The sequence below is a fragment of the Taurulus bubalis genome (genome assembly GCF_910589615.1).
Source record: "Taurulus bubalis genome assembly, chromosome: 4".
Classification (NCBI taxonomy): Eukaryota; Metazoa; Chordata; class Actinopteri; order Perciformes; family Cottidae; genus Taurulus; species Taurulus bubalis.
Genome location: NC_136592.1, coordinates 17,831,468 through 17,892,415, shown reverse-complemented (window position 1 = coordinate 17,892,415; position 60,948 = coordinate 17,831,468). Strand labels below are relative to the sequence as shown.

Sequence of the window (60,948 nt, the reverse complement as noted above, 5' to 3'; positions counted from 1 at the left end):
CAAACAACATTTTATTTTTATTTGATTAGAAATGTAACACCTTATATTTAAGTTATTATATTGAGTGTAATTGCAGTAATTCATTTTGGACAGTACACGTCTTACGTAAGCCTAATTACGGCTCGTGCGTGTTGTGCCGATCTATCGCTTCTATATCTACGTCTGGCTCGTGAACACCCTTCCTCGTGTGTCGCAGCCTTGCGCGTTCCTTTCCATCCGCGTGCCCGTGGGTTGTCCATCGTGTCTACACTGAGGGGAACCAACAAGGAAGAGAAATGCCGACAAAAATCATCTTTGAAACGGAAGATCAAGCCATGGATGACGGCGTGGACACGATCGCGGAGGCTGCACCCCGAAAGGTGAGCAGCGTCGCCCTGGACAGACTGAAATAAGCGTTTAGCTCGCGCTCCGTCTCGTGCCCGGCTCTCCATGTTTAACAACATGTGGCAGCGTGCTAGCCCTCGGCTAACCGTGAGGAAACCACCGTGAGACAGGTTTACGGAGCGGTACTATTCGTGAAATGTTACAAGCATACTGTAGTGTTATAGTGTATGAATTAGGGAACATGTACGCGACCCACTGCTACGTTAACGTTCAGCATACATTGTACAGTAACTTATCCTAGCTAAAAGATCACCCATGAGTGAGCTACGTCACACGTACGTACGCGTGGGAACACGTGGGCCCCTTTAACACGCCGCCCACATCTGTGTATAACTGTGGGCGCGACCTGATGACGTTGCATACAGCTGGGCTTGTCAGCTGTTAGTCCGCATACGAAGCAACCTACTTAAAACATGAAATATTTCAGTCCTGTTTCTTCGAGGTTGCTCCTTTTTATTATAGCTGCTACTAATGCTAACTCAAGTTTACGTACAGTAAGAGGAATTAGAATTGTTTTGTCAGACTACTACAATAATTAACGTTGATGCTTAATTATGCAAGCTACCTGAAAAATAGTTACCACAAGTTTCGAATAATGTAATGGAACAACAGTCCAAATAGACTAAAGGGATTTGATTATGTGATTATCAAAGCGGGTACATTTTATATGGAAACAAATAATACAAAAATCAAATGCTGTGTACTTTAATTTCTGACCGAAAGATTACTATTATAATCTCTGCTAAAAGATGGTTTGATATAAAATGTTTGAAACAGGTCTTTAAAATAGAAAATACGCCCCTCTCCAGGTAGTTTGATACCTGTTTTAATTACAATTAAAATTTGAAAAAATACATTTCAATAACTTGTATGAGTTCCAAATACTGTGTATGTAATAACCACAGTTAATTTCAAAAGATACCCACCCAGTTTCTGTAACACGCAACAATTATTTACTCTTCCGGTATCATACATTTTGATAATGATCATAATATGAGAAATTAAAATAGTCATCATGTGGTGTAGACCTTCTGAAGATAATTGTTACAAATAGAATGTAGTGTTTGTTAATCACTTCATAAATTTTACCCAATGATGGGTGGGCAACGCTTTGGGGGTTTCTTTCTATTAATGCTGTAACAGTTTTGAAGCTTCATGGTAGAAAGCACAGTGGCTTACAAAACACATTACAGCCCTTCAAGACTGGGGCTCATATAAGTGCAATACAATTTGAACAAGCCTGCAAATTATTAATAAATGGCAATATTTCTCAATTAATCTGCTCTTATTCCATTAATGTGCTTATTACATAGTTTAACTGAAAAACTGTGAAACTGAATGAAGCCCCTGAATGAAACAACAGTGACGTTTCAAACTTCGGACGTCACATTGATCCTTTATCCGCGACTACCTTCAATGCAATTAACTGAAACCGTGCGTTTTACAGGAGTGAAACAAGCTTTGATATTAACTACCCTTCTCTAATTAGACCTTACATACCCACATTCAAACGTTGCAATTGAAATTGCAATATGATGAAATGCCTCCAAACTAGAATTTACTCAAGCAGCCAACATTTTTTCTTTCTTAAAACGTTGAGTAGCTACACCGTATTTTCACAATTTTAACTGAATCCTTTTTGGCTTTATTGTTTCTGTATGTTTTTATTTTTTTACAGGGGAAGAAGCTAAAAAACAAGAAGAAGTTGGAGGACCAGGAAGAGCAGGACGACCCCGACTGTGAACCTCCAGCACCAAAGAAGAAAAAGAAAAAATACATGCTGGCAGTGGACCAAGTGAATGACCACATAGACTTGAACAGCGTCAGTAATGGTGTTGACACACCAGAGATGACTGAAGGAGACGCAGAGGTCAGTGAGGTGTTGTTAATAGTTTATATGTGGTGACCAGGCGGGTAATTTCCCAACAAAAAAAGGCTTAGTCTTGGTGCTAAATGTACAACAAGCTATATGTATTATCCATCAAGTTGTTTCATGGGGCATTAGATGCTCTTTGCTGGTAAATGGTGAAAAAAAACAACAACTAGAAAGGTCGTACTCTGCCCCTCTGGTATAACATCGTCTCAACCTTTCTCAGAAAAAGAATAAGCAAAAGAAAGCAATGGCAGAGGCTAAAACCAACAGACATTCTACCCCAAAGACCCCCGTCCAGACACCGGACCTGTCAAGTGAAGACTCTGCCAGTGAAAAAGAAACGGTATGACTGATGTTTTAGTTTTTTCTCTCAGGAGGGGTTGAAAGTTTGTGTTGTTACTGAATGTATGATGACTCAGCAATGTAGTAATTAGAATAAGTGGTGAAGTTTGCGGGACCACCATGTAAGCTGTTACTAAATCTTTCATTCTAGGTATTATAATTTATTTTTTATTAAATCGCGAAATGGCCATTTTGTAGTCTTTTATGTGCTCCTTTGACTCAAAGCTTAACTGCCCGTATGACATGTCGGATACAAGTGGAGGCAATGCAGTTGGTATTTGTTCCCAGCAGTGGCCTGCAATATGGGAAGCTCCTCGAAGATGTTGGAAGTATTTTAGAATTGAAATTGCCTGTTGTGTTCAGATTGCAAGATTACTGTCATATAGTCTGACTTTGTCTATTTGTTTAGCAGCAAACACCAGAACAGAAGGAAGGGGCCTTCTCCAACTTCAGGATCTCCCAATTCACGATTGATAAACTGAAAGGTAAACATCCAATATTTACATTTTCATACGTCAGTCACCACCACTGTGGCTCGAGACCAGAGGTGAACAGATACATGTTCAAAAATGGACATGTTTGCTACTCTGCCCCAAAAAAAGAAGCTTTGCAGACTTTGTGCTTTAACATATTACTGAATGATATACTGAACAACTGCTTTTTATAGACTACACACACTTTTTTTCATATTGATGGACATGTTTCAGTTTTTGAGAGGTGATAATATGTTTATGAAAATTGTTAACATGTCCTATCATCCCACTTTCTTCTCCCCCTCACTCTCTGTCACCACTCCATCATTTTCTCAGCTCGGGGAGCCACTTACCTGTTTGACATTCAGGTGAAGACCTTCAATCCTGTATATGATGGCGAGGACGTCATTGCGCAAGCCCGAACAGGAACCGGAAAGACGTTCTCATTCGCTATCCCTTTGGTGGAGAAGCTCCAGACGGAGGCAGTGGCGTTTGTCAGAGGCCGGGCTCCCAAGGTGCACACGCGTTCACCTTCTCACCGATCACTAAAAACCAGCATCAGTCAGTCCCACTATTTAGTTGTTCTCTGAGTATGTTTGTGTATGACTGAGCGTCTTTTCTGTCTGTAGGTCTTGGTGTTAACTCCAACCAGAGAGTTAGCTATCCAGGTCGCAAAGGACTTCAAAGACATCACCAAGAAGCTGGCTCTCACCTGTTTCTATGGAGGCAGCTCATACCACCCACAGCGTAAGTATTTTAAGAGTCCATTTATTTACATTAATCTGTTTATATTTGAAGTTATTAAACTGTACTAAATATGATATCATAATAATGAATATATAGAAAATGCATAACATGACCTTGTAAATACAGCTCCTTATTTGTTTTTTGATGTGGTTTCCCCTTCTGTCTAGTTGATGCTATCCGTAGTGGTATAGATATTTTGATCGGCACCCCTGGTCGCATCAAAGACCACCTCCAGAACAATAAACTCGACCTCTCTCAACTGAAACATGTTGTTCTGGATGAAGTAGACCAAATGTTGGACATGGGATTTTCAGAACAAGTTGAAGAGATTTTGTCTGCATCATATGAGAAAGGTAAAGTGTGCGTGTGCGTGCGCCAGAGCAGCGCTGTCCCGAATACAATTTTTGGGCTCAGTCGTAATCAACAGAAAATATTTCAAACTTCAGCCAGGTGGGGGGGCTCTATCTGCATCAACCTCTATTTACTGTTGTGACCGTCGTTAGCAGAGGTATCACACAACCGCTCTATCTGTACTTGGGATCTCATTATCTTTGGTGTATGCGACTGTAGATGTACTGGCTCGTTTGTGGGCCATCTCCCCCTAAATAGCGGCCTTTTTGAGACTGATGTCTCCGCCATTTCTCACCACTTTTTTGGCTGCAAGCCTGTAATTCATACATAATTCATACGGCCATAAGGTTGCAGTCTGGATCGCTGTGTTAAAGTAGATTTAAAGATTGGTATAGAGTGGTCATGTATGTAAACATTTGTAAAATGTGTTTGTGTGTGTGCTCCTCCTCAGACTCCGCCTCCAACCCACAGACTCTTCTGTTTTCGGCCACCTGCCCTCCCTGGGTTTACCAAGTTGCTAAGAAATACATGAGGCAAGAGTGCAAACATGTAGATCTGATCGGCCAGAAAACACAGAAAGCTTCAACAACTGTACAAGTGAGTGAGTGAGTGAGTGAGTGTGTGTTGGCAGAGGTGAAAAATGTTACAGCATTCTTAACTTGCCTGTAAGCAGTGACAGTTATAGTTGTTGAGACTGTAAAATACGCTTGCATATATCTCCATCAGGAAAGCCCAGAAAGTTAATTTGCAGTAAAACCAAAATTGCTGTATTCATCATAATCATCAACACCAATGGAATTCTAATTAAGTTAATGTCTGCCAGCTGGATTAATGAAAATATCTCTTCTCTCACTCCCTGGCTTCTCTCACCTTGTGGTTCTCTCTCTGTAGCATCTGGCCATAACATGCCACTGGTCACAGCGGGCAGCTGTAATTGGGGATGTGATCCAGGTTTACAGTGGCAGCCACGGCAAGACCATTGTGTTCTGTGAGACAAAGAAAGAAGCCAACGAACTTTCCATGAATGCATCCATCAAACAGGTAGAAACTTACACATGCAACAATTTATGAATATCCGATTCATACAGCAGCAGGACATTACAACTTTATCAGGAGAGAAAGAAACGGCAATGAAGAAGCAGGAAACGTGTATTGTTCATTTCTTAATCTATTTTGTATGTATCTTATCAGAGTTCCCAGTCCCTCCATGGTGATATTCCTCAGAAACAGAGAGAGTTGACACTGAAGGGCTTCAGGAGCGGTGCGTTTGAGGTTCTGGTTGCCACCAACGTTGCATCCCGTGGATTAGACATCCCGGAAGTCGACCTGGTCATCCAGTGTTCTCCACCCAAGGTGTGTTGTGTAGCAAGTAGTAAAAGAATTCACAACATGAGTTTATCTTTGCATTTATTAAACATGCTATTTCTTTTCTATGTAAATGTTATATTTTATATTTACAAATGTATGTTCTGATCTTAAGGTACTGATTCCTTCACGTAAAACAAGACATTTAAAAATGTTGACTTCACATGTTCTTATTAACAGTGTTGCACAAGATATTAACTCATAAAGACATGTCGCCTGTACTTTCTCTGAACATTTTTCTGTATGTGTTTGAGCTCAGGATGTGGAGTCATACATCCATCGTTCAGGACGTACGGGCCGAGCCGGCAGGGCTGGAATGTGCATCTGTTTCTACCAGAGAAAAGAGGAGGACATGCTGCGCCATGTAGAATACAAAGCAGTACGTGTCCTTTTTTCAGTCCAAGTAGAAGAGGACAGAAAGGCAGAAAACAGTTGAATTGTTTGAGGAGCTATGAGAAATACACAAAACATAGCTTCTAGAGACATCTGTGCTACAAATGGTTTGGAAGTGGACAAGAAGGAAGGCGAGAATCAAAAATAGCACATAAAAGAACAGGAGAGGGTGTTTCCTTAGAGCCAAGAGTTGAGGATGATTCAGCTGTGGCCAGACTGAAATCCACCTTATCCTTGTAGTCTGAAATGGTGTAAAAAGACTCAGGCATTCAGTGCAACCTGTTTGACTCTACTTTAGATGTTTCTATATTGAGTATTAACCAAAATTATATTTGGTTTTCCAGGGTATCACATTCAGACGAGTTGGCGTTCCCACTGCCCACGATATCATCAAGTCCTCAAGCAAGGATGCTGTCAGGTAGGTCAATCTGGATAATAAGAGCCGACTGTAACCATATCTTTTTTGTTTTGGATGAATGAAACTACAGTTATTGATTACTGTTTAAAACTTTGGACTGTCAGCCACATCATTTGGTTAGTGAGCTTAATTAATGCTTGATGTGAAACAAATCTATGACGGTAAGCAATTAAGTTTCAGATTGTTATGATTTTGTTTCTGTATTGTGTCCAGGTTTCTGGACTCTGTTCCAGTTACAGCCATCGGGCACTTCAGAGCATCCGCTGAAAAACTGATTGAGGAGCGAGGAGCAGTCGATGCTCTTGCTGCGGCCCTGGCACACATTTCTGGAGCTACAAATCTTGAACAGAGATCACTGCTCAACTCTGATACTGTAAGTTTGGTTTAAAACTCGTCATAAACAACCTATACATAACGCACAAATATATTCACAAACAAAAAAATGACACAAAAAGTGATATACACAAACTAATTTGTTATAGTAACATATCTGGGCACACTACTATTTAACACACTGAAAACCTTGCAAGGGTTTCACAACTGCAGGATAATTCAAACTGCAACAGTCCTTGGACACACACACACACACACACACACACACTTTATTATTTTAGATGCTGTATTACCCTAATTCCATCCAACTCATTGTTTCCGTTTGTTTTTGAAGGGTTTCACCACTGTGCAGATGGTGTGTTCTCAGGAGATGCATAATCTGGGTTACGCCTGGAAATCTATCAAAGAGCAGCTTGGAGAAGAGTTTGAGAACCACATTCAGAGAATGACCTTCATCAAAGGCAAAATGGTATGTAAACACAAATATGTACACATGGGAGGTGCTGCTGGGGTTTATATACACTTCAAAGAAATTATATTTGTTACATCTCCTGATATTTTATTATGAAGCGATTGTGGAACATGAGCTTGTTAGATTCTACTTTTATTAGCTTACAGGTAACATTAGAGTGACCTCTGTACTGAAAGTGTATATTTGATTTGGTGTATACAGTTGAGCATGGATGTAGGCTACAAATATTAAGTGGTACTCTTGTTACAACACACTTGTAATGTCTTACCAAAAAAAGCCCCAAAAGGGCCTCGTAAATGAAAGTAATAGACTTGGCAAAAAATAAATAGGAAACTAGGTGGTAAATCAAAATGCAAATTGAAGAAAAGAACCTGTATGTTTTTTTGAAAGATCAACACTGTTGTTTAGTTTATATGTAAATTCAGCTGATACAGCCACACTAGACATGTTACACAACTAATTATTCACAGCAAGTAAACAGAAAAAAGTTGCATTCACACCGAAAGCGCTGTGAGTTTTCTCGCTGCCTTACCCGCGTGAGTTTACTTGCCGGACTATTTGTGGTCATTTGCGTCTTTCGCGCTAGATGCGCTAGGCGCGCTAGGCGCGCTAGGCGCGCTAGGCGCGCCAGGGAGAGGAGGAGTGGCTTATCTCCAAGGCATAAATTATAATTTCTGGCTTCAGGCTGACCAGTAGCCAGTTTGATTCAACAACGGCAGGTCGTCAGTGATGACGTCCTGCCGTTGTTGAATCAAACTGGCTACTGGTCAGCCCGGTGGAATGTTCGCATTATTTACATCCATTTTGTATGTAATCTACTCGAGCGAAAAATTTGCACCGCTTTTGGTGTGAACGCACCAGTACTCTGATAGCACAGCAGCTACATAGACTGACCCCAGAAACACTCACCATCTCACCTGTGTTGTTTCTAACAGGGAGTTTGTTTTGATGTCCCAGTTGACAAAGTCAAGGAGGTTCAGGTAAGAAAAACTGCGAAAACTCCCCTCTGTTCAAGTTGTTGGACGGACTGTTTATAGTGTCTTGGAGATTAAATTGGTCAAAATAAATAATTTGACGTAAAATCTGCTCACATGCTGCTCACTCGATACTTCAACAGGATGCCTGGAAGGATGGTCGTCGGTGGCAACTGACTGTAGCCACGGAGCTCCCAGAGCTGGAGGAGAAGCAGTTCAGTGACCGAGGAGGCGGGAACCGCGGAGGAGGGTTCAGAGGTGGAAGAGGGCGCGGTTTTGGGGGAGGTGGTGGCCGTAGTAACGGGTTTCGGAGCGGTGGCTATAGCAGCAACGGAGGAGGAGGAGGACACAAACGCTTTGAATCTTTTGATTATTGAAGCGCCAACCTGCGGACCGATAAGACCGTCACTCATCTGGGCTGGCCGGGGTTATTGGCTGGGAGTGGAATCAATAGATTTCATTTTCATTATCAGCTTTCAGATATTCTGAAGCTTCACATAAAGTACATTAAATGACCAATATCCCCTCTTTCAAAATATGGTGAAAATTCCATGATATCTGATGAATTTAATTAAATTTCAATTTGCATTTCCTGCTGGTTTAAGATCAGACTTTTTGTGTGCAGTTCAACACAGGACCACTGTCAGCCATTTTGTAAGGGCTGGTGTGTGTGCTTTTTTGGTGACGCACGAGTTAAAGCTCAAGAAATTACATCATTTGTACTACATATACGAGTGCATAATTCAGTTGCTGTTGTTTGAATGGCATAGTATCAAAATCATTGGGTAAAAGTTTAGCATTATATGATGGCTTGTGAATGTGTCATTCATTGAGTTGTATGTAAAGTGTTACTCTTTTGTTTGTCCTGGGTGTTTGGGGAACGGTGGCAGTAATCAGACTTGACCCTTTGCCCAAAATCGAAGATACCTCATCCTGACCTAACAACTTGAAACATGCTACTTGTTGCATTACTACACCAGGTAACTGTAGCACCACAGCGAGGAAGTGGGCGTTTACCTTTAAGCTTGTGCTCAGTGTCGGGTTGCTGCCTTACCGTTGGCTGAAACTCTTCCCCAAAATATATTGGATGATTGCTTTGCAATTGCCTCTTATTTCATAACTGTATCTACTGCTTCCATTCATTTGAATGAAATTACTTATTCATTAAAAAAGGTCAACTCCAGTTGTGTTTGTTCATTATTTATTTTTTTAAAGGGGTGTGAAATAAGAATGTGTACAAGTATAAATTTGACTGTGAACTGCTTTTGAGAGCCTGATACTTTTAACTTCAACTGGCCATTAGGTGCAAACTGGATCACGAACAATGTAGTGCTATTAGGTTGAGACGGCCATGAGAGTGCACCACACAGGAGAAACTATAAACTGCTTCACATGACAACTTCCAATCAACACATTTCTGGAACAATTGGAAGAAGGAACATTTTTTGTTTTGTATCCAGTCAGGACATTCAATATTTTCCTCATATCAAGCATGTTTATGAGATGGGAAGAGTGTCTTTATTTTACAATACAAAGATTGTTGAATTATTTGATTTAATCAATTCAGTAGTTTCCTAGGGAGTTTATCTTTGCAAGAACATGTTATCCCTTTGTAAAGTGCATTGTTACATGTTGTATACATGATTACATTGATACCATGTTGATGACATTTTAAAAAGGAAACCGAGTAAATTACACCAGACTTTAAAATACACAAAGTTTAACAATACAATGTTAGAAGTATTTCTTAGAATATTTCATGTGCAAATGTTGCATTTACAAATCTTTGAAGGACGGTCACTGTTTCTTGGGAGCAACATATTCAAGTATTTGATTATTTTAACCAGACTGGACGAGGAGCTCATAAATACATTTACTTGGACAAATAGACAACTACAGATTTAGTTGCAGGCACATAGGAAGAAGAAAAAACAACAAATTAGACTGATGTTTTTGTTAAATGTCTGATAATTATATTAAGTGTGTCCTCGACAAGGATTTTTCCCCACTCTGTTTTGTTTTCAATCTGCCTAAATGATTGAAGCCTTCAATGAGATGTGCAGTCTGTACCACGTATCGCCCTCTATCTTTAGACCCTTGATTTGGAAAAGGACATTCATTAGTTTGAGGATCTGATGCGTTCAACCACACTTCAAATACAATAAATACAAGTCTTAAGAGCAGATACATTCAAATAAAACACCTGATCATTAAAAAACACTATCTGAGATTCCATTATGTAGAACATGAGCTCACATCTTAACAATTCCTCATTTTATGTTGTTAAACAAAGCTTATTGAAACTATTATAATTGATTTCCCCTTTGCCACTCAAGCCTTACTTGCTTGGAGGAAAAACAGCGGCTGCAGAAGAGCTGCAGTTGATTTCCAGATTAAGACATGGCCTGTCTACAAAGACTATACTGTTCAATCCATTACATTCTCTGTATTTAGTGATAGGTGAAACAAATATTGTTTGATTGGCAGCCCTTAGGTGGTGAGAGACCTGCTGGTTGATTGCTACTCGGTTTCACTGGTTCCAGTTGATTGTTATGGACTACAGGTCATCATCTTCAAACCCAAATCCTTTGGCTCTGGGGTTCTCCAGAGTCAAGCCATCATCATCCTCCTCCTCCTAGGTGACAGGAAAACACATACACACAAAAAAGAAAGATTGACATGTAAATGAAGAGACTTATCCTAACTTTTGTTAAATTATTTTGTCTTTCGCTTTAAATGTAAAAAAAAAGAATGTTGGCCATGTTTGTTGCATCTAGCGTTTGTAAAAAAGATTGTTTGGGGCATTTCTACTTTGTCAGGTAGGGACAGCTTGGAGAGAGAGGGGATGACATACAGCTGAACTACTTAAACTGACCACTATGGGTACATTGTGTAGAGTTGGCCACATGATTGGTACTTGAGGGATTTATTACACGTATACTTCTGTATCTATTGTATTTTAGTCTTGTGTCTACCTGCCCAGGAAGTGCAGGTGGAAAATGGCTGACATTACATCAGTGGAATACACCAAAGTAGATTTCGAGTTTAATATGGTACTTTCAAGTCAACCAGGCTTAAGTTATAATAATATAACTTATATATGATCCTTCAGGGAGGACCTGATTCCCCAGGTTGGCGACAACGAAAAACAATTATTATATGGTATATTCAATTGTTAAAACTCTCGTTGGGATTAAGTGTGATTCAATCTTTCCACAGAGTTTCTTAAAATTAGCGAAACAATTCCTTTCATTTTAGGCTGTGGTAATGAGCTTTAATAACCCATTGCTAAGGAATACTGCATTCATATGGAGGCAGCTGTTATGTGTTGGTGGAGGTCCTGTGTGGAATATCGTGCTGCTCAATTCATTTGGTAGTTGGCACAATACCATAATTAACCAATCTATGAGATTGAAATGCTGTAAAAGTCTGTCATTCCCTTGTTAGTCAAGACTGACTTGCCCTTTATTTACAACTAGATTAAAAGCTTTGCAGTTCACCCAATACAAGTGTTTTCTATAGATATAACATACATTAATAATGTATATCATACACGCATTGTTTTATTTTAATTGAAACATAATTGTGTTGTCATAACATCATCCTCCCTTTGTAACAACTGGGTAATATGGTTTAGTGTGGTGTGTAATAGTGCTTGAGGTGTGTTTCCTGCAGGATTTTGTGAGACTGTGTTGGGTGGATGCATATTAAGTACTTTTTCTTTTGGTACTTTAAATATATTTGAATAATAATATTTTTTTTTACTTTGACCTACTTCAAATTTGAATGCAGGACCTTTACGCCCCATCACTCACTAGTCTCACGGAACAAATCAGTTCCATGTTATGTATCAATCCACGGTTATTATTATTAATATTATTACTATGATGTAGACTACTTCAAACTGGACATGCAATTCTAGGGGTACCCAATATATAACTTGTACATACCACATATGTTTGGTTCTCCAAAAGACAAACAATCGATATGTAACAATATCCATAAGAATACTCATTCAGTGTTAACCTGCATTCTGCCCATGAATAACCTTTTTCTTAATTCATTCCTAATTCATTTTCCATCTCAGTGGATACATGTGGTGGGGAAAATGTACTGCTAGGGGTCTCCTCCCATTGAAGCGTAATCTGCAAAGACAGCTGTTTGAATCACACTTTAATATACAGCTGGACCAACCTCCCAGTCCGTCTGTAAGCTCGCTTGTTTCACAACAGGCAGAGGGTTTGTTTGGTTGACATCGCTACAGACAGTACACTGAGGATAGTTGGTCCAGGTTGACGGTAGCGTTGGGAGCAATTGGGCGCGTTGCTCCCCGCAGTGAGACACAGTACAGTAAGCACTAAGTAAAGGGAGCTGTAAAGCTCACGGCTGAAGCCACAAGCCACTTACACTCTGGGCCTTTCCAGCCAGCCCACCCGTTGAGAAATGTTTAAATATTTTCGATTAATTTTGAAATTAGACTGTGGCGGACCGTCACATTCTAATATGTCTGAGCGTTGTTACTTACATCGTCTTTCGGTTGGTAGTCTTTCTCTGTGCTGCGATAGGAGACGACATGGATCAGAGTGTAGACTCTGCAAACAGAGAGGCACAAAGATCAAACACAAGTATTAAGTATTGGAAAATTAATATTAGGAAATAGATGTACAATAGTTCCAAGAAAAACAAGAGTAATTCTAATTTTCCATAAAGGCAGGTATGTACGAATACAAATGTTCCTGCTCATCGTGCAGGAACATATCTAATACCAGTAATAGCTTTGGTATTTGCCACAGAATCAAACCTCCAGTATCTGAAAGTTAGAACGTTTTCCTGCTTAGTTGTCAAGGTCAGTCTGTGAGGCTGTCAAATACAAGTCTGATATTACTGCTGCAAAAAAAGTAAAAACTGTATATGAATAGAAATTCTGTGGTTGTGCGGCATATACAGAGGTTTGTTTGTGTGTGTGTGTTTGTGTACCTGTGATATAACATGGCAATGAACTGGATAAGGAGAAGAATAGCAAACGAAAACAGAAACATCAAACTGAGGGGCTCCACCTATCAACACAAAATGACATTAATGGGGATTACTTTCAGCAGGAGTTACAGCAGTACTGACAAACATTCCAAAAGATGCCACAGTCCTCCTTTAACTATCGTTATCTCTGTCAGTCTGTCCCAACCTGGAGGGTTTCTCCAGATTCAGTTCCGTTCGGAAAGTATTTAGGGATTTTGATGCTGATGACATCACTTCCAATGGCTTGCAGGAAGAAGGTAGCAACCACCCACAGCACGTTGACGATGAAATACAGGAACACCGACTTTGGGGAGGAAAGAGAATGTCATGTTACTATTAAGTCTGTATACCAATGACTAATATCATGTCTGTTTTAGTAAGTATATGCTTACAAACATTTGTACCCTTAGATGCCATTGGATCTATTTGTATCCTAAAACATTTCAATTCAGACCCGTTTCATTGTGATAAACAGAAACGCGTATCAATTTGAATCATCTTAATATCGCTTAGATAATTTTAAACATAGTCATTTATAACAAATTGCATTTTGACTCAACTTGACAGCATACTTTCCAAGCAATTGATCTTAAAGATTACAGCAAAGCTGAATTTCAGTAAGTGTTTGAACTATAAATAATGAACTCATTGCTCCTCATTCAAATCATTCGCAGAAAGCTTGGGACAAATCATAACAATTCTGCTTTTGTTTTTTGCAAAGGATTACAGCTGCAAGTTGTTGCTCCACATGAGTTTCTATTTTGTTATATCTGCTTCCTCATGAAATCACATGAGGTGGTGTATTGCTTCCTATAGCATGGTAATCGTAACAATATCCTGTAGTGTGTGACGGGTCATGATTTTTACAACACATTGCATGTTTGAGATTAGAGAGAAGAACATCTGTGAAGTTTCTCCTTATCTCTGTGGATCAACATGATATCAAAATTGGTTATGATTTTAAAAATAGCATACTGAGCCCAGCATAATAAAGTTAGCAAATTCTAATTGGAGCATGAGATAAATGAGTGGTGGCGCTCAAAGTATCATCGTTACATATACTGTAGTTTGTCCCCAAGGCCAGAATTCATGGCTCAAACAAAGAAAGTGACATATTTTAATGAACAATTAAAGATGGCTGACCTTGTTGCGTAGTGACTTTAGTTCTCTGGTGACTTCCTCCAGATGTGCTTTAGTGTCAGCAATAGGCTTCAAGTAGCGTTCAAGTAACTTGTTCCAGAAGTCTTGCTCACCCTAAAGACACACAAATGCACACGTACAAATATTTCTTGAGGATTTATTTGAATTAAGACAAAAAGGGGCCGAATGGATAACTTGTCCAGCTTAATGGCTCCATGGGTGACATTGAGCCAGAACATTTGCATCTGGCTGACTTCGTCACCTTACCCTCTCACACCTATCGGGTGTAAACTATTGTTATAGCAATACGTTTTCTTGATTACCCATGAGTTACTATTTGTTTAAAAAATGCAGATTTAAATCTCTCTAGCCGACACTGACGTGCTGACGTACGAGGAGCTGAATCAGCATCTTACCTCATCAAGTTTTTTCACTTGTGGGGCGGTGAGTGTTTTCTTGATCGCTGCGGTTACTCTCTTCTCCAATTTCTCCATTTGACTGCTTCTAAGGATACGCCGAGACTGTGAGACACAGCAAGTAAATTAGTGATTCAGTGATAATCAATCATTCATCTTCTCCTCCTTTTGTTTTTTTAAAGTTGACATTTTTGTGTTATTATTATTACATGCTCTTCCAGGGCATATTCTAACTCCTCCAGCTGGCTTTCTGACAGAACATCTTCAGGCCCCACTCCACTTAGCTCTCCATTAAGAGTGTCTGTTAACATTAAGACCAACTCCTCACACACGTCATCCTCATTTTTGTTACGGAGTGTGTATCTGTGGACAAAAAATGCACAAAACAAAACTGTAATTATACAGTTGCAATTGCACAGTTTTAGCTGACACAACAGTATACACACGTACACACGCACGCACGCACGCACACAATGTTTATACAATTTACACTTGTACACTTATCTGCAAGTACACAGCATACACACATGAATATTCAATGAATATTATAGTTTATCAATATCATTGGAAACTTTGCATACAAGTTTTATAGGTGTCCATGAGCTTATTTAATGACCATGTGATAACACAAGTAATAACAAATACAGACACATGTATATAAATGGACACAAAGAAGTGTATATATTTGTTTTTAAGTTAAATTCAATGTTCACTACGTGCAAACATTGCTATAGTTTCTTTGGACATTGGGACAAAAGCCTTGTGATAAAGAACATACAACAACTTTACATTTCTCTCCTTAATATTATTTATTTACCGTATTTGTTCCTGTAGATTTCTCTTCATGTTGGCATAAGTCAGCTTCTTCAGAAATTCTTCCTTCACCGGCGTTACCCAGTCTACACAAACGTGCACACACACACCAATGATGTCATTATAGTATGCTATACATATTTTGTTTTGCATAATAAATTGTATGATTTACAATACATAACATTCAGCACAAATACACTGTTAAAGTGCTTCTCACCGCTGACAGGAAGCTGTGTTTCCTCTAGGTCAGCAATCATTAAGTCATCATCTTCCTCATCGTCGTCGTATTCACTTTGTGACATGCTTTTTTTGTTGACACTGTCATCACTGCACACAGGCACACACACATTTTTGTGAATGTTGAGTATGGATTTCACATAACAAGTGTGTAATTGCCTTTGTCCTTTTATAAGTCAGCAGTATAGAGGTGAGTTTGTATGCATGTCAGGTTTATAACCTCACGAGACTCAGTTTGGCTAAATGACAGCTGATGAACTTTACGGCAGTACATGTTGGTGATGGCTGACTGAAATATTTAGCGACAGAATAAATTATTGATAAACAGTAGAGAAGGAAGAAAAGAAAAATAAATACCTGCTACTGGAAGCAGTATCCATGCCTTTTACTGTCATCCCATTCTGTTTATGAGTTAGAGGTTTCTTAGCTTCATCCTCAGCGTTTTCTGTGTCAACTTTGGCTTCAGGCTCCATCTTTGCTGCTGCTTGTTGAATTGAGTTCTGGCTGGTAATGGGAAGGGGAAGGGCTTGCTGTGCAGTCTGGCCTGTGATCTGTCGAACCATCAGATTCTCTGTTTCCTGTGTTATCTGTAAAGCAACAGGATCACATTAATGAATCTGTCCATATATTTATCCCCTGGAAGTCTTGCTGTTTGGTAACAGTACCTGTAACTTCATGTCCCAACAGCAAAGTCTACAGTTTCTGTCACACAGAATATTATGGTTTTTCTTCACTTCTCCTTCTCCCCTGACAGACAAACAGAATGATGGACAGTGAGAAAATACATTCTCTCATTAGTCAGAGACTAAGACACTGAGTGATTATTAAGAATGCTGATTGGCAGAAATAACTCTACGTATCTGTATATGGATATGTGAATCATTGGCCAACAATAGATAAGCAACTGGATAAGCAACGAAAAATTTGTGGATGACTGGATGGATTTCATCATATTAAATTCTACATAATTGTACATCAGATCTCATTATGTACCCTCAACCCACATTTTAGTTTGTTTTTGTTGGTTTGCTAAATATTTCAGTTCCTGGACTTTAGATATTTCATGTCTTGCTTTTTAAATTTGATATAAGTCAAGGTTAAATATATTTTACTTAAACCCATATTTCCTTTTGTCCTATTTCAGTTTTACACTTCTGTATTAGCTTATCAATGCCATACAAATAGAGGTTGATTGATACAATTATTTCTGTATCACATACATTTTTTGTATGTTGATTCTTCCCCCTTTTGAAATACTACTTTGTCTCCAACTGTTTTGACTGCTTTTGCTCCTCCTTATGTGAGTTGTTCATTCCCCTTGACACCGTTGGTGCTAAAATCAGAAGTCAGGTAATCAACTCCTATATTGGCTTTAGATCATTGGATGATTATATTTGTCAATTAGGGGGATTGCTGGCTGCTTCTCTTTGCTTAATATCATTGTACATTAAGAATTCAGTTATTGGAAGATAACTATTAGAAGATTGGTACATTACTTGTTGGATTCCCTTGTGCCCCATGTAACGATGTGCATGTTAACAAGTGAGTAGATGGTCAGTAGGAGGTATCCACTTGGGATACAGATGAAATACATCAGACCATAAATAATCAATGCTGGAAGATAAAATTACATAACACAAAACTGTTAACAGGATATAACATAACACTGTTGAAATCATAGTGAATGATGATTCAAAGTACATAATATAACCATACCCCATTCCTCTGGGTGTAGTATTGCTGTCACTGAATACATGATTGTCATTGAAACCAAAAACAAGCCAGTGGGAGTCAGGAAGGTGCCCTGAATCACCATGTCACCTAAAAACAGAATGAGGTGGGCATGTGTGAATTTAAGAGTATTTACTAAATCATAATTTGAAAAAAAGTCACTAATGGAAATATGAGGTCACAAAGAGCTTTTACCCACCAATGATGGAAAATAAGGATGCAGTCATGAGGAACGCATACAGAATACTCATAATGGCAGCAATGGTTATCTGGTTATTAGACTTGGCTACAAAACAGACGATGATGTAGAACACAGGAGGAATGCATGCGATGATGATGGAAGTTGTACCAGCGATTTTGAAGACAAATTGGAAAGCACCTGGTAGAAACAAACAGGCAGAGAGAGGGAGTGGGGGGGAGGGAGAGAGAGAGTAAACGACAAAGATGGGTAGATGAACTTTGATGAAGATATCAACACAAAGAAATTACTAATACAGATCTGCAGGGAAAAGTGTGTATTCTACTAGTCACCATGGTAGATTTTCTATGATTTAGGCCAAGTACATAAGTACATGGGGGTTTTATAAAAAGTCTTCCAAGATGCTGGCCCATTCGTTCCATTGAAAATGACTGCCAAACTGTAACCAGAAATAACTGGCAGAGTAAAACAAATTGGATCATACATTCAAGAGCCAAATCCTACAATGTTACTGCTTCCATGATTCATATTACAAACCGACTAATCGAAATGACAAGAAAGGACACGCAATACACGAGTAAATTAGCTTAACTTGTAACTTATTGTAGGCCTGGGCAATATTTTGAAATTATAGCGATATCGTCTTTGATTTTTTTTCACCAATAACACATTATTTTTCAGTCTTTAAGTTCATATGAATGCAGAAAGACTCTGATCGAATTGATGCATTCAGAACTAACTGACTGAAAAGTATGATACGGGTAAATACATGGAGATGAGTTGGAAGTGGTAGGAAAGAAGAAGAAAAAGTGTGTTCCACTGCAGTCATTTGACAACTCTCAAAAAGGAATTGCTTGTAGCGTATTAAACTAGACCTGAACCTACCTGCTATCATGAGAGTCACAGAGGCTGGACCAAGGATAGAGGAACCAACAGTGAACATCTGGTAGAAGATGTAAAGGCTGGAGATGGACGAGTTTCGCTTCACTGTCTCTGCACCACTGTAATTTAAGTCACAACAACAGAACATGTAATATTGATACAATGCACATGTCATAGTAAACAGCTAATTGAAGATCTATAACCTGTAGATATCACTCGGAAATATTGGAACTAAATATAATAAAATCTTATCATTTTAATTCAGATGCTATGGATGTAAACTCCACTTTTTATATTGATTATAATCATAATAGAAATAATACTAATGAACCCTAACCTGTGCAGAAGGTCCAGTGTGTTAGCCAGTGTAGATGGTCCCCATCGTCTCCTCTGGTTATAAAACTCTTTAAACTCTTGTGGTGAGTTGGTGTATGCATCTGATGCAGCATTGTATTCGACACGCCACCCTTGTTGCAGTAACAAAGTACACAACCAACGATCCTCCCCTAGAAACATACATGCACACCCAAGACACAAAAGAGAGATGGACGTGAACAGTCAAAAAAGAATTCCAAAGAGACAAAACTAGGCAAGGTAAAAATGGTTCGTGCACTTTCAAACTGACCTTGGTCATATTGCACATATTCCGAAGCTCTGGTTGCAGTAGTTGTGTATTTCTTCATTACATTATCATCCATTAAGGCTGATCCTCTGAACAGACTGAAACATCCTGGACTGCACAGCACGGAGCCAAGCACATGCTCTGCTGTCTTCTGAAGCCAATGGCCGACTGCATACTCAAACTTCTGGTACCACACCATGGGACCTGTGATGACAGGAAAGCAAAGGGATGAGCAGAGAGATTCAGAGACAAATTTATAATTGAAAAAAAGAAGAGAAAAAAAGGAATTTGAACGAGAGAAATGAGAGACAATCCTTCACAAATGCTAATTTCTTAAATGAGCCTACCTTTAGACAAATTAGCTTCATAAAACCTATCTTACTTTATGTGGAGGAAATTACACCCAGAAAGCACCAATGCTGGAATATGAACCAGGACCCTTTTTTTCCCGGGTATTACCTTTTCCAAGCAAAACACTGTGTCCCTTTAATAACTATTCTATGGAAAAAAGTTATCATTTGAACAACCAAATTGTGAAGTCATTAATAATATTTGCGAGATACAAATGCAAAATGTGGTGTTGAAATAATTCATCCCATGACTTTGTTATATTTACTATTTAAAGGCATGGATTTGGGTGGCTTTCCCCCGACAATTGTTTCAAATCCTGGCTAGCAGACACATTGCTTTGCCCCATTGTGTTGCATGGACTCCTAAAATAACCCCAGCTCGTGCCATCGTGATCGCTCAGCACTGACTCCACGTTCCAGATGCACAGGGCAAGCAGCTTAAAGTAGAGTCAAGGTCTCGGTCTTGAAGACAAATCGAACCTTGTTTGATCAAACTACTATACCTTCTGCTAAAACGGCCAAACCAACGTCTACTTACCCATACCAGTAGGATGGATTCTACCACATGCTGCACCTACGTTGTTATACATCCTCAACCTGTCGATGAAAATAGTATTTTTATTTACTATGTTTAAACATGGTTTATATACAATAATAACTGAAAAACAATTGTTGACCTGTCTACAAGCAGAATCACAGCTTTAGGTTGGAAGTCTGTGTCTCCGTCCAGAGCCAGGATGTAAGTGTTGTCATCTGAGATGAATTTTCTCTTGTAGTCATTGTCATGCTGAGGCAACAGAAAAATCTCTCCATACATGGAGATCATGCTCTCTCTGCATGGATTATTCTGGCGCTGGACAAACCAGATAGAGATTTTAGACATTTTAGACATTTCAATATTTTAAACGCATACTGTTAACATTGTAAGATGTACAATTTTTAAACAAAATAGAAAAGTCTTACTGTGATCTTCTGAGGGTTCTTGACAATGTAGCCCTTCCAGCCGAGTAGATAATACATATACATAATCTGAAAGTCAAATACAGTAATGTGGTGTGGGAAAATCTGAGACGGGCTCTTAAATACATCAATTATTCATTTGGTTCATCTGAGAGACATGATAACAATTGTGTTGAAAGGAGCCATAATATGAATGGGAAAGCCAGTATAGCTAATTATATTTGCATTGTTATAAAGCATTTTCTCAAATTATAACACCTATTACAATATACTAGGTAATGTACCTATTACCTCGTACAATGGATAGGCCTGAAGAGGTGTTAGATTGTATGTTTTCATAGGTGTATTTAGCACAATAGAGTTCTTAATTTAGTAATACTAAATAGAGCTGAAAATAGCTGATTTATTGATTTTTAGATTCAGAGAATGATTACTATTCTGATAATTGGTTCATTATTTCAGTAATTTTTCAAGAAAATGGTTCCAGCGTCTGGATTTGCTGCTTTTCTCTGCCATATACGTGAGGGACAATTTGGGTTTTGGACAAAACAAGCAATTTGACAACAAACAAGACTCTGGGAAAATGTGATGCCTTTTTAACATTTCAGAAAATGTTCAGAAAATAATCAGAATACTAAAGAATCAGACCGTCACACCATCTCCCATCAAAAGGGACAACTGTTCAATGAGTCATTCCCATGTAGTTTTAACAGGAAACTACCTGGTGCAAGTCTTTCACTGTTGGCCACCGAATAGCGTCTTGTACCATGACACGTTTAGGACAAAAACACCACTACTGCACCTTACCTGGGACCATCTTTTCTTGTTCTTGATGAGACATTTGTCTTTTAGATGAATATAAAGCATGTTGCCGTCTGGCATAACAAACATCAGCCTGCCACCGTAGGGGGTCTCAATGATTGACACATCATCTGGTTCTTTGTTGGTAAACACTCTGAATGAATGAATAGATCAATCAATGGAAGGTTGGTTAGATAGATGGATGGAGGGATGGATAACTGGATACATTTAAAGATAGATAGCAGATCAATGGATAATCTCACCTATAAACCTCAATGACAACATGGATCAAGTCAGTTACGTAGGTGTTCACCAGCCTCTTTCCTGTGTCCTTTTCAGTCATGTAAGCATCATCTACATAAACGTGACACTCAAAGTCAAAACAGTCCTTATGGCTCTCATTTGGATCACCTCGGTAGCGGTCCAGCCTGAAACAACAACAAACAATACTGCAAAAGCCTATTTACTCAAGTATTTACATCTTTTGTAGAAAATGTCCAAGTGTGACAGGAAATAAATAGGAGAATACAATTTTAAATGGTAAACAGCACAAATGTTTTTTAAACATTTGAATTTTTCGATGTGCAAATGAAGTGGATACATTTAATTACTATTGAAAAGAGCAACACAACACCAGGCTGATGTTTTACTGCCTCTCTTTGAAAATGTGACATCTCTCTCTGATAAGAAGTGAGCTCTGCACCTGTAATCACACACAACAACAATGTCATGGTGTATTGATGCACCTTGGAGTACACTTTTGCATCACTGCAGCGAGGGGAGAAGCTAAACCGGTGGAGGTCAGTAAAAACAAGATTTTCAGTTGCTTTTCAATAGCTCTTTAAAGAGATGTAAGAAATGAATTAAACCCATGTTGTGTTTTTGATACTTGGAATTCTAGGTGTCTGCAGTGACAGTGTCTCTAACCTGAACATAGAGGTCATAATTTTAAGCATTTCATCATAGGTCTCATGCCACATGGTGGCACAGAGATAGATCACACAGTTCTGTATGTCTTCGTGGCTGTGAAGGAGAGAAGAGGGGAAAAGGAAAGGGAGAGGTTTTCAACCGCAGCTTTAAACATTTCATGTTGTTACATGCACATCTCCAAGATGGATGGGGATGTTACAGACCCATGGTGCCAATGATTTCATTTAATAACCACATGTGCAGATACAGACATTTGTAATGCAAAACAGTGTTGTTCCATGTTTTTCATTTTTTTCATCACAACAATGTCTGTCTGTGTGCATCATCACACGGAGATATCAGAATTTCAAAGTATGCTTCAAAAGCTAATCTACTCATGACGACATATTTTGAATTAATTCGGCCTTGCATCTGCACCTCCCATATAATGGATATCTGTGCTTCTACTGCATCCGCACATAATTATCACCCTAATAGGAATTTCCATTAACCTTTCTCAAATATAACTACAATAAAATAAAATACAAAATAAAATAATCAGAGAAATTCTCTTTTCATCTCGCATCTCACCTCTCTTGGTTTCGGGCTCGTGGTACCTTCATCTTGGTGTTGAGTAGCAGAGACAGGTCAATGAAAGCAGATTCATAGAGTCGCCGAACAAAGAGCTGAGAGGTTCTCTCTATACGCTGGACCTGAGACATGGAGAACAATAAAGGCATTTAGGTGTTTGTCTTTCTGCCTAATCGTATTATAAGAAGTAAATTGTGCCATGTAATGTTTAGATAATAATTTGGAATGCGTGTGTGCGCGTGTGTGTGTGTGTGTGTGTGTGTGTGGCATTACCTTGATCTTCCATACATAGTAGGTACACGTGACAAAGCCTGCCCACATACACACTCCCTCCAGTGCCAGCATAGAAAAAGGCCATTGCAGGTAATAGCTGTCAATCAAATAGTCCATAATCATTTTGGGAAAAATATAGATAGATTGAATGCGTGTATAGATTCCTGTACATGTGGTACTTTGCATGATGTGTAATTCCAGGACATTTTACTCACATTACAGTAAGCATATTTATAAACCACAGAGGCTGAATGAACTGTACGGAGCACAACTGCTCGCATCGTTTAAACCTGATACAAACACACCAACGTACCTGTTGAGTGAAGTTCGACAAATGCTTCTTGTGATTTCCAGTAAAACCACAGGGGTTGTGTTCTTATGGCTCAAGTAGACCAAGCTTTCACAAAACTCTGCAATGAAACAAAGCTAAATGTTTTAGGAAATTGGTAATACGTGAAATTATGTTTCTCTTATCACACAGAGCTTTCAGGGAAGTATGCATTTGCCTTCCAAAGTATATTTGACTAATTGTATATATTTAAGATGTCTCACAATTCACCACATGACTGTCTAGGTAGGCATTTATTTTAACTTTCTGATGAATGACTAAAATAATTAAATGAAACTAACTTCAAACAAAGATACATTTAAGCGGAGCACAATTAATTCTCAAAATGTTAAAATGATAAACTCACCTGTGATGCTCCCGTGCTGTGCTCCGTTCAAATCTTGTGCCTGGGTCATGAAAAGTATCAGTCCCAACAGTAGCACTGCAGGTCCTGTGCAACACAATGGCAGCGCAAAACTCATCCTGACTGCATGAATCTTACAGGCCACCACACCAAACCAGTGGCAGGCTGCTGAGCAGAAGGCCTGAGACAGGATGCAAGGGGGATATAAATTACTGCCAGGGGCGCAAAATTACATTTTTCCATTAAGCCGGTTTCTTTAGATTAGATTTGTAAATGAGTGGCAGTAAGATCTGATTCTAATTTCTGATTGAGTTAAACCTGGTGGAATTATTAAGAATCAACAGGTGAGATTTTTGGTAGAACTTCAAAGTTGTAAACTCTTTTGTCTGGATTAGAACAGTTTAATTAATCTAATGATACATATTACATCAGCAGGGTGTTAAATCTCGCTGAGTGTGCCCGATACCTAAAACGTTGTCAGAGATTTTGCACCTTTACCTTTATCAGATGTCGAACTTGATACGAAATTTTGTCTGCCGCAGTGGTCTGTCGGCATTTATATAAATTCCTTCTTTCCCACATTTTTAACCTCTAAATATTGCATAAACTCAAACACTTTTTATTGTGCAAAACCTTTATTAGATATCGAAAAATGTAATTTGACCATTTAGCAGCTAAAGACAAGCCTTCAAATCGTTAAGTGGAAAGATCTAAAAGGGAGCAGAGGTATAGACCCATGACTCATATGTATAGACAGTGAATATCTACCGCCTGTTTTTGTCTGTTTGTTTTGCTGTCTTTCTTCCACTTACCTGTAAGAAAAACAGCACCAGTCCTATTTGCAGTAATTCCCAGTCATCATCCTGCAGGTTGAAGTTGGACCAAATGATGGATTTCTCAATTAGCAAATGGTAGAATAGGTATACCGCTCCTGCAACAGAATACATGGTGTCACTGATGTAAAAGAGACAATCTAATAAAGTTAAAATATAAAAGGCACTGTGTTTCATAAAATAACACACAACATATCTAAAGTATGTTTAATATAGCCTACATAAGAACAATGTAAAAAGAGCACAATGCGTTTTGATAGGTTATCATGAAATAGTGTACTGATTTGAAATAGTAACAAACACAGTGAGATTCAAGGAAATTAGATGATGTATGGAAAGGGATAACAGTGTTTTGTTGAAAAGAATTTGTTCTCCAGTGTGAATGTTGATAATGAGATGAAGAGAATACTCAGCAAAACACAGTGACGTTGTTATTCATAATAGAATTCAAGAGCCTGTGCTATTTTGTCTGCATGTTGTTTTTTTGTGTTGTCTGTTGATACAGAAATAATTACCTATCACTATAATCCTCAGAATACTGCTGATGACAAACACAAAGTCTCTGAAACCATCCAATTCTGACAGTTTTTCCTGCAGGGAGAAAGAAAGAGATGAGAAAAGTCTCCCTGATCCTGTCAAGCCATGTCAAGTCAATAACACTATTTATCAATAAACACTAAAAATGGCCCAAAACTGACATCCATCTGAAGCTCTATCAGAACACATGGAAAAATACCTGCCACAACTGTCCAGGTGGGAAGTACAATTACATAAAATGACTAAGTGCAACAATTAAAATAACATTGTATGTGTGTCAGCGGGGAATTTCAGCTTTAAAAAAATAAATAAATGACAGTCTGCAGTGGAGTGAATGTAAGGAATACATACTAGTTTGTTGGCGGATTTATAAAAAAAGAAAGAAAAAAAAGAAGAAGCAGTTTTATAGTTTAAAGGTTGGTGCAGTGAAGCCCAATAGAAACACAACATAGAAAAACATTATACCTGCATGCTATTAGTAGCTTGCAGTGGATTTTCCCACCAGCAGAGAGAGACGAGGAGTGAAGAGAAAATTCCAATTCCAACGTAGATAAAGCAGTCAGCACTCTGTCGATCCACGTATGATGATACACGGACATAGTAGTCAACCCCCAGGAGGCAGTAACCTGTTTGTTAGTTAGTGAAGTATTAAGCCGTTAGTTTGTAGCTCACAATATCTACTCGTGATGACTAAGGCATTATTACACTTTTGTTATGGTTATGTTTAGGCACTGTCAGCACTTGGTTAAGGTTCGGGAAAGAGTAAATCAACAAATTACCTCATGAGCTGGTAAATATTATGTTGATTGTGGAGTGATACTAGTGATACAAATATCAAATTAGCAAGGTAAAACAAGGAGACAGACAGGGTTGCATCTAGAAAGTAAATATAAAGAGTTACCAGCAACTGTAAGAATGAGGGAGCAGATTGGGAACAGGATTTTCCACGTTTCTCTCTGTAGTCTGTATACTATCTGCAGAATGGCAGAAATAATACAGACTCCTCCGCTGATGAAGAGGTTAGTCAACACATCAAACTGAGGCATTACAACGAGCACCAGGGTTGAAGTTCCAAGAGACACCAGACACTCAATGGCACAGATCTGGACAAGACACAAAAACGCACATCATTATGTTTACATATTTATTATACTTTTAGGGTATATATATATAGGGGAGGGGGGAGAGAGAGAGAGAGAGAGAGAGAGAGAGTGAGAGGAGGAATGTCAAATTTAGGCATTTCGAGATATAGATTGACATTCAAAACAGTTTTTAATCCTGCTGACTGGTTTAGCTTAACAATGAAGAAATCGAACACTCTATCGTTTACCTAGATTTACTGAATGTGCTGAACGTGGCAGTGAGGGACTTGTTGGTTTCCAGTGTGCAGTACATTTTGAAAACCACACCAAGCGTCAATCTCAATTTGCACAAAGTGACATAGCCTAATCTTGAGTGTGTCATGAAACATGACCCAGTGGCACACTTTGGTCAAGATCCGCTAATTGCACACGCACTTGAAGGATAACAAAATGCCCTATTAAGTTTTTTAAAGTTGTGTATTGCTGTGTTAATATTTGACCGTATGGACCAATTTTAAAGTATTCCCTGAATTGTCTGCCTTATGAAGATGAATAATCAGCTGAGTACAGTCATACATAATGAATGCAAAAACATATTGCTGCAATATACTTGTAATATTGCTCAGTCTTCCTATATAAACAAAGATTTATGATGTATATATATATTTCCACTATCTTATTCATTTTAATTACAAGCAAAGAAGATTATATAATAAATGAATATGCTTTAGAAAAACGTACTAAGGACATGGTCTTCATGTTGGGTTGCACAAAGCTCTTGAAGGCACATCTCCACAGGGATTTCAGAAACACCAGGAAGTTGGGGCAGACCAGGCAGAAAACCAACATCAGCATGTAGAACTGTTTTTCCTTTGGACTCTGCAAGGAGGCTGGACTGGACATGGTTGACAACACCAAGAGAGAGCCCTGATTGAGCACAGATCAAGTGTATGTTAAAGAAGAGTTTGGACAACTGAAGTAACAGTATATATATATATATATATATATATATATATATATATATATATATATATATATATATATATATATATTTATTTGAATTCGCATGATGCATTTGCAACAGTAGACGTCATGACGGAACAAAAAAGACGAGAGCAGTACTTACAGAAACTCAAAGATTTGATGAACAAGTGATCAAATCCAATCAAAACAATTCAAAGCCCTTTCATGCTAATTTACAGTATGCAAAATAAAAGCTTTTTTTTCATTTTTCAGAGTCTGCTTGTGAGAGAAAATATTTTTTTTAGCTTGAGGCTTCACATTTAGTGCCAGGGACTCTACAGGGATGCTTCTGTCTCTGTGCCTTAACCCAAATGATGAAAAGATGAATAACCTTTGACAGACAGACAAACGGACTGATTATCCTACCTTAGCAATAATGGCGCTGGTCAAGACTGCTAGCCCAACGATGACAGCCACCAGGTACTGGGCTAGTTGGAAACATCTTCTCTTAGTTTCCTTCTCTGCTCCAATTGGGTTGAGCTGGAATGGATCCCACGTATCCCTGAGACACATGAAAACACATACATTGATTGACTTCAACTTTAATCACAGCTAAGGCCATAAATCCCAACTCACTTGACCAAGATCGTAGAACATCAGTTGGAACCATTGAATTATAAACTGATGTTGGACTTTGAAACATGTTTTAATTACAATATTTAGTTTGTATCTCTGTGTAGTTTCCTGAATGAGCTAGTGTAGAGGCCTAAAGGTAGAGGTCAGAATGTCAGTAAGGAAGGGGCTGTAAAGATGTGACAATGAGGAAGGGCTTGACATATGGGAAAAGACATTAACAAGAGGGCACATTGGCCTGTCACAAGGAAGCTATTGAGACAAAATAAAGATGTTTGTTATTGTATAATGATGATAATTCAGGCAATTGGCTTATGCAAGTCATGATCAGGGTTGAAAGCTGGTTACTTCTTCAAATAGACCTGGACCGTCAATAGTTAATTATGTCTAAATTACACTGTACATGTTATCAGAGGCATCAGAATCATTTGGTACAATTTGTTGTTGACATTTTAGTTTTATCAGTCTTTGTGCCATCCCTCACTGCTGCCTGATTAGTGTCAAGTACAGAATAATTATCAGGGTGTGGTTCGTCTTCCTTGCTTGCCATATAACTATCAAAACTGCCAGCGAGTCCAGGTGAACCTGCTCAGCAGAATGTCCTCAGCCACGCTGGCAGAACGTGTGTTGAGGGTGACACACTCTCTTCTTTAATGAGGTATACAAAGTAGTCATTACAAAAACAGCCATGAGGAAGTTGATTGTTGAAGAGCAAATATGCTTTAAAAAAACAAAAAAAAAACGTTCAGCTGTCGGAAAATTACAATTAGGTATTTTATTCTAGGTCAATACACATCTGAGAACATAGCATATTAGCTCAACTTGGCAATATTTTCATTGTTGACCCTCTGGGGATCTTGCAACACACTTATATAACTCATCACAGTTGCATAACACTGAATGTAGTCATAGTACTCTCAGACAAAAGATACTTTTTGACACATAGTATTGTTTTGTTTTTTAAAGTTTGTTGTTGAAAATATAAGTGGTTTTACTATAAAACGTTTTACTAATTATATAGAGGATAGCAGAATATAAATTAAGTCTATTTAAAAAAAATGAATACAATTCTAAACTCAGAAACAAGCCTGATTATTTTGACCTCAAAACTGTGATTAAAACTGTACTGCATATTTAACATTTCAAATGGAGCAGCACTCCCCTAACAGCAGTCGGTATCTGCAGGGATGATATCAGCCACAGCAATAAAGAGAAGCACAGCAGTGCACGAGGGAAATTAACTGTTTCCTCAAACTGTAATTTATACCAAATGGAAAACTGGTAATACAATACTTCATGATATATCAATGGGCAATTGCAATTTAATGATAATATCCATTACCAAAATCTCGCTAACAATTAGCCTCCTGACAATGATTAAGATGTCAATATATTTTGATTGTGTGCCGATAGAGAGGACGCGGATTGGCTTCCTAGTTCAAAGCTGAATGGTGTGTTAAACACATTTCTCTCTAAATCAGGTGGACTAATGCAGCCAATCTCACAACTTTTTAACTTGATGGCATGATACATTTCTCTTCTGTAGCTTTGTTAGTGAAATAATAAGGAAATAAATTTACTTAGAATTTGTCCTCTTTGACTTTTAGTACGTTGCTGTGGTAGAGCACAAATTGAAGCTCGTAACCTTTGACCTCTTCTTTACAACGATTGTACACACATTATGTAAATAGTAAATATCATTTCCATTTTGGACCATCTGAACAGACAAATAGTCATTTCTGACTAATAACTAGGCATGTAAACAAATCACAATGTATTTGTATCCATTATGAACAGATGATGCACAATGAACAGATACTAATGGCGTCTGCGGCATTTGTATAAATTTGCACAGTAACATTTCTAATATTATAGTTTGACTTAGATATTCAGACATTAAGTGAGTTCACCTTAAATGACTTATTATGAGTTTCACTAAATTTGATGATGGGTTACAGCTTCTTCAATGTAGTATTTTAACCTTGTGATCCAATAATTAAAGCTTCAACAAATAATCGGTCAGTTGATTGACAGACAATTGGCCAATTTCGCTATTTTGATAATTTCACTATTAGAATAATCAATTCATAATTTAAGTCATTAATCAAGTATACAAAACATTCCCATGATCCAACACTTTCTTCTGCACCGCCTTTAATAAAACAGAAAGGAAACATGATGACTTTCAAAAAGCAACACATACGGTAGATTAGTTTTTACCTGTGTCTTCCTTCTCTTTTCTTTCCTCTGCATTTGATCTCCTCCATCTTGCTTGTCTACGCCACTCCTTATGATGGCCAATGTAGAGTCTGTTTCAAAGAGGAAAAATATTCAAACAGGTAGTTTTCTCTGATGGATTACTAGATACAGTATACCATGTGTTTTAAAGTGAAACATTAACACGGAAAATAACAGAATGAATAGATTTGAAGACAAATAATATGATCTCTTTACATCATCGTCAGCATTGGTCTCATTAAATCATGTTTAAATATAAGAAAACGGAGGAAAACTTACCTTGATATACTTAATGTTCTGTTGATTAGACCTGTATCCTCAAGTCTTCAGCAATCCTTAGTCGCTTTTTTCTTACTCACTCTCAGCTCACACAAAAGCAAACTTTGAACCGCAGGTTAGAGGTATTCAAAGAATAATTAAAATATGTGAAATCTCACATATGTGTTTTTAAATAACATTAATTTTGAGAAGTTTCTAATTGTCAAGTGGACCAGAAACCAACTGTGTCAAAGTCCTTTGGTAGTCTGCATCGGTTTGTCACTAGTTTATGGAGAAGACACCCGTATAAACCGCCAGGTCCTGCCCCTGTGTGTGTGTGTGTGTGTGTGTGTGTGTGTGTGTGTGTGTGCGTGTGCACGTGTGTGTGTGTGTGTGTGTGTGTGCGCGCGCTGATAATCATAGTTTGTCAGCTATGTAAACCAGAATGTGCGTGTGCAGGTTGGACAGATATTGAAAGGTAACCATAAGCATAAGATACCGTAACCACCCAACATGTGTATTGTACGTGATTTTTGTGTGCGTGTGGTGTGACTGATCAGAGTTTATCACTCACTAAAATTACAAGTTATGTATCCAGTTTTTACGAGTGTCAATAAAACGGTACAAGGGTCATTTACGCTGAAACACACACACATACAGACGTGGACGCAAGACTCCTCAACACTCATACTCTATCTCTTTCTCTTTCTTTCTCTCTCTCTCTCTCAATTTAGTCAGAGTATTAAACTACAAATTAATCAGGTATTCATACGATACATACAAACAGTAATATTGTAATATAAGCAATAACAGTACTATGTCAAGATAATTATTAATCACATTTAGTGATGTTTTATTATGTGTTCCTCAGTTTGTGACATGCCATTACATGTTGTGCAATCTTGAAACCCATTGGCTATCGGTCCGATGACGTATAAGCCTCTGGGGCCGAGGGGCTATATTTCTGGGGTGTGTTGTAGCCAGCGGATATTCAGGACAAAGACTTCCTTTGCTGCTCCTCCTGTCTGTCCGATTTACAACGTGATATGCAAGACTGGAGTTGAGAGATGGTGCGTGCAACAGGATTGTTTCACAAGCAGGGAGTTTACAAGCTAATTTTAATCCATTAAACAGTTAAGTCTTCGTCAGACAATAGCTGGTAGGTTCCCAGATTGCATTTTGGTCACTGTATTCCAACTGCTTTGCTCTCCACATTGACTGTTTCTCTGCATTCAACCAAAAAACAGATTGGTTAGGACTAAAACAAAAATTAATCTGTTTATAGATTTGACATATTGTGCAGATAGGTAAACTGCATGTCCCTCTTCTAATATCATTTATTGTTTTATTAATGTCATGCATCTTTGTGAAGTTTGGGATAAACTAATTAAATTGTTTAAAGCATTCCACTCTGATATTATTACACATCTCTTTCTCTACCTAACCTGTCGTGCAGGGAACACAGACTCTTTGCTTTGTTGGTAGCCATGACTTCTTGTGTCTTCCTTTCTCTTTGTCTAAACTGTGGTCATTGAGCCTGTATTAGGTTAGTACTTGTCTCTGCATTGTGTCTCTGACAATAAAGAGATATTCTGCTATCTGGCCCTAAACCATGAAAATACATTTGCAATTAAGTCTATTTTGAGTTTTTGGTTGTATTCGTCCAATGTACAAAATAGGCCTCTTTTGTAAACTAAATAATTTGGTTTACTCTGATTAGTGTTTGGAAAGCAGTGCTGGTCTGAGGTTGAACAGTATTGGGTGTATTGGTTAGGGACTCGCTCTCTCTTTAATTAACTATGGCCAACATTTATCATAGTGTTCTGTACTAAAATTAACCATGGGCAATGACATTGCTGTGTTTGGGGTGTACTGAGGTTGTTTTTGGAGAGTCTTACATATATGCAGCCTACCTTGAATTGTGCAAGTACCGTTGTTATATACAAAACAATATTTGTAATACATAACCATCCCTATGTATGCTTGTAAGATGTCAATATGATGTTTTGGATTGAGCGTTGTATACTGGTGTTCAAATGAAATAACTTGTCCCAGTAGAGGCACCAGAAGGCAAGTTTTATCTTTTCTCACTTTGGTTGTAAAGTGTATGACACCATGGGAACCAATATTCGGTTGTTGTTGTTTTTGACCTAACCTCAACCCAGTTCAACATTTATATCACTTTTTGTAAACATATGACTATGTTTACCGTTGATCCTTTTCTTGTAGGCTGCACACCATTCTAACATGCAAAACATCAGTTTTGCAGGGGCTGAATGATTTTGAAAATAAATTCTTAATTGGGATTGTTTATTTTGACTGATAATACAATTGTGATATGGTTTGTAAAAGTAGAGGGTAATATATATATATATATATATATATATATATATATATATATATATATATATATATATAAATATATATATATATATATATATATATATGTATATATATATGTTTAACTTTATTCTCATTTTCATTGAAAAACATATATCAATTAATATGGGATAATTTTTGCTGGATTATGTGCCAAACAAAATGTATATATAAATATGGCACGTTGTGCCCCGGTAGATCACCTGGTAGAGTGTGTGTAGAGTACTTACTGAAATGACACAGGTTCAATACCTCCTGTGGTTCTTGCGCCATGTCTTTCACTCTTTTCTCACTTTCCAAAAAAGGCAAAAAGGTTATCTGGACAAAATAAGATACCAGATGGTTATATTGCAATTTCGATAAAATTGATTCATTGTGCAGAACTAATTTTGGCTGTATGTCAAATGCATTAGCAATTGCTCCAGCACAAAAACAACACTCAGCTAATCACTTTGTGTCAAGTGCTGACCTTGTTGGCTCACTTTGGTGAGTTACCACTGGGTGTCAGTATAGGGCTTTAATTTTAGCTGATGCTTGAATGATTATCCACAGTTTTCTGGTGTGTGTGTGTGTGCGTGCATGTACATGTGTGTTTGTGTGAAAGGAAACAGGCTATGCACAAGAGTTTTTGTTTGTGCACATACGTACTTCATTTATGTTTTAAGTAGTGTGTGTGTGTGTGTGTGTGTGTGTGTGTGTGTGTGTGTGTGTTTGTGTGTGTTTGTGTGTGTGTGTACACAGTCAGTGAGTGCATGTGTGCATCTAAGAAGCCATGTGCCTGCATCTTAATGTGTCAGTGTGTGTGATAAATGTGTATGTGTGTGGTGTGGGCTCAAAAGAATGTAACTGTCAGGATGTGGACTCTCATTAAGATTCTCTGCCGGTGCATACATAATAAACTGACCATATGGTCAACATGGCGGTGGTGTATCCCCCAACTTCAAGGGGTTGGGTTTGAGAATAGTACCACAATAATAACACACAGCAACCTGAGAGCAATGCAGGAGAGAGAGCACAATGTATGGGTTTAATTTTGAGAAGCAAGATAATTAACAAGGAAATACGTTCCAAAAAAAGAGCTCTTACATTATTGCTCATAATAGGACGTGGTCTAACACAGTGATTGTCAACCACTGTGCCGTGGCACACCAGTGTGCCGTGAGAGATCGTCAGGTGTGCCGTGGGAAAATGTCCAATTTCACTTAATTGGTCCAAAAAAATATTATTTAGTTGCCGCACATGATTTTTTTTATGTTGAGCGTCTGAGCCTGCAATATAGTGGCTGGTGGCTGGCAGAGTAATATAGTACAGGTCTACATCTTGTTCTGCTATTAAACAAACTAAACGGCCGTATGTTATTGATCTTATCTACAAGACAGCATGTCATTTCTGGGTCGCGTCTACAACTCTTCTGTGCTCTGTGTCGCGCACGGCGCAGTTCCGCCCCGATGCGCTGCACACAGTGGACAGGGAGCGGCGAAAAATATGTTGCGTGCTTTTCACAATGGGATTTGCTGCTGAAGCTATCACTATTTTAAGCTATGAGCTGTCTCTTGTAAAGCCTAACAGTTCATGTATTTGCAAGACAAACATCCAACAGGCTGCAGCCTGAAGCTCCATCAATGACGTTTCTGACTTCGCATATTGAGAGGCTCTGGAAATATTCTTCCAAAAGGCCGAAAAACACACTGCAGTGACAAAGCCTGCACACTTTGTGGTTGTCATTAAAATAAATGAACACCATGTTTCCTTTAAGTCAGTATTTATCAAACTGGGGCGGTATTTATTACAAGTGGGGCGCAAGAGGAAATGCTGATTTTAAATGTTCACCGTATGCCGTTAATACGTTACACTTGCCCATGCGCGACTCGCCGATTCTTGTCATTTCGCCAAATGCCGATCTTTAAGAGATCTCGGTGATGTCTGCTTTCTGCTGTTGTGTCTCTCAACATTGAGCATGAATTGAGAGCCGTATCAAATCTACAACCCCGTTTTACAAAAGGTTGAAAAACACTGGTCTAACAGACCATACAGACCTATATCAAACAACAGTTTGGCGTCCATCCTTTTTCAGTAGCAGTGATCCCAGCTCAACAGTACTGTTCCATGATCTGTGAAATGTTGTTCACATCAGATGTAATGCCACTGAGGGCATTGTTACTGCTATTCACAGCTGATACCTTTCAGATCTATAGAAAGGTCAGTAGCGAGGTACTCATTCCTAGCTTGGACACACTGAAATGTTCAATGCCAAACTATAATTAGGAGCCATGTGGACTCTGTGTTGAGAAACAACCTGCTGTACACATGGAAAGGCTACTGTATGTTGTCTCATTATTTATTGGCTGTTCAGAGGCTATACAATGGCAAGAGAAGAGTGGAGTCATGAATTAAATTAACTGAACTAAACTCCCAAAATTTTGCCGGGAATACCTGGTGGGAACCACTATCATCTTTTTTAAAGATATAATAGTTTAATTAATTTATCATTTTAATTGTGAATCAAATGACACACTGTACTGTGAAAAGGTTTCTGGTACTGCCGATGTCACAGCCCATGCTGCAGCTCTACCACTTTAAGCTAATTGTTTATAAATTGAGTCCCCTTATACAAGGATAGCTCACAAGCTCACACTACCGATTGTGAAATACCTGTCACAGTCAAATGTAGTAGAGCTGCAGTAAAGGAAGGGCTGGTGGGAAAAAGTTACACGTCCAACAAGCCTCGGGGACTAACCGGTAGAAATTCTTCTCAGCAGTCAGCCAGACAAAGGATCGCAGTGGGATGTCTGTGTTGCTCTGTTTCTGTTTGATGTGTAAATACTATCAGGCAATAATTTGGTACATTATCCATATTAACTTGAAAAATAGACATACTGGGGCTTGCTGCTGTACGTTTGTTTTACACTCGACTTTCTTCCTTCTGGCATGTATAGCTTTAAAACTATCACTGCTGTGTACTGGAGAAAAACATTTTGCTTTCAAATGTTTCAGCGGAAGATTGTAATGCCTAGTAGTGGCTTGTCAATACAGAACACAAGGGCACATCTCCACTGACCTAAACATTTTTTTTGGGAAACGTATATTATTATTATATATATTATTATTTTGAATTGGCAAGGTTAATATTATATAGTTGGTAAGTAAAATGTATATTATAAAGTTTTACCTTGTCTAAAGGCAGAAGATACGTGACTGTCAAGCTTGAAATATTTGTTTCACCCCGACACATATGTTATTTATTGCACCTGTGTTCCAACAGCATTTATCTTTTATGCTGTTGATTTACACAACCACTGGGTTGTATCAGAGTGGCTCAAAGTACATCTGATAAACAATGCACCAGCATGAGTTGTTGTTGAGCGTGAAGTCAAAGGATTCACAACAGACAGTGTAATTTAGCTATCAAGAAAAGAGAAAGAAAGTTATAGTGAATACGTATCAACATCAGCAAATGTGGAAAAAAAATCCTACTTCAGTTTAGGACAGTTTTGAGGGAAATTTACAGAGGTACACATAGACAGTACATGCACAAATACTTTTTAAAGTGGCACAGAAGTCACAGAAAATAATGACAATGCCTTGATGTCTTACTTTCTTCATAATTTTTGTACTTTTATTTAGGCACCTTTTACTGACCGAGTATAAAAGACAACTATTATAAATAATTTGCACCAATGAAGTATCTTAACTTACCTTAAGTATCTTTTCTGTATGTGTATTCAGCTCAGCAATTACAAATAAGGGTCTTTTCATTCTTTAAATACACTGGTGTGATACCTCTGTAGATGTTTGCTTGGCTGTTTTTTGTAAACCTCCCCTGGAGATGAATGCACCAGACCCCACTGGTAATGCTACAGAGCAGGATGAACATGAAAGGGAATATTGCTGATCAGTACATTAAGGAAAGAGTTTTAGAAAATTGTGCACAGTGTGCTGAATGAAAATATTGATGTCAGAATCAATTGAGGCAAGCCCCCCTTCAGTCCAGCACGCACACACTCACGTTTATCCATTGGCCGGCCTTGTGACTAACTTAAAGGGAAGTTGCATAAAAAGATTTCTACTAACTGTGCTACTAATTGCAAGCTCAAATTGAATGTCACTCTACATCTGGTTTGAGCAAAAATAGTTGAAACAGTTTGAATACAGTTTTACATTTTAGTTGATGCACATAGGTGTCCCAATTTATTACCATCTCCCACTGAAAATGGAACAGTTTGATGTCTACGTTCTGCCAAAGCAAATCGCAGAGCATCTATATATAGACATATTACTATCGGACACAAAGACGTTCTCAGCTGGAACCGAAAGGAGGAACAGTGCTAATAGGGTACTTTTTGAGGAACATCAAATTCATCAGTGTTTTAGATCTGCATTCTGCAAATGTGGCTGTACGTTGCCTGAAACAAAATGAGGATCAGAACAGTTTAAAAAAAAAAGTCCTTTGATCGTGCATGTTTTTACTGGACTTGAAAGGGCACTTGTTAGACTTCCACATCCCAAATATATAGGAGAGAAATTGGCCGAGACGTTGACAGTAAAATTGACACAATCTTCATTACTGAATTCTATTTCCTGTGTAGTTTAAGGTTGCAGGATGGGGAATAAAATTAGATGAATGATTTTTATACAAGGATCAGCACCACACTTCTCAACCCGGTCCACAAGATGAGTCTGGCAGGAGAAGTTTCTCTTATGCACATGAATTGTTTTGAAAAAATGCCATTTCATCGCGAAATAATACCTATTACATACTACAATAAATAAAAAGAGGAACGATCAGTCATTGTTGGCCACATATTGAACACATAGCTTTAGAATTGAATCATACGACTGTGAACATTTTCAAGTTCAGTTACTTATGGTGTTTATTTAACTCTGTTAATTTTTGAGGCTGTAGTATTGTGATTGTTTTATATAAAACTGATTGGTTTGAAAATGCTATTCTAACATTTTGTGTATCCATTTCTGTGACTTGTTGGAGAAAATATAAGATACACATGTGAAACAATTAAACACCAATACTAATTTCACCCTCAAAAACTGATCTTAGCAATCAAGCAACACTTTTCTGATTCATGCTGTAAATGTTTCATGTGCTGTCTGGAACGGCAAAAAGTTCTTTCTGTTCTGTCAAAAAAAAAGTCAGTACTGTGGCTCTGTGATTCATCTTGACCAACGCCCAAAATACACATAATTGAATTTCTCCCCTCAATGGCACGCTAGACAGTGTTTCCCCCTACTATGATATTATTTCAAAGTCAAAAAAGAAAAAAGGAGTCTTAATTCTTCAAAAAAAACATAAAGCAGGAAACGTAGCCTTTTATTCCCCAGCCACAGTGGCTGATGGCTCACAAATACAAGATACTGTGAGATAGTCGGACTGAATTTCAGAAAAGATGAGCATATGACAGAGTTTTCTGTCTCTGTTTTCTGAATGTCTTAAATTGCTTTTGGACATTAATTTAAAGAATTCCACAATGATTCATACATCTGTATCTTGTAATGTGGAGAAACATCGGTTGACAATACCGTGCTATTCAGACATGTTAATTGGATTTATGAGATTGTTCCCATCCTCCTTGAAAATGTCAATGTGATCTCACTTACGTCACACTAAATTATATGGGCGACAAGGTCGGGTGATACAGTGGGTAATTTATTAATTGCAGGTTTGGTCGTTTTATCTCCAGCTCCTGACTTGAGCGAGAAACTGTATCCCAATTTGCTCTGAAAGAGCAGGTTAGTAGTATTTCCATATTTGTGAGGGAGAACTGCACTCTTGACGTAGTGACTTGCACGGAAGTCACACACAGGCTTTCGATTTAATGTGAAACTCGTCATTATTAACTTCAGACTTGCCTCAGACATTACTCAGACTAGATAGTAAATTATCAGTAAGTCCAAAGATTTCCAAGTCATTTTCTGCAACACAGGGGCAAAGTTGTTTTCATTTTCAGCACAAGCCACACAGCAATTTAACAAAGCAGGCTTTTTACACAACACAACATTCAAAATATTGTTATCACATTATAAAAAAGTACCAATTATTTTCATGAAAACAGTAAGATTTCTCAAACCTTTTCTGAAAAAGGTCAGTTTGCTGTTTGCGTGTTAGGTAGGCTTATGATCATAATTCAAACTTTGCCTCAGTGTATGTAAATTGTATATACACATGAACACATTTGTCTTCTTTAACAGATGGTATTAGTTTGAAGTTGTGTCTCAGGTCATAAGACAGGATAGCTTTGCACCTGCAATCATCAGTTGTTTACTGCGGTCAAGCCAGCCTCCACTTCGAAAAACAGTCAAGCCAGCCCGCCCAGATTTTTTGGGACCCGTATGTACTAGGCATTACGGTACGAGCGTGTAAGAACTGACTTCCAGTGAATGCAAACTGTATTCCAAGAACATTTTGTATTTCTGTTGTGTCATATCAGGACATTCTGGTTTTTTTTTATTTCAAAATAAAAGCTCTAGAAAATCACATTCATGAGCCAATGTCTAATTTCAGATTTGATTTGAAAGGAAATGGTCCATAGTTACAGACTTCATATTAATAGTAGACCACTTCAAGATGTCCCTCAATGACAATCAAGACATTCTGATGTTGAATTACAAAATAAAAGCCCTTCAAAATATCCTTCATGGGCTGACTTCAAGCCATTTCATGAGGCAATTTATGTCTAATTTTAGATTTGAAAGGAAATGGTCCATAGTTACAAACTAATTCCACTTCAGATTAATAGTAGACCTCAAATATATATAGCCAACAGTAGAAGTAGGAGGAACTGTGAAGTGACGGTGCTCTTGGAAAAGGACACAAATGCTACGATACCATATCTCTTGTTAATGTCACAAGTGTGTTTTCGGCAGGTATCTGACAACAGATGAAGTGTGTAAACTCGGCCACTAAGAGCAGAGGACATGATCTATGCTTTTTATAACAAAGGCCCTTGAAATGTCATATGGCACTGTGTGTAGTCGATTAACTCTACTGATCAAGTAATGAACAAGCTCTGAGCGCTGCCCCAGTCTTACTGTGTCTACTCTGACTATCATTTGCAATTCTATCAAGTCCCAAAGAGACATATTCCACTTTCTGTTCACCTCAAGACAGAATCGCATTAAAATGTTTGTGTCCTGCAGAGAATGTGTGTGTGTGTGTGTGTGTGTGTGACAGCTGTAATGAAAAACAACAAGCCAGATGGCATCAGCTTCTTTGTTCTGCTTTTGTTTTCTTTCTTTCTCACTCACCTGTCTGTGTCTGTCTTTTGTCCTGTCTTTGTATCTTTTGTAATCATGTTTTGTTTCCTGAATACATTGAAATAAAGTTGTATTTTCTTTTTGATTCATTTAGAATTTTGATCAAATATATCACATGAAATGTGATATAGACAAATAGGATATTCATGTTACACACTCTAAACTATTCAATCTGTTGCTTGCTATCTACTATAGCTCTTTCTCTTGATCTGTTTTTGTGCTTCAGAAGGACTCAATCTGTCTTTGTGGCGTAAAGAAACACAACAAGGGTTAGGTGGGTAATAATTTTCATGTTTTTATTTTCAGATGAAAGCCATGTCTATCCATTTTCTGTTATACCAATGTGCTGTGCAGGGTCAATAAGACTGAAGCCAATCCAAACATGCAATGGAAAGTGACAGAACAGGTCACAAGTATATTTTAGAGAATAACCACATGGAGTGAGGAAGGGAGGGAGATAAACTGACAAAGAGGAGAGAGAAAATGAAAATGAGGCAAAGGAGAAAGAAGAGTTGAATCAGCAAATTAGTAAATTTAAAGAGGAATCAAGAATAGAAAGACTGTAGGGAGAGAAGAAGGACTTAAGGGCAGGTGATAATAAATGAGAAAAAAGAGGACTAATTGAAAGCAGGTGAGGGACAAAAGTATGGACTTGGGTTAGTGGAAATCATGTTTGAGAGACAAAAAGAGACTGAAAGGGAGATAGGGTCGCAAAACAAATTAAAAGGGGAGCGGGAAAAGGGATGGAAGGCTGAAAAGTGGCAGAACCAAAGAATGAAATCAGATGGAAAGGCCTTTTGTTCATCCAGGCTGAAAGTGGAATCACAGTTACAAGCTTCTGGCTTCATTCAGTCAACCATGTTTTGTATGTTTTTTGTGTGTTTTTCACGAGGCAATGATACAGGAACACAGGCATAGTCCCATATGTTCGTATTGTTCCATCTTGTATTTTTCTGGAGGGCACCCAAATATAAATATCTTCTTACCTTATACATATTCTTGAAGAACCTGGCTAGTTTGTGAAGGTTAATCTTGACTGGTAATTGTACCTAATAAACAAGTTTGGATAGAATATTTGCAAATAAATCAAGTCACACAAAATCTCTTTTTCTTGTAAGAGCACTGTAGTAAAACGCAGTCTACACTGCTACGGTAGTCAGGTGATGAAATGCATGTTGAAGGGCTGAATGTAGGGGAGGTTTGTGCTCTGTTGCAGTTTCAATTATTCAAGCACCTCCTTGTATTAACATAATTCATTTGTGACCAGTTGCAGTCACCTGATGTGGTGCTTGGATTTGCAAATGATCTCATCTGTCATAATGATTCTCACAGAAAAGCACAATGAGGTGTCAGGGAATGATATATAGGATAGGGCACAGGTCCACTACAAAACCTGGCACTCCTGCTAGGCACAGCAACCACAGAATAGGGGTTTGGAGTTGATGCTGAGACAGGAGACCATACACCGTGCAAAGGCCCAGATGTCCACTCCTACGTACTGTTTCTTGAGCACTGCACAACATCTGTAGAGCAAGATTTATTACAACAGGTTCTAAAGTCATGAGCAAATTGTAAATTTGTAATTGTATTTAGTAAATGAGAGTTCATTAAGAAACCTGATAAAAGAGATGGGAACCAGATTTAGATGTTTTGCAGTTTAATATTATTCAAGTTTCTTCAATCAAATTATCTATAGTTCAAGCAGCAAAAATCACACGGACTACAATGTGGGCTCTACAGTTAACTTGCAACTTTATTATAACTTTATCTAAATGTATAATCATTACATCCCACAAACCTGATAACCTAAGATACTACTTATACTACTAATCTGTCCCTGTTTGCATCAAGGTCCTACATAACCAAAATCAAATAAAAGATATTGTAGTGAGTGATGTGTGTACCAATATGTGGGCAAATACTCTATAAACTAATACATGATTTTATTTAATGACACCAATACAACAGTTTGGAAATTCGACTGTTGCGTAGTGTACTCCACCTTTAACGGTGAGTATTCAGTATGAAGATAAATGATGGATGATAATAAAGATGACCAAAGGATGAAACATGGCTTGAGGGAAAGTTTGGCCAATGTCTTTTGTGATATTTTTGGGAAGCAAGTGTAAAGTGCAGTCAACCGCAGAGATCACACAGGGTTCGGCGTCTATGTCTGGTATTTTTTAGGCCACAGGCATGTGGTTCACATGTGATGCAAGAAGAAACTGAGTGGGTTTTGAGGAATAACTTTGTCAGTGGGTGTCATAGTCTAGGGACTGGCATGAAGCCATAAAAGCAGTTCACTGACTCCCAGCCACGAGGTAATGGTAGAGTGTCTTTTTCTTTTTTAGAAAATAATAGAATAGCAGATCATTTTTGATATGTATAACATGATGGAATTTCAATTCTGTATATTTGTGTGAGAGGAAACGGTGAGGTTTGTAGTTTTTTTGTGCTGTAATTGTGGCAGCTTAATGATTGAATGCAACAAAATGTTCAGGCTTGGCATCTGCTAATGTCAACCTGTAAACAAGACTTGGTGTGTGCAATGGTAAACAGAATAGCCTTTTTTTACTAAATTTAAATAACTGTATAAGCCAAATAATCCACAGACTTTGTGAGCAGGTACTTCCTGATACTGATACTTCCACACTGTAAAGGATTGTAGACACGTATTTTAGCCCGGGGTACGTACGCTTTGATCGGGCGCAGACAATTCTTGCAGCTCTAGATTGTGGACAAATTTGTAAGGTCACGCTAATCACCTGAGTTTATAAAAGACCACTTTTTAATCCCCTCTCCTTTGGTAATTAGGGTTAAATGTACTATTGCACAGGTTTGATTCCCACGTAGACCTACACTATTCATTTTTTATCTCAACACCTCTTCACTTGTGTCCCTCTTTCTAGCTTTCACTCTGTGTCTCTGCGATAGATGTGAAATAATTGAGTTGTGGTCTGCTAACTGTCTTTCACAGTGTAATTCAATCTGAGTGCCGTCCAATTACAATAATGTGTAACCTGATTTCCGTCACTGTGAGCATTATACATTTATTATTACAGTAATGCAACACCTGGTGTGTGTGCGTGTGTGTGTGTGTGTGTGTGTGTGTGTGTGTGTGTGCGTGCGCGCCAGAGAGAGTGACAGAGAGGCATACAGACAGTGAGAGAGCGAGAGATTTTCTACTTGTGGAAGAGAACTTGATTAATTTCATTGGACCTGACCCCCCCAAACAAATCCAATATACCCGTCTGTTAGCTACTCCTACAGCAATCCCAACAGTGTGTGTGTGTATATGTGTTAGTGTGTGTGTTTGTGCGTGCTTGTCTTTTTCTTTGGATGTCTGTGTGTGCCTATGTGTTTGTGGTGTAATTGGTGTGTGTGTTTGTTTGTCTACCTGACAGTTTGTGTCAATAGGTTATAGTGTGGGTCAAGGTGACTTAGTGAATAAAAACGAGCTAATTAGCTGCTAACCTAATTACCTTGTCTAACAATGCAGGTAAAAAAAAGAAGGCAACTTTCCCCCCTTCCTCTGCCTCCCTCCTCCAATTCCTTAATGAAACATGTCTCTCTTCTCTCTCCTTTCTTCTTCGTATCATAATCAGTCTCTTCTGGGCATAGACTCAGAGTTTAACCTCCCCAAAGTCAATTTACCTTCCTACCTCTCTCTCTTCTTTCCTCTCCTGTTTCCTCTCTCTTCTCCTGTCCTCAGCACACACCCATTTTCTCTGTCTCACTTGTTTTCTTCCTTGTTTCTGGTCTCCCCTGTCTCGTCCCCTGCCCTCTGTCAGTGGGGTGCTGCTTGCTCCTGGGGTCCAAGTGGAGGTGATACGATGATAAATCTCTTTCTCACTTGTGCTGCTCCTGTAGAATTGTATTAATGACCAAATACTGAGAGAACACCGAAATGCAGTGGTAGTCATTTAGTCGTAGTAATACTGCATTTGCAGCATTGAAACATTTAACTTCAGATAATGGACTGTACAGTTGGTATGAAATGGTTGACAAATTTAAGAGACACTAATGCTTGGATTAGCAGATAGGTGCAGTCAAACAACTAATACTATTATTTATGATCTGACTAATTACTATTAATAATTAATCAGCAAAAAAAATTGAATTGTCTTTCTTTCTTTTTTTTTTAATATGCCAAAAAAGATCTGGTTCCAGCTTCTCAACTGTGGATTTTCTTGATCAGTGAATCAAGAAAAAAAACTGCAGATACATCAACATTTGAAAGCAAATATAGCACAGTAGTATCGGGAAGAGAGAACTACTGAACATATAGAACGGGAATAAGAACAGAATAGAGCCTGGTTAAACTCAAAGTAGAACAGTTTGAAATCAATGAAAAAAGACAGGGTTCAATTTTGAGGGGGAACAAATGAAGTGTTGGTATACCTTGAAAATAGCTCCTTATAAAGGGATTAAAAAGTAATTGAAATACAAATGAATCACATAATGGTGTCTTATTTTGACCAAAGTTAGTTCATTAAGACATTATAATTTAGCTTTTTCTTAAATTCTAACGTGTCACTCTCTCATGCCACTCTGCAATGAGCTCTCCCTCTCTTTTCTTCCCTCTTACGTAAAATACATCGCGTGTCTATGCACTTTGTCTTGGTACTTCGTCTGGATGTTAATTAATCTTCAATCCGCGTTCCTTGTCCTATTGTGGCGCTTTCAAAAATAACAAAATAAAAGTGTAAATGGAGGTGGGATATCTGAAAAGATTAGCTCATGGCGCGTTGCTCTGTGCAGTGCTGTGTTGCTCATGGCCAGTTACAATACAATGCCATTGACATACTATACAAAAATAGTTATTCAAATAATTCAAACCTATGTGTTTTAAAAAAAATAATATTCAAAATGGATTTTTGGCCAATTCTGACAGCCCTATCCCAGAGCAACAAGAACCAGAATAAAACTGCTTAATCCAAATGAGATGAGATTGTCTTGTCTAAAAGTACAGGAACTTTATAACTTTAAATGGGAGTCTGTAATTTACTACAGCATCCCTAACTGGCAACTTACATAAAAATATGAATTGTGGAATCCTCCCATCACATCTTTTACCATCCCTCATCAAGTATACCTAAACCATATGAGAGAGAGAGAGAGAGAGAAAGAAAGAGAGAGAGAGAGAGAGAGAGAGAGAGATTCATTTACAATATTTGATTTCATTGTTTGATCTTCATCATGGAGCTGCAGCATCCAATCAAGACTCAGTCAACATTCAAAGGGTGGCTTTTTATTATCTTAGATTATATATATATTGTTTTACTTCATTTTGAAAAAGTATGTACACGTGAGATTGGGGGATATAGAGAAAGAAGGGAGAATGAAAGATGAGTGTGAAGAAAAAAGGGAGCGGGGGAGAGAAAGATAATTCCAGTCAGACAAGTGCCAATATGAGAGAGGTTCATTGTGGATTCCACTGAGCATTAAAGTATATTGGAGATTCTGTAAACCTGTGCTACATTCCTTTTCATTATATTTGTTACCCACTGCACAGTGAAATCTACTTGGGAAATTTGGAGAGGTACAAATAAAGGTCTTGGAGCCAGCAGTGAACTTCAGGAAGGTGACTGCTCCATAATTCTATTAGTGAACTAAACATTTAAAGGATAGCTCACTGTTCAAGATTACAGATAGATTGAAGAACATCTTACTACAAAGTGAGGTTTCACTTGGAGTAGAAATCCTGACAAGTTGGGCATTGAACAAGGTTATTTGAGTTGATCTTAAGTGTATTCACCATCCTCATCATTTCACTTTTCATCGACAAGGCGATAAGATCCGTTTCAACATCTGTTGGAGAGGCAGGCATCTTGTGTTTATTGTATTTAGACCATGGTGTAAGGGAAAGCAGAACATAGTAATGTGACCGAGGTAATTCATTGTTGTTATAATTCTTTGGCAACCCTTTTCAACTTGCATCTCACGTGCCAGTCACCGTGGTAATACAGTTTTTTAAGCCATGAAGGCACACCAGTCATGTTTTAGGCACATTGTTACTTCTGAGGCTGACCTGCTTTGAACAAATGGTTTAATTTAGAAGGCTGTCATACGTTATGCACATGGGCTATTAGTCCACCCCAGCAGGGACTTTTACAGGCCCCTTAAACATTTTGGATAATTAGCTGAGTGCATATGCATGATGCATGGAGAAAACTACAGGGCAAATATTTTGAAATACTTTCCGGGAAATAAGAGATCGCTGTTGATTACATCATAAAAAAATCCATCAAAATAAGTAAGAATACTACTTTTAGTTTTCTGTTCCTATGGAGACTTCATCGTGCCTTCAAGTGAATGTCAACTCAGTGCTTGTCGTCTTGCTTGCTTCACGCACTTCCAACCTGCAGCCAACTTGTATTGTCTCTCATGCCACTATGCAATGAGCTCTCCCTCTCTTTTCTGCCCTCTTACGTAAAATAAATTGCGTATCTATGCACTTTGTCTTGGTACTTGGTCTGAATGTTAATTAATCTTCAATCCACGTTCCTTGTCCTATTGTGTCGCTTTCAAAAATAAAAAGGTGTAAATAGCGACAGGACATCTGACCAGATATGTAGAGCTTCCTCCAGGGCTTGTCAATCACATTGAAGGTACACAGGCTGTACCTTCAATATGAAGGTACAGGGTCCCTGTGCGTTTTAATAGTTTGTGTTGGTTTAAGTCTTAAGTGGCAAGAGAACCACTAATATATTTTGCTTTGCCCTCCACGCCACCATGAGACTACTTTGCCGGGAGGAGGATGGGCAGTGGCTTCGAGAGACAGTTAGCAGAGCTGTAGCAACTCTCATTCAGCCAGCGCAAACCCCAGTGCCAGAGGTCACAGCAGGCTGGTGCTGTGTTGAACCTGTTCAATGGTTGCAACAGAAAGTTTGCTGGTCTGGTCTGGCAGAGATTCGGAGCAGTCCCCCGGGATCAGACCCCTGGCTTCCGGGTTTGTGCTTGCTGTTTTCAAGTTGCTCCAGCTCCACTAACTGGAGGTCTGTCTCACGGAGCTCCCCGCCCCCTCCACTCAGTAAAGTAGTCTCCTGGTGGCTGTAGGGATATGATCTAGTATTGCTTTTCATGTTAAGTTTCCCTAAAATATGTTCACTATTAAAAGGTATGATTTGTATATTGAAACAGTGCAAAGGTTTAGAAATTCCTGAGCTTAACTACCCTTGAACATTTCCATAAATTTACCAACCCTTTACAACAGCTCAAAGCTTTCCTACATTTATTTATCATATCATCACACTCCCTTCATCAAATGCTTTGTAGCACTGCTCTTTTATATATTATTAAAACATACCTCTTTAGCGTACCACGGAAAGCCACTTTCTCTGACCTTGTGCATCATTACACAAGTGACTTCTTTCCATTGACTATCCGTTTTAAATGAAAGTGTAAATTGCTTTCTAATAAAGAGAAAAGGCTCTGATGGGAACATGATTGTGGTGGGCTCCAAAGGAGGTTAAGGAGGTTAGTTAACCGCGTCTCATATTAAACAATATGATGGTGTATCGACCCATGTTAGATTGTACTTTATAATCTACTAAAAGACTGTTTTCAGGTCCATTGAAACCCAGGTCTCCTCATGGAGCTTTCCACATCCTTATCCAGGAATTGCAGGCTGAGATAATGAGACAATGAGATAATCATCGCTCTGTGAAAACAGTCAAGCTGAATATTTTGTGTTTAAGTGTCAGCATGACACGGCTCGAACAATGAAAAACCTGCTTTGCAATTTTGATTCTCTGTTGCCAAATCACAGTATGATTCAATACACTAATTTATTTCCAAATTGGATTAACCTAACACATTGAGATTCACTCTCTAATAGACAACATCAGGTTGCATCTGAAAGTGTTCTTAACCTTCCTCTTGTGTTAGGGTTGGCACCGACACGTTTTCATTTACATTTTGTGTTTTATTAAAGTTCTATTGCCAAAATTGACCCATGACACCATAGATGTTACTATAGTTAATAATATAAAAATGAATTGATTGAAATTGAGGGGTATACTGACAAAGAAAAGGCCCACACCAAAAATATTAAAACATACAACAATATATTCATGGATAAGGAAGCCTAACAAGGTAACCAAGAGATGAGAAACAAATTAGATGATAGATAATTGTTTTAGTGTATTTTACAGCTGATTTAAGACATGGGTCAAAACCGACCCGTTAACATAAGAGATGGTAACAGAAAGCTAACACAAGAGAAAAGTTGCAGGTTTTAATTTAAAAAGATTTGTGTCAATGCGTTGACTATTCCAAACTTTCAATCTATCAGCTCAAATGCCAAACCTTTAATAGTCTCTATTACAAATGACTTTGATGTTTTGCTTTGTTTTATATCATTTTCAAATTTTTCACCTTGAGCTTTGGTAAATTGTGGGGTTAGGAATTTATGGATTAATCAATAACTCAATAGCAAAATATTTGACAAATTAGTTAAATATTGGAAGATAACTGGTTTGTAGTTAATATTTGTAACCCTAATTGCAAATTCAGTAAATAAGTAATACATTAGCAAGCCAACAAACAAGCAAGGCTGGAACAAACCCTACACTTGACCACTTTTCATCATCCCACCTGAAAATCATGCATTCACATGAAAGAAGCAATACTTTCCAAAGGACTATGTGAACTAACTAAATAACAAAAAACATTTTCTGAAGTAAAATGTGACAACAACTGTCCACATACAACCATTATTGTGATGGTTTAAAACAGGACCAGGCAACTCTATGCCTTAAAGCTCTCTTTGTGTAAGCTTACTTTCTCTCAGAGCTTCATATATCAGAAAAACATTTTTTTTTTGTGCACACTTCAGGATCCTGTTCATTGTGCCAATCATCGATAGTTCAAAGAATACATATAAATGGCTGCCAAGAGTTGGTTTGTTTGGTCTCTCAGTGATGGTGAAAATATGACATAATGACCCTCTAAACACACAAGCGTACAACATGATGAATATAATATTTTGTACTTTGTTGGAGTCTGAAGCGACTTCCTGTATTCTGCTCAATGCAAGAGTAAGAGTGCAAGAGTTGTTAAATCGTGTCACAGTACAGGCTGGTGTTAAGGTAGTTCATATTGCAGCATTAACATAAGTATGAGCATACACAGACTCTTAATTGGTTAATCACTCAGACAATCTTTGTCGTGATATTATTATCCAAGTTGAAAGTGTCATCATGAAAATGCCAGAATATTGTTTTGCATCTTATTGTGTTATCAACAAGTCTTTCAAAGGGTCAGCAGGGTCATACAAATGCACATCTTTTGCTGTATTTCATTATTGACCAAAAACAAAACCTGACCTGAAGAGTTGTTATTTATTTTTTAGAATGACTTCAAACAACTGACTGATGTGACTTTACTGTTAATATCTCATTCCACATTCAGATGCTGTCTATTTTTTAAATGAAGTTAATTTATGAAGTCTGTGTTCATTAAATGAGACCTATCCTTATCCCTAATGCCGTGTTCACACCGGACGCGACGCGAATTTGCAGCGCGACCAGTTTACATGTTAAGTCACAGACACGCTGCGGCGCAAATTTGCGGCGAGATAGACGCGTTGGAGGCGGCGCGAACAGAACGTTTGACCTGGGGCGAACAAAGCAAAGGACGCGGCGCGAATTCGCGTGAGTTGAATTATCCCAACTCTGGCGGAGAAATCGCGTGACGCAAAGTTGCGGCAGCCAATCAGCGTTGAGAAGCTCCGCCCGTCACCACCGCCGTCTCCCCGTTTCTGAATGAAACTGCTGCTGCTCCGCCTGAACCAGCGCTGACAGCGGCTTCATTGAGACGCTGTTGTGGGACTACTGATAATATTATGAACCCAGACACCATGGAGTTTGATGTTCCGACATATGTGGAGTTTACACAAAAAGTATAAAGCAGAACTGGTGGTTATTTCCATGCTGGATGGCATTATCGGTATCGTTTTACGGAGATACGCGAGACGCTGTTCCTGGAGGAGTCTGTGAAATTCACCGAGCTGTGTGCGGCTACGGATGATGTTATGAACCCAAATACGAGGGCGTTTCATGTTCCGACATGTTTGGGACTTCCACAACAAATATGAAGCAGAACTAGTGGTTATTTATTCCATGGTCGATAGCGGAAATGAAAGCTTCGTCGCTTGTCTCTCACAGAGGCAAGCAACAGAGCTAAGCCACGCCCCTTTGGTCGCGCCGCGAATTCGCGTTTGGTGTGAACACCCTCTTTCTACTTGCGCGAGTAAACTTCCGCGGTGGACGCGGCGCCGCAAATTCGTGTCGCGTCCGGTGTGAACACGGCATAAGAGGCTCGGACAGTCCCTTCTTCCTGAACATCAGATTCTCATTTGAAAGTTTTATTTATGACATCCACTGAAGAAGTAGAGTAGCTAGCATGAGCAGTCCCAGAAAGTTAAAAGTGATCAACATAAAATGCATCACTCGATACTACCTAAGCTGACTAATATGCGATCTAAAGGATTTGCAGAGCATTAACATCATAGCAGTGACAGATTATCTCCGAAAAATATGCCAAAACAGAAAAAAAACACTCTGGGATTACCACGCTTAGGTAAACAAATTCCACTTCTATCATCAGGAATAGACTCACATGAATATACAAGTCACGCAGACACGCTTCAGCCGGACAGCTAAGCACATGATCAAAGAGACAGTCAGACAGGCATACAGATATGCCCTGTTCAATACGATTTGACAATGTGTGCAATGGGTCAATAGCTTTTCATGGATTGGAAATGAAGTTCATTTAATGAAGTGTGTGTGTGTTGTGTGTGTGTGAGTGTGTGAGTGTGTGTGTGTGTGTGTGTGGGAGGATGGGGGGGTAGTTGCTATTAAAGACGTGAGAGTCGAGGGAGTGAGAAGGGAAAAAACAGAGACAGAGTGAGGCAGAGAGTAAACTTAAGAGATACCGGTTGAGGTGATTAAGAGGAAGAATGGGAGATGGACAGAAAATAATAAAAAAGAGGAATATATAAAGAGAGGATGGAGGAAGAAGGAATCCAAGACAGCAAGAGTGACGGAGATCAATAGAGAGACCTGTGCAGTGTAGAGGAAGAGTGAGAGGCTGAAGAAATGAAAGGCTGTCTGCCGATTTGTTTTCTAACTGGAGAATTAAAATTGATCTCAGAGGTGTGTGTGTGTGTGTGTGTGTGCATGTGCGCGCGCAAGCATAGATGCACAGTTGTCTATACCTGTATGAACTTTATGCGGTGTGCCTGTGTTCATGCAGGCGTTATTAGAGAGAGGGGGAGACGGGTCATCAGGCTGATCGACTTAAACAAGCAGAGACATAGCAGCACACACATCTTGACTTTGGTCAGATACTATTTAATAAGGGTCAGATATTTTCAACTGGCTATTACTGCAGGGTCACATAGTATTTGATTGAGTTTCACTCACTTGGATTGCAAGGTCAAACATTTTAAACTCTGGCTGAACTTAATTTCCTCCAACGTACCTTCAAGGGGAAGAATAAGATTTGCTATCTGCATGTTGAATATCCCTTTATTTGGGCGGTTGAGGAGACAGCTTTTTGTTAAATGTGTGTGTGTGTGTGTGTGTGTGTGTGTGTGTGTGTGTGTGTGTGTTGCATAACGATCAGACCATTGACAACATACTGCAGGTATTCATGAGCATACATGGCTCTCCACAACCCAGAGCACCTGGTGTTTGTAAAGCCAGAATAGTTTTTTCAGAGGCAGATGTTTATGTCAAAAAGCGGATGTTTGTTTCAGTAATTATAATATATATTTTGACTCTAACACCTGTGTTTACTTCTTGTCCTGAATGTTGCTGTATATTATTATAAAACATTAAGTGCATTTCTTTTCATCTGCCAATAATCCATGAACCAGATGTAAACATATATTCCTGCTGTTTTACAAACTAAAGGTTCATGAAAAACACATTGTACTGAGGTACGCTGTATTTGTACCGTTACAAGATTCCTTCCTTGACTTGATCTTTCCTCGTCTTTGTCGCATGCTATTTTTGTATTGCACATTTTACAGATGGCTTTCTGTCATGTTTTGTATAGTAGCCAATAGTATTTTATTGATCTGACTTGTCAGATTTAGCACAGCAGTCCTGCACCACAGCTTTGCCCTCTGAAAATGTGTTCCTGTGGCTATGCAGTGGTTTTATTTTTTACATATTATACAGTAGTTTTACAGTTTTTAGCAGTTGTGAAAATTGCTTATGCTCAGCAGTGCAACACACAAAATGCCACTGGCTCTACCGTTTAGCTGAGTGTATTTCTTGCAATTTAAAATACAAACTGGCATTGGACTGCAGTCTATGGAACACCTCAATGCTATGTGCCCACCAATCTAACGCTCTCTCATTGTAAAAGCCGGCAAGCCACTTGACAGAAAGGGCCGGATACTAATCTCACCCGTCGGCATGTCACTACTACTGATGACTTGTGAGCTATCATTTCCCCAGGGACGCTAGGATCCATTCACACCTGCACAAAAGAGGCGTTGATCACAAGTTGTATCACCAGTATTCGGTGCAGACAGTTTAATCACAGTATGATTTGTTTCCCATATCCCAGGGAAGACAGGGACACTGTTAATCTGCCCACTCCTCCTTGTCTGCTTCCTGTCCTCAGACAGATAACTCAACATCAGAGAGATAGCAATAGCAAACATGAATATAGTTTCTAAAATGAATATGTCCACCTCCCAAAATAGAAAGCTAAAACACCAATGTAACACAATTTATACCCTGCAACTTATCCTTTCAACATCCTGATATAGCTTGTTTTATTAAAATGCAACAAACCTTTTAAGGGCTGGAATCACCGTTGGAAACTATTTGATTCTAAAAAGTATTTTTGATATTTGTGTAGTTTGAGACTTTAAGTTAGCCAGGCATCTTGGAAGGACATGTAAACAATAATTTGCATATTTGAGAGAGTTGTTTTTCAAAAATATTTTTCGACTTTTACTTAAGTTATAATAAAAGATATTTATTAAATAAGAAAATGTAGTAAGTAGTGAAACTAGTAGGGGATGTAGATTTAGGGTTGGCTCCAAGCGGTCATATATTACTTTCAGCCTTGTTAGTGACATGACCCTGTGGATGGCAGTGTAGCTCTTACGGACCACCCCTTGGTCCAGACTGAAATGTCTTTACAGCTGTTGGGAGGATCACAAAGACACTTTGGACAGCTAGTCAGGACACCCACGTGAGTATTCTGATAACTTTGGTGATCCTCTGATTATTCCTCTAGCGCCACCAACCAGTCAATTGTTTTCACTTTTCCAGTAAAATAACTGCTGAATGGATTGACACATTGCTCAGATGATGCATATCAGGGACTTTGATGATCATTGACAATGATGATTCTATAGACCCTGTTTAAATGATCTATGGCACATTATTTGTGTGCAAAGTAAAAGACGCAGGGGTTGTATTTAGCTTCAAAGCCTTCTACCTATTCAGTAGAGCCCTAGAATTGTTTTGTATTGATGAGTTTCATATTATGTTTACTGATTAGGAGGGCACACTGTTTCCTATTTGTTGTTGTCCATTGACAGGGAGTGCTGAATTAAAGTTGCCGTGACATATTGTGAGGTGAGAGGATGAACAGGTATGTCTCCCATTCCTCTGTCCCATCAACAACTCCATTTGACAGCATGTGACAAATGCACAATAATCTATCTAACTGAGCAGGAGGAGGAACACTACTGTGTGTGCATGTGCGTGCGTGTGTGTGTAACAAGCCGAGTGTATGTGCATTGTCATCTGCCTCTGTACTTAGCCAAGGCCCTGTGTTAAGGTCAACGCAAGATCGTGGCTTTAGTTAAATATTGAAAAGGTCATTCCATTCCACCACGTATAATTTTGTGTTGACTTTTTATTACTTAACCAAGACCACAATCTTTCCCTGAACTTAACTAATTGTTTTAGTAGCCTAACCCTCGGCTCTCTATATGTTCCGTCTCCTTTCCTCTTTCACTTTGTCTCTCACTTGGGCCTGTTTCTGTGAAAGAAAGTCATTCTCATTCAGCACAGCAATTCACAGTGCAATCATTGAGAATATGCAATTAACAGGGAAAGCCTTCAGTCAATAGCACGTTGTGTGTACTTGTACACCTTGTCTCCCCTCTACACTTCGCTCACTCCCCGTCCTCCAACTCCTTCACTCTATTCCTCCGATGTCCTCTTCTCTTTTGTTGAGTGCCTTCTGTACTCTCCTCCTCCACGTTTAAACCTAGATCTTCATTGCTCCCTCTGCTTCTCTCGTCTTGCAAATCTTTTCTCATTTAACCATCTCATCATCCCTTACCATCATCATTACCCAGCCTCCCTACCCCCCCACACACACACACTCCCCTGCATCCCTTTCCACTTTTCCGCTTTACAGTACCTCTCTCCCTCCCACCAGCCCCATCACGCTCACATGGCTTTCATCATTATCCTCACCACCTCCTTCCAATCTGTTTACTCTCTCCACCCACACTATCTCCTCCAGTAACTCAGTGGCATCCTAATTCACAAGTTCTTGTCACCTGCTTTTCCACAGCTATTTTCCATTTTCTACCCAGGGTTGCTGTAAATGGCTCAGAACCAGACAATGTCCCAGCATCCTCTCAAATTCTCTGGATGCTTTCACAGCATTCAAGTCTGTCTCCCATTCATTACCTCTGCCGAGGAGGTTATGTTTTTGGTTCAGTTTAGAGTTTGTCAGCAGGATTATGGAAATACTAAATTTATTTATTTGAGCTGTGATCCGTACATGATTAATACAGTTGTTTGACGGAGATGTTTTCACAACCATAACAAATGGGTATTAGAGAGGAAATTATGACCTGTTTAACTTCCTAATAAGCAGCTTCTAAAACATACAAAATACTAATGCCAATATTAGTTTTATCAACACAATCTTTTATTTCCTAATAATTCGAATTGTGTGTTTTTACGGATATAACAACTATAGATGACTAAAACAGGATAGTAAAATTAAAGTATAACATTAAGATTTTTTTGATCATTTACAGAGACTTCAGAGCGGTTGAAATGTTTTTTTCGTGAAAAGAAATGGAGCCTTGCATACCCGCTGCTACAACTAAACAAAACAATATAAACTATCTGTATCGGCCGATATTGGTCATCAACGATTGCAAATCCATTTTGCCGTTTGGTGTTTAGTTTTGTGGTCCGTTGCGACCCTAGCTCTTTTGTTTCTTACATTGACAGGAACTTATACATGTTCACAAATTTAAAGTTTTTTATTCTGCTTCTCTTCCTTTTAATGTTCTCTGTTTTACACAGCCTTATTTCCCACTTCTCCGTCCATGCCCTATTTCATAATCACTGCCTAATTTGAGCCAATATATTTCATCTTTTCCATCCTCCTTTCCTCTTGTCTTTATTTTTGCTCCAATTCGCTATCTCTTCATGCTTCCTTCATCATTCTCTTTCTTTTACGGTTATTCTTCACCTTTCAATTCTGTCTTTTTTTGTAATACATTAAGCTATGTAAGGTTCATGTCATATCAATCAGGCTAATGAGAAGCAGCCAGAGTTGTACAATTCCAAGTAGATCTCAGGACTTTCCCAAGAGCCATGATATCATCCACTTGGTGAAAATAACTACAGAAGATAGGGTGATAATCAGTGGCGGCTGGTAGATTTATTTTGGATGGGGCCAGCCAATCAATTTCAGCAAACATCCTAGTATGATTCAATGCAAAAAAAAGGTAGCAAAAACGCATTACTACTTTGCAGTTAAATATTTAACATGTATTCCAACACTGACATAATAAGGATATATTATTCATACAATTCAGTATATATATATATATCTATGATGAATATATTATTTAAAAAAAATAATAATAATAAATATCATATATATAGTCTAATAGAACAAGTTTACCTTTATCTTACAAATAACTTTAGATGATGGGAAATTATAACTACATCATAAAAATGTATCGGACGGTCAGTTACCAGTGTGTCCTCCCCTTTTCAGAAAACAGTCGACTATGTTATTGAATAGTTGCCAACTTGCCATCTTCAAAAACAACTAGGCCTCTTCTAGAACTTGACTTGGTGGACACCTGAATAAGCATGTTATTAACTACCCTCATTTTTATAGAAATCTGATCTTTTTCCTTTTAAAATATTTAAACAAATATCACTGTGATGTTTTCTATCATAATCATTCACTTTGATGACTAGGCCCATGTAGGCTTTTACAGACTGTTGGACGTGAGCAACTTATCACTCCCTCCAAGAAATACACGACACCTTGGTTCTTCTGTTACTGATCGATTTATTCGTTTTACGCACGCCTCAGTCAACACCACCGTCATCAATCCATCGTCAAACTGTTTAAATACATTTCAACATACAAAACAAGTTGGCGTTGCACATAAACTGTTTGCACGTAAATATGCGCGACGAATCATTAACATAAATAACATACCTAGCTGGCTGCACACAACTGAGAGGGAGATGGGTCCACTTGGATAACAATATACCTTCGACAAATCAACACTTTGTTGTCACTTTAACTTATATCTTTTAAACTAGCTTTTAGCGGAGTAAAAACTTCTACCGCCGCACATGTCTTCAGGAGCTTGTCACAACTAAAAGTGTCCCAACACAAACATAGGACGTAAAGATGGTTCCTATCACATGTAAATACAAACAAAATCAATATTCAGGAAACAAGTTGTACAAATAATAATATGTAAACAAGCCTATTAAATAATGACATAAATAATATTTATGGCAGTTAAACAACTCATCTTTCTAACAACAAAAGCTTTATCAGATAGTAGTTAATATTGTAGTGCCCCTGGGTCAGGAAAGCTACGAGACGTTAGCTTGCTTATTGTGTGTTTATTTGGTAACAACATAACAGGTTACTGTGGGCCGTAGCCTACGTCAAAACAACAGTCAAAACCTTGTAACATGCTTCACACTCTGCTCCCGGTCATAGCCTTCTCCCACCTCACTCGCTCAGACTGACAAGCTCTGACTGACAAGCTACACAGCACATGATACAGTCACTGACCTCCTGAACCCAGTAATTACAATAACCAGTCTTCTTATCCAGAACAACTTCTTATCTAGAACAACTTCTTCCTATAAAAACACAATAACACTTTAAACATAACAGGTTAACATTACATGTCACTCAGTCCGGTACAATATAGTTATTTACCTGATTTTTTTAATGCTGTCTGTGAACCTCTGGACAAGTCCTTTAATGAAGACAGGGTTGATGTTCCTCTTTTGCAGCTGGTTGAATAGCATGTCCAAATTTGGCATGATCTTGCTCCGTCTGGAACTAAACAACCGCTTTCTCTTTGTGTAGCAGTGCTAGCGGGCTAACGTTAGCCCTGGCTCCTGTCTCCCCCTCGCCGCTGCTTAGTTCCGGAGGGCAATGCCAGGAATAAAGCTGCACTGTGGCCCCCTTCATTACAGCAGCCCCATCATAAGCGCTGGTGTCCGCGGTCGCGTTCTGGATAATGATGTACTCGGAAAACCGCTCTTGTCGGTTACCGTTAGCGTCGATGTAGCTTAGCATGAGCATCAGCTGGAAGTGGGTGGAAATGTCTGTTGTCTCATCCACTTGGCGATACAAATCAGCGTTATTTACTTCCTCCAGGATGTAATCCCTTATAACCGACAGCAGCATGCAGTCCAAGTCTTGGAGGAGAGATTTGATCGTCAGGTTTGAGTCTTCTTGCAAGAGTAGCGCTCGTGCTTGGATGTTCCATTGTCATGACGTTAAAATGGCGCTGAGAGAGAGACGCGAAGACAAGAATACAAGCGAAGAGAACACGAGAACATTCAAGATGAGAACGAGAGACTGTGCGCCGGGGGCCAAATGAGAATGGCCCCGCTGGAAGTCTTTTTTAGGGCACGGATTGGATAAATTATATGTCCATCATTTATATCGTTAACCAGTGATTGGCTAAACTGCATATTAGACCCGTCTTTCTTGGGCCAAATTCGGCCCCGGCACCTGCATGTGCACAGGCAGCAGAGACCAGCAGAGACGTGCACTGGAGCAGCTGAGAGGTGCATGAGCAGGATAAGGAGCAGGAAAAGCATATATTTTACAAATATTACTGGGTACATTCCATAGCTCAAAAACACAAATATTGACAATTTGTATAATTTATTAACATTTGTATCATTTTTAATAATGAATAAAATTATAATTTTTCTTTTTTTGGTGGCTCAAGGTGGCCCCGTGGCCCTCTATTGGCCGGCCGCCACTGGTGATAATACAGAAATGACAATAAGGCTTTGGGTATAGGCAGATACAAGTATTAATTTGATACCAGTGTTTAATTAATAGGGTGTATGTATCATTTTCAGTCAGGTAAAGCTAAGATGTATAATGCCTGAGTGTTGAAACCAATCAACCTTGATGGAAACTAAACCCGTGTGGCAGCAATCATATTGACAAGGAGTGCCAAATAGGCACAATACGTTTAAACCTTGTATAGTCCTTTCGGTTAGCTAATTAAGGACTTTATATCATATCTAAGATCAAGACTTACACGTCATTAAGGGTTCACTTTAGGGCTGAAGCGATTCCCTGAGAAACTTGAGTTAATTAATTATTAAATATCATTGATGCAAATTATTTTTATTGTGACTTTGTTTAATTACCCTGCCCACAACTTGGAGTGAGATGCACATACAAAGTTCCACACTTTGTGGAAACACAGTTTAAATTCCTTTGCACGGACACACTCATACAAGCAAATGCACCCACTTATGCAAACTTGTGTAAACAAGCAAACACTAATACACATAGAGAAACAACTTCAAGACTAACAGATTTACTTGCAATTTGCAACAGTACATTTATATGACACAGCTTGTACAGCGTTCACATGACTGCACTCAGAAAAGCTGTGTACACACATGATGTCTACATACAGTGGCGCACACACACACACACACACACACACGCAGAGCGCACACAATTCACCTCTAGACAGAGAGCTTTGTGTTTCTATGGGAAGACTCAAAGACGACATGGGTATGGGCAAGCACAGCAAAGTAATTCAACATTCTGTTCTCATATAAATGAGACATCTTAAAACTTTTTCTGTCAAGTTGAATAAATATAATGTCTCACCTTGAGACCTGTCCTCAAAAATGTAATTAAAATTAAAATGTACTGGTTTTCTTGACCTGTGGGGACTCAAGTTGAGTCAATTAAGGCTCTCCTCCTTTGGCCCTGGCTCAGTAAGAAATACTGTAGTTCACTTTGTGGATTCCAACACAATAAGAAAAGGTTTTTGAACCTGGTGCCCAGACAACATACTGTAATCATGCTTTTGTCATTTGGGTCCCATTGTGAACAGGTGCCAAAGCATGGCCTGTAGTTAAACCCAGAGTACGATTTAATTGGGTGTCGATGATAGTCTCTAAAGCCTTTGACAGACGCTACCTTTTGCACTTGTTCATTTAAAAACGCAGGGAATCCTCAGTCAGACTTCGAGGTTTGTGGGAAGCAGGCTAAATGAGGATTATATAGTATTTATACTTTTTAATGTATTGTATTTATATGTTCTAAATGGGTAATAATTTGTTTGGTTATTCCTCAAGCCATATTACCAAACATTTCCTGGTTTCAGCTTTTTCTGTTTTATATCATCTTACATTAATTGTCTTTGGGTTTTGGGGTGTTGAAAAAATAAGACATATGAAGATGGTACCCTGGACTGTAGGAAATAGTAGCATGCATGTGTTCAGTATATGATAAAGTGTAATCATCTAAACAATTATTTGCAACAAATTGAGATAAGAAATTGGCCTAATTGTTCGTTCCAGCCCCACTTTATACTGAAGAAATCGATTACTGTTCTCATTGCAACATTTGCCTTTTAAATCCTTCAATTTATTATTACAAGCTTCACTTTAAGAGTGTGGGTGTCCAAGGCCAATGGAAGAAGGGGCTATAAATACATGATTCAGTATTTATTTACTCTGAGATGTTTTGAGCTGTTGTCAGAGGGTGATTACAACAGGTTTGAACAAAGGTATAGTTAAGAGTGTTATTTGTTTTACCTCCATTATTTTGCTTAGTAAAACAGAGTGCTGCCAGTATTTTTTCTCATCCTGTTACCCTGTGAACCATTTAATAGCTCGAAACAGATGTTGGTGCGGATTGCAGCTCCTGCTGTTGCTCAGAGAAAACCCGATTTGAAACAGGGTGCTGTTTTGTTAAAAGTTGAATTATGTTAACTTCTAACCCTCTGTGGTCTGAGCTCGAACAATATGCTGAGCTTTAAATCTGAATCTAAATACACACAACAGAAGGTTGCTTATTTTCCACTGAGCAGAAAAGACAAAAACGGAAGCATCGAGTGGAAATGCAGCCTTGCTGCTTTGGGAACTTTTGAAGGAAATGATTGTTGGAGAGAGGATTGCTTGTGCATTTGACCGATTGTTGCTTACCCGTTAAATTAGAGGCTGTAGTTAACCACAACTTTTACTTCAGGTGGCATATAAAGGCTATACTTTTAAAAACATCTAATGGAAGCCTTGCTTTTTTGTCCAAGCGCAATAATATTTTCTATTTAAAAGATGAATGCACAGTCAAAAACCTGCACACCTCATATGAAAACGTTGCAAACAACATTATCAAAGCAACCAATATTCTTTTCTCATAAGAATTATTAAAGAGTTTATGCCTCGATGTACTTTCAGTTTTTGCATAACGAGATTGAAAACACACAGATGTTTTGCAGTGGTAGTAAATACTTTGTTTAAAAATGTCTTCTATTTAGTTTTTTACTCCAGCGCTAACACTGGTTTGCAATTCATTTATTTCCCAGTGTATGTTGTAAAGCAGTTCCTAGCAAAGGAGGGCAAATGAGAGCACCTCTCTTTTTGTCATTCTTGCAAGTACAAGACCCTTGATTATTTAATTTTGTTTTTAGTATATGTATCTAAAGGAACTGTTATTGGTTTCCT

The 60,948-nt window shown here is 38.5% G+C and overlaps 2 protein-coding genes across 3 annotated transcripts; one reads left to right on the top strand and one right to left on the bottom strand.

Moving 5' to 3' along the window:
• The first annotated feature begins 220 nt into the window (after positions 1-220).
• ddx21 (DEAD (Asp-Glu-Ala-Asp) box helicase 21) lies at positions 221-9,308 on the top strand. 2 transcript variants are annotated; one of them, XM_079217347.1, is made up of 16 exons: positions 221-359; positions 2,063-2,254; positions 2,481-2,600; positions 3,012-3,084; positions 3,409-3,587; positions 3,702-3,819; positions 3,987-4,172; positions 4,622-4,767; positions 5,062-5,211; positions 5,362-5,523; positions 5,795-5,914; positions 6,273-6,346; positions 6,560-6,719; positions 7,014-7,148; positions 8,087-8,131; positions 8,269-9,308. In XM_079217347.1, exons 1-16 carry the CDS (start codon positions 276-278, stop codon positions 8,500-8,502), a joined length of 2,178 nt encoding a protein of 725 aa, XP_079073473.1. In that variant the 5' UTR covers positions 221-275; the 3' UTR covers positions 8,503-9,308. The 2 variants fall into 2 exon arrangements, with proteins under 2 accessions (XP_079073473.1, XP_079073472.1); XM_079217346.1 differs by having other exon boundaries at positions 3,009-3,084.
• A 1,374-nt stretch (positions 9,309-10,682) lies between these two features.
• chs1 (chitin synthase 1) lies at positions 10,683-30,072 on the bottom strand (the record flags this gene model as incomplete). The annotated part of the gene is made up of 34 exons (XM_079217544.1): positions 10,683-10,760; positions 12,651-12,717; positions 13,103-13,182; positions 13,308-13,445; positions 14,285-14,395; positions 14,698-14,802; positions 14,907-15,060; positions 15,515-15,596; positions 15,728-15,837; positions 16,105-16,334; positions 16,413-16,494; positions 17,244-17,361; positions 17,464-17,568; positions 17,678-17,857; positions 18,563-18,678; positions 18,897-19,065; positions 19,185-19,385; positions 20,070-20,128; positions 20,209-20,384; positions 20,495-20,560; positions 21,299-21,446; positions 21,556-21,720; positions 22,220-22,315; positions 22,793-22,914; positions 23,066-23,162; positions 23,379-23,475; positions 23,761-23,938; positions 24,570-24,688; positions 25,106-25,181; positions 25,593-25,753; positions 26,029-26,230; positions 26,951-27,136; positions 27,599-27,734; positions 30,026-30,072. 34 exons carry the CDS (start codon positions 30,070-30,072, stop codon positions 10,683-10,685), a joined length of 4,257 nt encoding a protein of 1,418 aa, XP_079073670.1.
• Between the last annotated feature and the right edge of the window lie 30,876 nt (positions 30,073-60,948).

Bases quoted from the DNA above. Each gene is read 5' to 3' on its own strand.
- ddx21 (XM_079217346.1), top strand. From the start codon at position 276: ATGCCGACAAAAATCATCTTTGAAACGGAAGATCAAGCCATGGATGAC. The intron at 2,255-2,480 runs GTCAGTGAGGTG...AACCTTTCTCAG, and splicing joins TGACTGAAGGAGACGCAGAG to AAAAAGAATAAGCAAAAGAA. The intron at 3,820-3,986 runs GTAAGTATTTTA...CCTTCTGTCTAG, and splicing joins CAGCTCATACCACCCACAGC to TTGATGCTATCCGTAGTGGT.